This window comes from Lissotriton helveticus, chromosome 8 (genome assembly GCF_964261635.1).
Source record: "Lissotriton helveticus chromosome 8, aLisHel1.1, whole genome shotgun sequence".
NCBI lineage: Eukaryota > Metazoa > Chordata > Amphibia > Caudata > Salamandridae > Lissotriton > Lissotriton helveticus.
Genome location: NC_136069.1, coordinates 855,213,647 through 855,285,735, shown reverse-complemented (window position 1 = coordinate 855,285,735; position 72,089 = coordinate 855,213,647).

Sequence of the window (72,089 nt, the reverse complement as noted above, 5' to 3'; positions counted from 1 at the left end):
GTCATATCCCTGGTAACCATGGTAACGATTAACCAGCCACAAGTGAGGTAACTGTGTATGTGCTGGAGTGTACTTAATTGACAGTGTCATTCATGGCAGATGAAGTGAGCAAGGCGGAGGCTTCCGCCGAAACGCGTCTGGAGCAGCTTTATGGATTAAAACTTTTTCTTGAGTTGAATTCACGGTGTCAGTGCCATCCTTGATCGGAGTGAATGCGGATTGGTAACCAATATATATATAGTGAGCAAGGCGGACCCGTCCGCCGAAACGCTTCTGATCGTTTTTTCTTGCAAATAAAGACCCTTGATTTGAATCCCACCGGAGTCGGTGCCTGTTTTTCGAAGGATTGTGAACACAGGATTGGGTTCATATATATATATATATATATTCACTGAAAAAACCATAGGTTATAGACCATATATAGTTAGGAATTAGCATTTACAAAACCTTGAAAATTCACTGAAAAAACCATAGGTTATAGACCATATATAGTTAGGAATTAGCATTTAAAAAACCTTATTTTACTCACACAAAACCATTGAAATTCCATATATAGTTAGTTGTACTAACTATATATCGCGCACCCGCAATCCACTGCTGATCATGTCACATATTACATCATTCATGACATGGTCAGTGACATCACTGATGACATCACTGATGACATCTCAAATGACATCACTGATGACATCACTGATGACATCTCAAATGACATCACTGATGACATCACATCACAACTAAATGAGTGGATGTATAAGTGTCTGAATGAAGGTTTTAGTAGGTGCGTGACTGACTGTATGAGTGAGTGATTAAATGTGTCTCACTGAATGCATAGGTTAGTGACTAAACTGTCTTAATTTGTGCATCATTATGTCTGGTATTCTGTAAACTGCTGCATGTGTTGATCAGTAGCTATATGAGTAACTATATGGGTTATTGATTGATTGTCCAAGTATTTGTATGGGAGACTGAGTGTGTGTGTGGCTGGCTGGGAGATGTGTGACTCTGTGCAGATCAATGTATTCTTGTATCAATGATTTATAAGAGAGTAAGTATGTGTTAGAATATGTTTGAAAATGTAAGGTACTCTATGTTTAACTGTATAGATTAGAAAATGGAAGTGTGATTGATTCTTTACAGGACTGACTAGGTGTGTGAGTAACTCCAAGGATGAGTGGCAGAGTGTGAGTGTCTGTATAGGGTGTATGAGTGCATATGATAGTGTTGTAAAGATGAGTGATTGTATGTATGAATGATTGTATGGGTGAATGAGTGAATGTGTGTGTAGACGTAGGAATCAGTGAGTGCGTATGTAGTAACTAGTATTGGTGTGTCAATTGTTTAAAAAAATATGTTCTTTATTTAACACTGGGTGTAACAGAGGTTATATTAAAGTGTGAGGAGATGCATTGTATTGTCACATGAATGATATCATCAGTGATGTGACCATTGATTTCAAATGAGATGTCATCAGTGATGTCATTTGAGATGTTATCAGTGATGTCATTTGAGATGTTATCAGTGATGTCATCAGTGATGTCATTTGAGATGTCATCAGTGATGTCATCAGTGATGTCATTTGAGATGTCATCAGTGATGTCATCAGTGATGTCATTTGAGATGTCATCAGTGATGTCATCAGTGATGTCACTGACCATGTCATGAATGATGTAATATGTGACATGATCAGCAGTGGATTGCGGGTGCGCGATATATAGTTAGTACAACTAACTATATATGGAATTTCAATGGTTTTGTGTGAGTAAAATAAGGTTTTTTAAATGCTAATTCCTAACTATATATGGTCTATAACCTATGGTTTTTTCAGTGAATTTTCAAGGTTTTGTAAATGCTAATTCCTAACTATATATGGTCTATAACCTATGGTTTTTTCAGTGAATTTCATTGGTTTTTTAAAAGCTAATATCTATAGCTGTAAAATGTATTCTTCTTTAAATCCAAAAATATATTTTATATGTTTATTAATAATTTTTTTTAAATATTTTTTTTGTTTCGCTCCCGGTCCGCGAACCGGGAAGCTTCCCGTTAGCTCACTTTGATTCCGCGACCCGGTCCGCGAACCGGTAAGAAATCAACATAGTGACGGTATCGCGTTGCCGCGTAATGCGTCTTATGACGTACTGCGTTAGCGCACCCGGAAGTGCCCCGGGGCGCGGACCGAGGCGCGAAACGCAGCTCCCCGGAAGCGATCCGCGGCGCGAAAGCGCGACGTATCGCGTTGCCGCGAAATGCGTCTTGTGACGTATCGCGTTAGCGCACCCGGAAGTGTCCCGGGGCGCGTACCGAGGCGCGAAGCGGAGCGAACCGGAAGCTAACCGGGGAGCGTTCCGCAGCGCGTAACATGAGCGTGAGAGGTCATGTGACTTGTTAATAAAACTTTTCATTGGTTCATTTCACTTTTGGTTTCATAATGATGGAAGGCTAGGTCAGGTGACTTAAAAATAACACTTTTCATTGGTTGAGAAGTATTGTTTTTTCCCAAATGATGAAAACCCCTCCTTCTTTCCTCACTCTGACTTTCATCATTGTGAGAGGAAGACCTATTTTGCTTCTTGGAAAATGGCTTCATTGGTAGCTTCAGCTGGTGGACCCCCACCACCACCACCACCTCCTCATGGGAAGAAAGGACCACCTCCCCAGGTCCTTACCAACACTGAGGAGGAAGAGGAAGAAATGGATGAGGAGGGAGAAGAACCACAATTTTTAGAAGAGTTGCCCCGGGTTTCCAGAAAGAAAGCCAGTTTCATCTGGCAGTTTTTTTCAATACCTCGTGGGCAAAAAAAAGTCAACGCGAGGTATGTCACCTGCCTGATATGCAAGGAACAATTGTCCAGAGGGACGGACAAAAAATATAGCTTTGGCAATCACACTATGCACAGGCACATGACGAGGAAACATCCCCTAAATTACAGCCGGGCGGAATTAAGGGATATGCACGACAATCTCAGACCAACTCCTGTGGCCAGACCAACAATACCGGTTTCTCTATCACCAGAAGAGGCACGGGAAACTGTGCCAAATATTCAACAAAATTTTGGGCACATGATCCACTTATGTATGAACTGTCGTGCATTATTAGCTTGTGGCAACATGAGCATCAATGCACTGAACCTGGCGTATGAACACCATGATTGGCCTAACCGCCCCCAGTAATTTTTTTTTGCTCCTGTTGAGCCCTTTTCAACGCCTGTTTTTTGTTGTTTCCCCCCCCCCCCCAAAAAAAACCAAAAAATATATAAAATCGTTCAAAAAATACAAAAAAAACCACAAAATGTTCAAAAAATAAAAAAAAAATATAAAACAACAAAAATATAAAAAAAAAAGTTCTTTTCAGAACTACCTTCCCTTTCCAAAAAAATTGCTAGAATGTTTAGCACTCTGGCAAGCTCTATTTCTTTTGGTTCGCTTTCGGGTTAGCTTCCCGGTACGCGGACCGGGAGCTAACCAAAAAAATAAAAAAATTAAAAAAAAGTGTAAGTATAAGGAAAGGAAACAGAGAGTGATGTTAAAAGAAAGACAGCTATAGGGAGTAAAGAAGAGATACTGTTTAATAGATCTATTTACCGAAGAAAAGACAGAAGAGGGTATAATTGTGAAAAACAAAATAGATAACGAAGTGAAAGAAAAAAAAAAGAGAGTATAACATTAACAAAGAAGAGTTTCTTGGAGAATGTGAGTGAATGTTCAAAATAAGATTAAAAAATGAGGAATAACAGAGAGAAAAAATAGAAAACAGAAAACAAAAAATAATAGAAAAAGATTAATTGAAACAGCAAAGAAATGTAATTAACATAGAGCCATATCATCAACATAGGCAATAAAAGTTTTGCAGCTTTTATTGACAGAAATGTGTCGCTAAAGCTGCTTTTGTGGCAGAAAACTGCCACTAAAACCACTTTTGCACCAGTTTTCTGCCAATAAAAAGAGCAATAATTTTATTGGCTGTGTTCATAATATTACCCTTAGTGTGCTTCAACTACACAGAGAAAGCATTATGAACAAGTAGAGATAGAGTGATCAGTCAAAGACACTAAGAGTAATAGAGACGCAGTGAGTGAACAAGAGTGAGGAACTATGAGAAGAGAGGGACTGAGAAAAAGAGTGGAAGGAGTTGAGTAAGTAGGTAATAGAGAAAGGAATGAGGGAAGTAGCAAAGGCAGGAAACTGAGGGTTAAAGAAATGAAGCAGTGGAACTAATAGTAGTTAAATGTGATAGAAATGTAACGAAAACAGTACAAAATATTTACCTTATAATTGTCGTTAAATTACTCACTTTTTGTTTTTATACTTTCAATCTGTGAAAGAGAGAACAAACATTTGAAAAATATTAAAAAATGTATTTAAAAATTAGAAAAGACAAGGGAAAAGATTGAAGGTCAAACAGTTTTTCAACAACTTTGACACTTACAGAAGCTTCTGCTTCTCCAGGCCCCCTACACAGTCCTAAAGATATACATTTTAAACTAACAGTATCTTGATGCAGATGAAGTGAGGCCTATCTTAAAACATGGTGCATCTTTTGCATTGCTGTTGTTTCAGAAAAGTGTCGCAAGACACTAACATTTTAAATAATTGCTTCAGGATGCCAATAAGATGTCTACTATCCAGAGGTTTGTTTCAGGTGAGGCCTACTCAGGGTTGCAGATGAGATTTACACTTGTTGAAGAGTACAGAGGAGATAATACATGTGAAGGTCTACCAATGAAGTGAGTCATGTCCACTGCACTCTTCAACAAAGTCCAAATCTCCTATGTTTCCCTGGACAGACCTAAACTTGATCTGCACAATGTGATTCATAATGATAGGAAACACAGGTGATGTAATTGAAATACGTGCAATTTATTTTGCTTATTTCACAATCACATCACTTGTGTTTCCTTTGCTTAGGTATCTCATTGTGCAGATGTAGTCTAGCATATGAAAGAATACGCAGAAGTGCAGCACTGCATGCAACAACTTTGACACTTACAGAAGCCTCACCTTCTCCATGCCTCCTACACAGTTCTACATATACATCATAAATACAAACAGTACAGAATTAATTATACATGTTAAATGGTTTATTTTTGCTGTTCTCAGAATGTATCAAATTTCACTAAAAACAGTGACTTGAAGGTATTCATCATGTAACAGCGGGGAAAAAAAACACAATCAAAATGATTGTGTTTAAAAAACCCATACAACATCAGAAATCAAAATTCAGAACTCGTTAAAGTTAACTTACTTTTCATGACGTCCAAGGATGTCTTATGAACAGCTTACATTCTTTTGTGCTGTTATTACTTTCAGCCCGCCACTTTCTGAAAGAAAATCTCCATCGTTTTTAAAAACACATTACATGCAATAAATGACTTCTTGCTCTCTACCACAATTTTCCACAAGGCCAAATCTGGTCAGAGCCATTTATAACTCTTGGATTTCTTGTAAGCCAATCCCGTCATTTGGCATTTCCGCAACTTTCAGAATTAAAATGTTGAAGATCATTTTCACAATCCTGGAATAGTAATATCTTCCCCTTCTTGCTCAGTCATGTTCTACATTTCCTATGACACTGATACTGCTTACTATGAAGCAGACTTACACTACCTCTATGACTACTACAATTATTTAATTCTCTACATCACTTTTAATCACAAAGCAATGTAAAACAGTAGACAGCATTGCAGACTTACATTCCCTCTACTCCATGTTTTGATTGGCTGCTTCAATTAGCTTATAAAAAGAAACAGTTTTTCTGAACTCATTGAAAGTGCATGTATTTCTCCATGACGTCCAGTCCTATGGTTAGAAGTTATGTCTCTGAACTACACTTATCCTCAAGGCCAAATTGTGTAGGAGCCATTAGAACTTCTTGAAATTCCACAGAGCACATCCCAAGCTTATTTCCCTAAAATTTTGGTTTTAAAAACACCAGGTAAGAGTTTTTAAGGTCATACGGCAATTTTTTTTTGAAAATTAAAACAGAATCATTGCAGAATGACCAGCCATTTCTAGACTTTAAATAAGCTGTGTAATGTCCTGATGTTATTGAAGGGCCGTCATGATATATAATTGCTGCAGTTACAAAAGTCCTTCCTGATATTGACAACTGCGAAGCTACAAAATTTTTAATTAAAGTTGTCAATTTTGTTCCATCAGGCCTACATCGTTGGAACATTAAAATGGCATACTGGCCATATGTTCGTATAAATAATGTGGACATCATTTCAGATTTGCATTGGCTACACTCCATGTTGTGATCAGCTGCTTTTACTAGCTTATTAAAGGAGACTGATTTACTGTCTGGCAAAGTTAAATATATAAATCTTTCTGAGTCTACACTAGTAGTACTTGATACCATACAGTTCTCGCAGTCATGCTGCCATTGATAAGAAAGCCCAAACAGCTGATCTACATCTACACCTTCAGCATGCAATACATCAAGCATATACATTAAAAACTCCTGACAATCTTGCTGAATATTTTGAGAGAATTGTGTTTGGCCTGAACATCTGTCTAACAGATTTCGAATTTCAGACACACTTTCTATGTTTCTTCTATCAGTGGTACATTTCTCTAACACAGAATTTAACAAACTGCAAAATCTTTGATCAGAATTGACCACAATCTCTTCTTTTACATTTTTTAGAGAAAACAAAACATTAACCACTACATTAGCATAGCAGTTGACACCAGAACTGTTTTCAAACTGAAAACCAACAACATCTTCAACAGAATCCTTTTTGTTTCTGCTTGTAATTTTAGGTTCATTGACTTTTTGTCTTTTTGCTACAACCTCCCCAGTATTGTTCTCATTTCTTCGTTTCCGGCCTACCACACGTTTCTCAAACAAAGGATACTGAGGCAAATGTGGCGCATACTCTCTTCTTAACCTATTGTATTCCTTAACACAATCTAGATCCGCACAAATGTTTGTGACATCACACTCAATCAAGTACAATCCCGATAAAGTTCTAACTCGTGACAATGCCACATATGCCATACCCTCCTTGAACACAGAACTGCCAATATTCACCAATGCACTGTCTACACTTAAACCTTGCGATTTATGAATTGTCACCGCATATGCCAAGCAAACAGGAAACTGCTTACGGCGAACATATAAGTCTTTTACAAGCAAAAATCTAGCAGAACAACGAGCAATTAGCTGTACTTCCTCAATGTCATCAAATTTAATTTTTAAAAATTCAATTCCATCTCTATTTCTGTATTTCACAAAATCAACAACATTACCCATTGATCCATTTACCAGACCTCTTTCAACATGTAAATTCCTTCTTAAAATTATACGGCAGTTCAAGCACACATTCAGAGTCTTTTCAAAACCTGCAGTTTTAGATATACTCTTCTCTAATGAATCCAATTTTGTTTTCAGATTCTCAGACAAAATAATTGTTGATCCCATATGCTCTACTCTATCAATAGCTTCCAGTTTCACAATCTCTTGCTTTTCTAAATGCAACATTTTGTTGTTAAATTTGGCACATTCTGCAAGAGTTGGCATCAAACATATTCCAGATTTCTTATCAGTAATTTTCTGAAAAATATTCTCAGGCACAACATCTTGTTCTGGATATAAATTTGACAGTAATCGTGCATGTAAAGCTTCTTTCCCATGCTTGGTCACTTTTCCAATTCTAACATCTTGTAGAATAGTCTTGTAAACTTCATCCTTCGCCTGACGCATATTTTCATGCAGTTCAGCATAATTGAAGTTTAACCATATATTGACGTTGCCAATGCTGCCTAGGCACTTCCTGGTATCTTCATGCGTGAGCATTTTGAACACAGGTTGCCCTTTCACTGGTGTCAGCTGCAGAAGATCTCCGAAAACAATGATGTGTTTGCCACCAAATAACACATCATACTCTGTTTTGAGAACTTCTTGCATTCTCAAATGCACAAAGGCAAGCATGACATTGGAAACCATGCTTACTTCGTCAATGATAAGAAGTTTCATTTTCCTCAAGATTCTTGAAACTTCAAAACAAGCATCTCCAGATAGCTTGTGATATTGTAATTTGTTGTCATGCTCCACTGGCAGCATCAGTAAACGATGTAAAGTAATCCCTTTAATATTATGTGCTGCCAGTCCAGTTGGAGCAGTGACAACACAAGACAGCGATGACTCTGTCCTTTCCTGCAAATAGCATGAAATTGCTTTAATGAGGAAACTTTTTCCAGTTCCCGCTTCTCCACTCACGTACAGTCGGACAGGCTTCAACGACGTACATGAGCACTCTTTCTTATCATGACTTAATCCATGATCAATTTGCATGGTAACTTCGTCATATATTTTCCTCTGCTCAACGTTGAGTTGTCTTTCCAACTCTTCTAAGTTAACCGCATCCTCTTGAGCATGTGCCATGGCTCTTTCCACTTCATTCATAGCAGTGGCAGCTTCATTTTCGATAACAGGTCCTCCTAGTGGATCCTGACTCAATGAAGCAGAACTCTGACTGTCCTGAGAACTGTCTCTGGCAATCTCGGCTGCAATCGTTGCTTCCTGCTCAATTTCCGCATTCAACATTTCTACATATTTGGGAAAAGCAGGACATTCTATGGTCTCCTTGGCGGCATTGAAAGAGTCTTCGTAACAGAGGAAATCTCCAAGCAGTTCCTCTTCTGCACGCCAAGGCTTGAAAAGTTGCAAAAGTGCTAAATAGAAAAACTCCTTTTTTTCAGGAGATTCGCCACTCAATTTTCGATGGTTTACCAAGTGGCATTTTCTTTGCTTGACCAGACATCCCTCACTTCCTATTACAGCATACACTCCTTTCTCAGTATCTTCTTTGATGTTCCTCTTGAATATGTAATTTTGCAGAACCTCATACAGACAAACATTCTCGAGGTGACTGCTTCGATTTGGATAATATGTATCCAACATGTTTGTCTTCAAAATGTCGGTACTGTTTGGCTCCTTTTCCGCCAAATACTCAATTTCCCGCACAGGTTTGAGAACTCGATTACGCGTTGCTGCAAGACCAAGACTCGCCCAAACGATACTCCTGGACTTGGCATAGAGACTTGCTGAAGACAACCGGTCAGAACATTCGTACGCTCCGATTTCTCGATGCGACAACATCTTCAGACTGAAACTGTACAACTTCTTGCTGAGGCTCTTTTCATGGGAAATGTCCTCCCACATATCCTTCAATTCTGTCTTCTCTTTTTTGGTGATGTAAGACGTCACATACCGAGCCACAGCCATACAGTTATCAGCCACAAACTGTATATCCATGTTAGCATTCCACATGGACAAAATCACCGGGTTGTAGTCGTTGATGTACTTGGACTCTTGGTTCCTCTTCAAATTGTAAGTGTTTTTAGGTGATTTATTCATGACATTGTGTCGCAGCGAAGACATCAAACTGTTTACTCTTCCTTTAGAAATCACCGGTCGTGGAAAGCCGAAACGACATTTAGTGTAGAACTTGTCCTTATTTCGGAATTTACGACGGCAGTACTTTCCACATCGATGGCTTTGGAAACGCAGAACTTTTTCTCTTAGGCTTTTCTTCTCCTTTGCGTTTGGAACAGCACACGTAGAATACTGTTGGATGAAACTCATCACTGAGTCTTCTGGATCCGTTCCAAATTTAGGTGCATCCTTGATCCACAGCAACATATGTATATGAGGAGCACCTCTTGCTTGGTACTCCTTTCTCCAGAAGAAATCCAACACCTCTCCAAGAGGTGGATTCTTCTTATTCATGATGAAAGACATCATAGCTTCAAATCTATGATTGAAGTACCTACATACATTGACTGGATCCAAAGAGCACAGTTCTCCAGGTGTCTTGAATTCGATGTTATCTACGTTAGCATTTGCCTCTCGTAGAAATTCAAGTAAGTCTTCCCAGCCATACTCGGCACAGCTCAGAGTGAGGAACCATGTGGGAGTACCTAAGTTCCTCAGCATACATTTTAAATCACCATGACAACGGTACCAGTACTCATTAGTACCACGCTGACACGCCATGAGATTAATCAGGTGAGAATCCAAAATACTGTCTTGGACATTGACTTTATCCATAAAGTCACTTGCCGAGATGTTTTGCATGTGTATACCACTTTTCAAGATGTGGTTCACTGCATATGACAGTCCAGACAGATTGCTTTCAAACAGGAGATGAAACAAATAGGGAATGCATTGTCGAAACCTAGCATCTCCTGCATACAATCGCAAAGTCCTGTATTCAGAAGCAGGAATTTGATGAGGTCGCTCATCATATCTTCCTCCCTGACCTGTTGGAAAAAGCTGTGGGAAACACCGAGCTTCCAAACTTTCCTCCCAAACACTAATGGGACTCCCTTTGGCTTGTTTCATTTGAAACAACTCAATAGCATTCCCCATGACTTCCTTGGAATGCAAAGGATGAACACTATAATGTTCATATATTTCTTCACTAGTAGAGGGTTCTACTTTCTCAATTTGACCAGCACACAAATCGCTATCCTCTTCCTCACTTACTTCCTCTTCTGCAACATATACATTCTTATAGTATTTATTATTTTTTTTCAAATACAATGTTGCCTTTTTAACTTTCCTAACATCTACTAAATCTTGCCATATTTTCTGATTCTTTGTCGGAACCCCATTAACTAAGATAACCAGAGGTTCCTCTTCCACTTTTTCTACTCCAATTGTGTTAATGTTTTTCTTCAAATCTAGAGGCAAATAAACAACTCTTCCCTTTAATCCTCTCTGTAAATCTGATGGAGGCAATTTCCCTGTCTTTGGCTCCATTCTTACAATAGCCTGAAAGGGATGGATACTTTGAATCAAAATAGATTCATAAGTATTTAAATCCTTCAATTCAGAAGGAATCTCAACCAATTCCAGATTATTATGAACTGCTCTAGCAGGCATCTGGTTTTGATTTAATTTGCAACAACAATAAGTACACACACGTTGATCCAATCCCAAATCAAAACAATTTTCTACCATCAAGTATGTTGCGAAATCCTTCCATTCACTATTATTTTCCCTTTCACTTTTTGCATATAAATCCACTAACTTAGTCTGATTCTTATAATAAGTGCGTCGACAACACACACAAGTGAAATTAGGCCTCTCACTTGATTTCACCTCAAATGTCGCAATTTCCCTCTGGAAATTATCTGTACTGGAAACCTGTACACTATCTTCCACATGACCCTCTTCTTCTTGCTCAATTTCAACATTCTCCTCTTTACTTCCAAAGTAACAAAACTCAATTTCTTCACATATATTCTTCACATCTATTTCAGAACCATGCAAAAGAGCAGCGCATAATTTTTTAAGCATAATTGCTGGACTCTTAGCATAATACAACATTCTAACTAATTTCCTCACTTTATTATGATGCACTGCTAGCATCCTGAAATGATGAAAAACACTCTGGCATACTCTCCTGGAAAGACAAGCCAGTGAATGACCATGCAAACCTGTCACTTCTCTCACTCTGCAAGGATCTAATTCTTGCAACAACCTTATTTTCTGCTTCAAACTTTTCTTATTAAATGACCGTACAAAATCACAAAGCAAATTGATGGAATCCTGTCGCACACTGCAAATACTACTACACTTCCAGGTGTACACAGGACCCTTAGCACGTCTTCCTAAAACCTCATTACCTAACACCTCTTCTGCCTCTGTTGTCACAAGTTTTTCTTTTTCAACTGGACAACCATCTTTCACTTCATAAGCACGACCACTGGTGTCAACTGCATGCACCAAATCATTATCCTGGAAATAACTCTCCTCATTAAAAAATGCCTCACAGCTTGAACTATGCATCCATTCTCCAGAAAAAACTTCACAAAAATTACTACGATTAACTATTCTCTTCCATCTACTATTTCTTTTGAAATCATAAATTGCCTTGTTTAGCTTCCTAATTCTATTGATTATCAAAATAAATAACTTACGTTTAATTTCAAATGCCTGATCAATAACTTTCTCAACTTTTTTTTTTCTCTTATAAAAAACCAGTTTCTGTTGACGTTTCTTAATATTTTTTAACAAATTGCCAATTATCCTGTTGCGGAACATTCGTTTACGAATCTCCCTAAACTGTTGTTTCCTTCTACTATCATGCACAGAGTTATCTCTTGCTCTAGCAGTAACATTTTTCATTGGCCTTTCCTTTCCATTTGATTTCCTTCTCATTTTATGGACTGAAACATTTTCTGTAGTAATATTTTTTTTACTACCCATATTTCTTATGAATTGTTTTGTGCTCTTACCCGGTGCTTTCTTCGTGACTTGACAAATCTTTTTGTTAGAGGACTGCTGCTTATTTTTTTTCACCTGCTGTCTTTGGCGTTTTGCAGCCTTTCTCTGTCTTTCTATTGTAGGCATGGTGAAATCTTGAAATAATCTGCAGTTGAATCTGTGGTAAAATATATTAAAAAATGTTATTAACCATTATTACCAAACAGTAAAACAATAACAGTGATCTTCAAAATATTTTGCATTTCCTAAATAGCGAATTTTAAGGAATAAATAGCGATTCTTTACCATTCCTAATTTGCAATGAGCAAATTGCTAATTGCAAGTTACCCATTCATTTCCATGGGCTAGGAGGCTCATAGGAATGAAGGTTTAATTTGCGATTAGCAATTTGCTCATCACAAATTAGGAATTTTTCCAAGGGTGCAGGGGTGTCTCAAGAACACCCTGCTGCACCCCTGAAAAAGAAATTTGGGGGCATATGGCACACATACATGCCCTAAGGGCATGTGTTGGCGTCATATGGGACCTTTTGTTTTTTTTAAAAAAAGCTTTTTGAAATGAATTCACAAATTACCACCAATTTACCACAATAGTTTCCAAATCCTTAATGTCATTTTTACATATTTTTTGTTTGATACATTGCATTTAAGTAGTCACAAAATTTGCAAATCCTTCAGTGCAATTGCAAAATAAGGAATAGCAAATTTTGCTACTCCTTATTTTGCATCAAACTTGTTTGATACATACCATTTGTCTAATTTACATTTGCAAAGGCCGAAATTCGTAGAATTTTGATCTTTGCGAATGCTAATTAGCTTGATACATATGGCCCCAAGTGAGGCCTGTCTTGCGACATGGTGCATCTTTTGCATCACTGCTGCATCGGTTTCATGTGGTACGTTTTTTTTACACCATGACCTATCTGCCTAAATGCATCAATTTGTAATGTTGTCGCCTCATAGCAAATCTTTTCCACCGCCGCTGCATCATAAAAGTGACGCACAGTGGCAGAAAAGAGGCATACACCTATCATAAATCTGTCCCTAGCATTTTAAATGATTAATCCAGGATGACAATAAGGTGTGGCCTATCCAAAGGTTTGTTTAAGTTGAGGCCTACTCAGGATTGCAGATTAAAGTTACGCTTGATGAAAAATACAGAGGAGATAATACATGTAAAGGCCTACCAATGAAGTAAGTAATGTCCACTTTATTGCGCCAGTCATCATAAATGTATCCCTAAGCTTCTTATCTTGTTACAGATGAACCACCATATGTACCATCAAACTATTTTGCATTTCCTAAATAGCAAATTTTAAGGAATAAATAGCAATTCTTTACCATTCCTAATTTGCAATGAGCAAATTGCTAATTGCAAATTACCCATTCATTTCCATGGGCTAGGAGGCTCATAGGAATGAAGGTTGCAATTTGCGATTAGCAATTAGCTCATCACAAAAAATTGAATTTTTTCAAGCGTGCAGGGGTATCTCAAGAACACCCTGCTGCACCCCTGCAAAAGAAATTTGGGGGCATATGGCACACATACATGCCCTAAGGACATGTATGGGCGTCATATGGGACCCTTTGTTTTTTAGAAAAAAATGCTTTTTGAAAAGAATTCGCAAATTACCACAAACTAGAAGTTGGTGGTAGTTTCCAAATCCTTAATATCATTTTTTACATATTTTTTGTTTGATACATTGCATTTAAGGAATCGTAAAATTTGCAAATCCTTCAGTGCAATCGCAAAATAAGGAATAGCAAATTTTGAATTAAGGACATTTTAAGTCATTTCCATATGTGCAGTGTTTTGAAATTATGATTTGAAAATCGTTTTTGGGGAAAAGTAATGGTTTGCAAATTTATGACAAGGACATAATGGTGTATGCTTCTCTATAAGGCATTTCAGTGTCTCTGATGTCATTTTTCCCATATTACATTATAAGACCTTTCCCCATGGAGCACATTCCTTGTAAATATGCTCCCACCTGAGCATGGCGAATTTAGATTTTGACTGTTTGAGTCACATAACCATGTTAAAAGTGACCCAAAAAAATTGCAAACGTTTTAAAAAAACACATTCATGTGTCTTAAGGACATTTTAAGTCATTTCCCCTTGGACAGTGTTTTCTAAGTGGCGCAAAAGAGGCATACACCTATCATAAATCTGTCCCTAGCATTTTAAATGATTAATTCAGGATGACAATAAGATGTGGCCTATCCAGAGGTTTGTTTAAGGTGAGGCCTACTCAGGATTGCAGATTAAAGTTACGCTTGATGAAGAATACAGAGGACATAATACATGTAAAGCTCTACCAATGAAGTAAGTGATGTCAACTTCATTGCGCCAGTCATCATAAATGTATCCCTAAGCTTCTTATCTTCTTAGACATCAACCGCCATATGTATCATATAACTATTTTGCATTTCCAAAATAGCGAATTTTAAGGAATAAATAGCGATTCTTTACCATTCCAAATTTGCGATGAGCAAATTGCTAATTGCAAATTACCCATTCATTTCCATGGGCTAGGAGGCTCATATAAATGAAGGTGCAATTTGCGATTAACAATTTGCTCATCGCAAATTAGGAATTTTTCCAAAGCTGCAGGGGTGTCTCAATAACACCCTGCTGCACCCCTGAAAAAGAAATTTGGGGGCATATGGCGCACATAAATTTTAACAACATTCCTTTACCTCAAAAACGATTTTCAAATCATAATTTCAAAACACTGCACATGGGAAAATGACTTAAAATGTCCTTAAGACACATAAAAGCGTTTTTTGATTGCCTTTGCAGCATGTTTGTATCACTTTTAACATGGCTATGTAACACAAACATTTAAAATCTAAATTTGCCATTCACAGGTGGGAGCATATTTACAAGCAATTTGCGCCACAGACAAAGGTCTTACACTAAAATGGGAAAAATAACATCAGGGACAGTCAATTGCCTTATAAAGAAGCATACACCATTATGTCCTTGTCATAAATTTTAAAACAATTCCTTTACCTCAAAAACGATTTTCAAATCATAATTTCAAAACACTGCACATGGGAAAATTACTTAAAATGTCCTTAAGACACATAAAAGCGTTTTTTGATTGCCTTTCCTGCATGGTTGGGTCACTTTTAACATGGCTATGTAACACAAACATTCAAAATCTAAATTTTCCATGCACAGGTGGGAGCATATTTACAAGCAATTTGCGCCACATAATTCATAATTTTCTCCTTAAAGCACACTATTCTCTATCTAAATTAAAGAAATATTTTCTCACCTTAGCAAATACTTTGAGTTTGAAAACAGTCTCAGAAACACACCAATTTGTCTTCAGCAGAGCAAAAGGTATGCACTCCAGAGTCTGCAGCTATCAAAAGCACAGAAATGCTGTAATTCTTCACACATATTTCTCATGTCACCCAATCAAAACTCTTCCCTCACTTTTTTTCAAATGAAAACCCTTCCCCCCTCTGCCCTTTCTGTCTTTTCTGCATGGCAACCACCTCTTGGAAGACTTCTGGTGTTTGCAAGTTCACACAACTTTGTTGAAATTGAACTCTGAACTCTCAGTGCACCTGCATATCCAGTGCATTCTTTCATTTAATGATTTTTTATTGACCATTCAAAATACATCTTTCAAAGAACACATCCGTGCACCCTAACTTTCTGTTTTCAGCAATCAAAATCCACCAATCACTGTTACTGCTTCATGAACACAGAAACTCCACAGTTTTTTTCATTTTAAACTCTCATTTTTTCAACTGCCATTTCATTGCCACACTTCATCTGACTGCAGGAGAACCTTCTCTCACCATGTTTTCTGTCTGGATTGTTGGACATAGTTATATTCACTGGGCTCAAAGGTACGTTGAAAACAGGAAATTACCTAACCTCAAATTACAAGATGTGGAAATTAAGTGGTTTGGCCACAGAGGATTAAAATGTCACCAATTGATACCATTGGTGAAAACCTTTATGCATTTGCCCAAACCTGACCTGTTAATTGTGCACTGTGGAGGTAATGACTTGGGCACTTTGACTGGTGTAGGTCTGGAAATGCTTTTAAAGGACACCTTTGAGCAATTAATGGCACTTTTTCCTCAGACTGCCTTGGTATATTCAAATATATGCCAAAGACAGAAATGGAGGTGGTCAAACCAATTTTGTCCACAAATTGAGAAGTCGAGGAAGCATGTAAACAAATCTGTTTCAGCTTACATGAGAGACCATGGAATGGGCTCCCTGTACAACAATAACTTGCGTTACTACATGCAAGATATCTACAGAGGAGATGGAGTTCACTTCTCAGATGAGGGCAACAGAGTTTTCACTCTGAATTTAAGAATGTGCATTGGTACCTACTTATAAGTACCTAAATGTACCATAAACCCAAAAGCTCTTCTCAGAGCTACCCTACATCTGATCACTCACAATTATTATTTTACTCTAACATTTTTCACTAATTTCCAACAAAGTACGCTCCCTGGGGCGCTACCCGGTACGCGAACCGGGAGCTAACCTCGCGAAATTTTTTTTTTTAAATGTTTTTTTTTCGCACATATAAGCCTCCTCAGCCACCCTCAGAAAACCTAGGGGGTCAAGATAACTCTACCGTGCCCCCTTCTACCCATTCTGAACACTATTTGCCCTCCATCTTGTATCTTAATTCGACCGAAACACAAAATGGTGGACTCCCGGAACGCTTAAGGTTCGCGAACCGGGGCGCTCAACGGTTCGCGTACCGGGTCGCTCTCTGGGAAGCGCACCATCAAAAAAGGTGGGAAAGTAGTTCACAGAAAAGCCACTGGAGACAATTTCACCAAATATAGATTAGCTCATACTACATACCAATCCCTACCATTTTCACAAATTTGATTGGAATTCCATTTAGTCATTTAGCCTGTAGACCTCTCTAAATACCCTGAGGTAAATTACTTCACAAAACACATCTGAAGTGTTGGAATTGACAACCAATGAAAATGTTACTTTCATTTTCTATTTTTTTTACCTGACATTTCATTGGTTATATACCTGAATATATATAAAGGAAGAGAAGAAAACACAGCCATTTTGACTACTACTTCTTGCTGTACATTTCAATAGTATTTTCACTAATTCCTTCAACTTCTTTCTAAAGGTAAATTTTTATTTTTAAAACTGAAGTATATTGTGCACTATAAGTTAATATGGTAAACTTTTTCTGATAGATATATACTATCCCTCTGTAGTAGTTATAGATTTAGAGAGACTTCTCTGTTATAGTTATGGATGGAGTTAGGCTTCTCTTGTATAATTATGAATTTACTTACGTTAAATCACATACACTTTTTTATATTCCTACTTCCACTCTGATACTATACACTGCCCAAAGATAAATTCACTGATAAAAAATGCCTATCTAAAATTATTCCCAACATTGCCCTATCTCTACTAATATATATTTTTTTAATCCAAATTTCAGGCAAAATGGAAGGCGAAAACCAAGTTTCTTTTGAAATGGACCTGCAAGAGAGCAGCCAAGAATTGATTGATACAATTGATCAAATTGACATTGAATTTTTCGATGAAACTTGGGACAATGAACTACTGCAATGTGTACAAGCAGTAGATAACCTCCTTGCAAATGAGGACATTTTACACCCTCAGAGACTACAATGTATATTCCATGATAATTATGAAATTTCTGACAATGAAATGTTAGAAAGTTTAATAAATTATGAAACACAATCACATTAAAAAAAATGCTTAAAAAATAAAGAAAATAAAAAATAATCAACAAAAACAACAATCAATTAACATACAGCATTTGAAAAGTCTATCATTCATTTTTCATTGCAGTACGCTGCCCAGAACGCTTCCCGGTTCGCGGACCGGGCGCTCCCCACGCAAAAAAAACAAAAAACATTTTTTGTTTTTTTTGCCCCGCGGGGCCCTTTTAAAACCTCCACATTAAACCTAGGGGGTCAGGGAGGATCTAGTATGCCCCCTTATGGTCATTTTCGCCTTTGTTTTGGCCTCCTCTTGTCTCTCAATCCTACCGAGAGACAAGATGGCGGCCGCTCCGGACTGTTTAGAATGTTGACAGACACCGGAGAGCCAATCAGCTTAGCTACGCGAAGTTCCGGTACGCTTACGGTCCGCGGACCGGAGCGCTGCCCGGAGCGCGCTTACAGATATATATCTTTTTTTAAACGTTAATTTCTCAAAATCCACTGGAGCACATATATTGAGACCTAGAAAAGGCACATCGGGCTACCAGTCCCTACAATTTTGCCAAGTTTCATGGAAATCCATTCAGCCGTTCGGGCTAAAAGTGAGGCCAACCGCCCTATGGAAAACTCAATGTTAAAAACATGTTTTGGGACCCCCCTTTTTTCTCGGCCCCCCCTGGACGAACACCCCCCAAATTTTCAGGGGCTGCTCAGAAACAAAATGTTCCATTTTCCAGAAAATTTCATCCAATTCCGTCCACAAACGCCAAAGTTATTAGACATAGAATTTTCAAAAATCCCATAGGGAAAAAATCCTAACTATATATACCTACTGGCGACCGCCAGTAGGTAATATATATATATATATATATATATATATATTTACCCATCAAAGGTGTTCCTCTTACAAAGAACACACGGAGCACACTGGGGGTTTAAAAGCAGCGTCCTTTATTGTGTCCAGCGTGATGCGTTTCGTCTTCCGACTTCCTCAGACGCTGTGTACAATGTTAGGAAGCTAAGATTGTTTGCATTTTTAAGATCAGCCTTGGGCTCCTCCTCTCCCGACAACAACGAAAAGGGACTCTTTGCATAGTCCTCCCCCTTCTTCGATCTTGGCTGCCATCTTGGAGTGTGTTTATTAGCGTTTTTCAACATGCCACTCACAATTCGTGGCCAATTGCACCTTTAGTAGTCCTCCATCTGTTCTGGGTATAAACACACTGTTCCATTAGATGGTATATATTCTGTCGGGAGTTACTTCTGGAGCCTCTCGGTCCGCTTCTTCCCCTTTCGCGAAAGGGGAAGAAGCGGACCGAGAGGCTCCAGAAGTAACTCCCGACAGAATATATACCATCTAATGGAACAGTCTTGCTCCCTGACGCGTTTCGGTGCACACAGCACCGTAATCATAGGGCGGCGCTTTGGTAAAACCTGGAACAGACCTCCACCTTTTATTCCCATGTGGCACTCGCTTTCCAGTAAGCGGTATGCCGGGAGTAGAAGTCCCGATTATCCCAAACTGCAGCCTACAACAGCACGAGGATTATCAGATTGGAAAAGGGGCACGTGTTATCTGAGGCCCACTGGAGGGCTATGGAAAATTAATTATGAAAATCGGCAGTGAAAACAATTGGCATTAACCTGGCCATACCGGAATGGGATAATCGGGACTTCTACTCCCGGCATACCGCTTACTGGAAAGCGAGTGCCACATGGGAATAAAAGGTGGAGGTCTGTTCCAGGTTTTACCAAAGCGCCGCCCTATGATTATGGTGCTGTGTGCACCGAAACGCGTCAGGGAGCAAGATTATTTAGACTCACGAAGCCGTTTTTCCCTGAATAAATGGTTTTGAAAACTAATTCCTCGTGGAGTGCTACTTCAAAAGCTTGGGGCATTTCTTGTGAAAATATATATATATATATATATATATATATTACCTACTGGCGGTCGCCAGTAGGTAGTTATAGTTAGGATCGTTTTCCATAGGAAATCCGCAACATTCTATTGGGAATAACTTTGGCGCCGAATGAGGGATCTGCCTGTAATTTTCCTTACCTTTGCCTCGCTGCGCTCCGCTCCTTCTCTAAAAGTTTCGGGGAGATCCGTCAAGCGGGGGCCGAGATAAAAGGGGGGTCCCAAAACGTGTTTTCCCCATGTTAATTTCCATAGGGCGGTTGGACTCACTTTTAGCCCGAACGGCTGAATGGATTTCCACCAAACTTGGCAAAATTGTAGGGACTGGTACCCCGATGTGCCTTTGCTATGTCTCAAGATATATGCTCCAGTGGTTTTTACGAAAATTAACTTTGAAAAAATATATATTGGGCTACATTGGGCTATATATATGTTAGAGCCCAAATATAGCCCAATGTAGCCCAATGTAGCCCAAAGATGGCCACCAGAGACAAAAAAAAACAAATGTAGCCCAAATATCAGCCAGATGTAGCCCAACTATAGCCCAATGACAGAATGTCTTACTTATGACAAAAGTATGGCACACCTGAAGGCATCTTGATTGGAATAAAGTGTTAACACTTAAAACATTTAATTTGCAAAGGAACAAAATGAGGGGGTTCATTTTGCCGTAGAAATTATGATTAGTGCTGAAGAAAGAAAAATTAGGGCACATTTTGAGTGACTTCTCAAATTCTCTTATATTTCATTAAAAAAATTCTGATATGCAGTCTCCCAAGATGGCCACCAGAGACAAAAGAGCCCAAATGTAGCCCAAATATCAGCCAGATGTAGCCCAACTATAGCCCAATAACAGAATGTCCCAGAGTGTTCTAAAGAACAACTAGAACGCTAACAGTCTTACTTATGACAAAAGTATGGCACACCTGAAGTCATCTTGATTGGAATAAAGTGGTAACACTTAATACATTTAATTTGAAAAGGAACAAAATCAGGGGTTTCATTTTGCCATAGAAATTTTATATATATATATATATATATTCACTGAAAAAAACATAGGTTACACACCAGTTATAGTTAGGAATTAGCATTTAAAAAACCTTTGAAATTCACTGAAAAAACCATAGGTTTCACACCAGTTATAGTTAGCTGGAAATTTTACTCGCATAAAACCATTGAAATTTCCACGTTATAGTTAGTTGGACTCACTATAACTTGCACGTCTGCAGTGCACTGCTGATGACGTCACATATTACATCACTCATGCATATATTTAAATATTTAAACATTACTCGCTAATATATGTACTCACTAAGATACACTTAATAAGCCAGTTAACCAATCAATTTAAAAAAAAAAAAACACTGTCATGAGTGATTTAATATGTGACGTCATCAGCAGTGCACTGCAGACGTGCAAGGTATAGTGAGTCCAACTAACTATAACGTGGGAATTTCAATGGTTTTTTGCAAGTAAAATTTCCAGCTAACTATAACTGGTGTGAAACCTATGTTTTTTTCAGTGTATATATATATATATATATATATATATATATATATATATATATATATATATATATATATATATTTTCTTACGCCCAAAGTTCATATCAAGTTCGTGATCAAGCCGTTTGTCGGCGAAACGCGTTGTGAAATAAACAGCACTATGGAGATTGTGTGACTTCCTCGGTTTGTCCTGAGAGCGTGCTTTATGAACTTTGGGCGTAAGAAAGCATAACTGTGTCGGCATTACTCCGCCGGCGTGCACGCCACCTCTCACGGGTCGCGGGGATCCAGAAGGAGTTGGAATTTTGTGGATATATATATATATATATGAAGCCAATCCTGTGTTCACAATCCTTCGAAAAACAGGCACCGACTCCGTAGGATTCAAATCAAGGGTCTTTATTTGCAAGAAAAAACGATCAGACGCGTTCTAATATATACACAGACACACCAAGGTGTATTGAAGAATGAGTAGGTGTATGAGTGTCTGTAATGAAGATTTAGTGGGTGTGTGACTGACTGTATAAGTGAGTGGTAAAACGTGTCTTTGTGAATCTATGAGGGAATTACTAATCTGTGTGAATGTGTGTATCATCCTTTCAGTTGGTGTGTAATTGGCTGCATGGGTTGGTGAGTAGGTACTTGAGTGTCTATATGGGTTATTGTATCCCATAGATGTTAGGTATTGACCTCCTTATAAGGTCATTTACTCCCTTGGGTGATTACATCCCCTCAAAATTGTTTACCATTACATGATTGCAGGTTGTATCTATTTTTATTTATTCAGGAGTTTTGTAAAGTTTCGGAATGTGGCTACTACAGAGTGCTGAAAGGTAGAGAAGTAAAGTGAGACTGGCAGAGGAGATAGAGTACAACCAAATGCAAGGTGAATGATGCCTGCTGGGTATTACTCTAACACTGTTCTTGTTAACACCAAAGACGACATTAAAGGCCTGTATAGACAATTCAGTCTTATGGGTTTTTTCTGAGCACGAACTGGTTAGTCTTTGTTCTCAAGTTAGTCCTAGACATTTCTTAGTTAGGGATTGTTGTTGGCACCCAAAGACCTGCCTCCATGAGAATATTTGTTGTTTGATGAGGTGCACATTTTATAGTTGACAGTTCCTGGCAGAAATGTAATGTGGATCTTGGTATTGAAGCAAATTTGAATTCGTATTTTTTTTCGTCCCAGTAAACCTTGTGGCTCAAGCAGTATTAAATGTAACCTTGTATCGCAATGGGAATCAGTAGAAGTCTTTCAAGGCTGATTCTACATGAACGTAGTTCCAGAGGTTAAGGAAAAATTTGACTTCATGATTTTACAACATTTGTAACATGACCGTGAGATTTTTTGGAGATCAACCAATTCCTAACAAGGGATTTTGGGGCAGATATTCTAAGCTGTCGCTACAAAGCAGTACAGAAGTCAAAGTTGTTGCACTAATTCACATGAGCTGGAGAAAGCAGGATAGCTCCATATCTACAAAAATATGTCACTGTCTTCCTTTCCTCCTAGCACTGGTGCACAATTAGGCTGCCTATTACCACACCACACACCTTTGCACCATAGTGCAAAAGTAACTATATTATGCCTAGCTTAGGATTTGTACAGGAAGGGCACCCATCCAGTTAGAAAAACGTTGTCTGGACAAGCTTTAAAATGTTTCTCCTTTGGATGTGTGCTATACATTGCAGTGCACATACAACAAAAAGAAAAGGTTTGGAGAAATAAAACATTACTCCTTTTTATTGCATGTCTGTGGAGGCAATATGTTTTGGCATAAAACCCTGTCTTATATTGTTTGTAGATACCACTTTGCATCTAAATAGATAAATGTTTTCACTGGAACGTCCATGTACCAATCATGAAACAACCCCTTCACCCAGAGTAAAGAAAAGCTGTGCAAAGCACTGCTTTGCAAAACGTTGAGGCAATTATCTAGCACAAAACAAGTGTTGTGAACGAAAGTATATTCCAAATAAACATTTTGCACTGTTTGCTCTTCTTTTGTGACTCAAACCCGGCTGCAAAATGATAGTAAATCTGCACCTTTGTCTCTTCGACTCAATTAGAGGCATAATTTTACAGAGCAGGGACAATTCAAGGTTAATATCTCTGATTACAGTGTTGACTTGTTCAGCTATGTGGGATCTGTATCAAAGATTACCCTCATGTGTTACTTTCTGAAAAGAGAAATCTGGGAAAACAATGAGGCATTTGGGTCACTCAAAGTATGTTTGTTATTGTCAGGTTTAGGGATGTGTGAGAATATATATTATCATTTGCGAAATTCATTAAATTACAAGATTTCAAGTTATGTAAAATATATTACATTCTACAAATTTCACAAGTACACATTTTCCATGGGGCGCTAGGTGGAGCACGAGCGGAATGGCAGCCATGGAGTGAAACTCCCGCAGACCGGCATATTAATCCGTTAATTATCCGGCTCATCATCTACATTTTTGTGTGACAAAGTGTGAGATGACAAACTGCAAGCCCTGTGGTCCCTGAGGTGCTGAAATCTCGGCTGGCGGTGGTGATCGGAGTGGCTGAGAGGCGGGAGCAGTGAGAACCGGGAGAGGAGCCTGTTGTCTTTGGAACGCATGGGCGGCACTGCTGGGTACGAGAGACCCTGGTCCCCAACGTGGCAGCTTGGCCAGCAGGAGAAACCACTGAACAGACTTGTGGTGCAGCGGGACATTGGAGGAGCGTCCGACGGCACCTACAGAGCGGATAACTGAAAGTGCAGTGAGACGGGAGGGATACACGCCGCATCGCGCTGGAGGTCGGCTGGCCTCGGGGACTTAATGGTGGCGAGGTGCACCTCATAGACATACCAGGCAGCCATCTTAGCAGCGGGTGCTCCGGACCCTAATATTGCCTGGACGCGCGATCCACCGTGCAGCACGGCAAGTGCCAGCACATACCGTCAGCAGACAAGACAATCTGCCTGGGAGACAGGTGTGATCTCCTGCATGCTGTCTGACACCGCTGTATGTCCGGTTACTGCAGGCTGAAAAAGAGCAGGCTTAGGAGGCAGGCGCGCAGCGGGGAGCGCCATCAACTAACGGCCGTAAAGGAACCCTGGGCCAAGAGAGGGCACCATACTTTCAGCACTTGGCCTCTGCCTGCATCGACTAAGAAGTGCAGGTGTGGGTGCTGGGAATTGGCAGTGAGGAAGGCCTTGAGACAGAGACTGCCACTGCTGCAATACGGAGAGCTGGAGGGGAGAGTGGTCGACCTGGGGTGCTAGCGGAGAGAGGAGAGAGGAGCGGCGCTATACATAGACTTTTGGGTGAGAAGATAATGTGCTCCACGCTACTCGCTATAATGCTGGGATGAGCATAGGGAGAGGCAGTGGATAGTGCTTGCCCCAGCGCTGAACCAACAGGCAGGAACAACTGATTCAGCTCGCAGACTTGGGGTGTGGGTTCTGCGCAGTGAGACAGTGTCTGCATGCATTGAGGATTGTGGAAGACTGTGTGGTACATTTCGCTCCTTGTCAGCGGCGTAGAAGTGAGAAACAACAGGGAGTGTGCTACATTGAATTGACTGCGCGAAGTAACCTTGTAGTAGGGGCAGACTTGGCCCACATCAGTCATTATAAGTTTGTGCACTACTTATGCCTTAGTGGTGCCTGGAGCTCCGACCAGCCCTGCTGACACATAACAGTGGGTGAACTTTTAGATATTCCGGAGGGCCAGAGGGCTGTCTACGGGACCACCAGTGGTGCCTCGCGCTGACGGGTGGCAGAGAATACCCAGAGCTAAGAGTCAGCGTCAAGATGAGGAGGTTAGACACCCGCCAGCCGCATCTCACATTTGAGGCAAAAAAAAAATCAAACAGCAGCACGCAGAGGCTGATGCTGGAGCAGAAGCCCCTTAGCAAGAACCTCAGCAAGTGCCTAGCGATGATCTCAAGTCGCTTTTTAATGAATTCAGACACGGTTTTGTGACCATGGCAGAGAAAATGGACACAGTCTCAACGCAGATGGACGCCATAGTTTGAACAATAGAAGGGCACGAGACGAGACTCAAGGAGGTGGAGCAGCGTGTCTCAGAAGTAAAAGACACTACGGTCAAACTGAAAAAGGCTGCAGCGCAAATGGATAAGATACTCAGGGTCATAGCGGCGAAAAATGAGGACATTGAGGCACGAAGTCGTAGGAATAATATATGGATTTTAGGTGTATCAGAGAGTACGAACACAGGGAAGATGGAGGAGTACGTTGAGCGCTTGCTGAAGGCAGTGGTGGGTACGGAGCTGCTCTCTCCTCACTTTGTGGTCAAAAGGGCACATCGATCCCTAGGGCAGAGACCCTCCCCGGGCAACAGCCCCAGGCCTATTATCGCTCGCTTGTTGGATTACAGGGACAGGGACGTTGCCTAAAGAGTCGCCAGGGAGAAACAGCAACTGACGCATGATGGGATCCCCTTCACTATGTACCCGGACTTCACGCTTCAAGTGCAGGAGGAACGTCGGAATTTTTTGGGAGTCAAGCAAAAACTCAGGCAAGCTCAAATAGAATACGCATTGTTGTATCCTGCCCGCCTGCGAATTACCCATCAGGGGTCACAAAAATTCTTCACCAATCCACAGCAGGTGGAAGACTACCTGAAACACATCAAGTGGCAGAATAGGTTGCAACTGGACCCGGAAGACTCCCCTGGCTCACAATCACCGGAGCAAGAATGAGCACTGCAGCACATGGATTCACCGAACTATAGAGATGCACCTCATACCATACAAATATGACCAATGCATTAATCCACAAGAGGGACATCGGATAGGACGCTGAGCATGTGTGCATCACGGCTCTTGCTTCACAGACAACAGGAGAGACGAGAGTGAGTAATGTACAGTTGGTCACCCTTGAGTCAGGCCTGGACACCGCTGTGTGCACACGGAGTGCGGTCTGAAGAGAGGTATTCGTGTGCTACCTAGGCATATTCCCCACTTGGGAGAACCCCTTTTTTTCCTTTTTTGCTGCTAAGATGTTGTTGCTTTCCGAACATCTCCATACAGGTGCACGAGGAGATGATTCAGACCCTGTTGGTCTACCTGAGGAGATGGGGTTGTAGGGGAGGGGGGAAGGGCAGCAATTTACTGGCATGATTGGGATGCTTCAGTGGGAGGGGGGAAGGGAAGTTAGATAGTCAAAGTGAAATAAGTACACAGGCTTTTTCTTCCAGTTGGGTATGCATATGCACGCAAATGTTGGAATATACGCCCTCTTACTACATAGGTCAGGTGGGAAGGGTTCAGGTCGATGACAAAGGAGGATAGTAACACCCTCAGTGTGATATCCTGGAATGTCCGGGGCCTTGGGGACTCGAGGAAACAGAGACAGGTATTGGCATATTTGGACAGGCAGCGGGTTCAAGTGGAACTCCTGCAGGAAACACACATTGCGCCAAGCGCTACGAATGACTTCGCTAGTCGCTGGGCGAGCTGCCGCGTCTTTTCATCCTACTCTTCCTATGCCCGAGGTATGGCCATACTACTTAGTAAACACACAACATTTGAGAAGATAGGAGCACTAGAGGATCCACAAGGGAGGTATACCAAACTTTGGGGGCGGTTGGGCAGTGATACGGTCACAATAGCTAACTGTTATGGTCTCAATTCGGATTTCCAGGAATTCTTCACAAATTTATGGGGTAAAATTCTGCCAGTTGGCTCAACCCATATTGTCTGGGGGGGGCGATTTTAATGTTGCCCTTCAACCACACATAGACAGATCCAATACAGGTCCGCAACATTACACGAAAGCGCAGGAAGTTTTACAGGGAATCATAGCGGAAGGTGAACTGGTAGATAGTTGGAGATACATGCATCCCCTACAACACAAAGGTACACACTTCATGTCCTATAGAGGAACCTGGACACGCATAGATTACTGCTTGCTAAAAAGAGGGCTATGCCCGACCATTAAAAATGTTGTACACTTTTCTAGGACCTTTTCGGATCACTGCCCGGTTAAGGTCTTCCTGTCACTTCCGGGGTATGATAGGCCTCAGCCGAGTTGGCGGTTACAACCCACAGCTGTGTTGGATATGGTGTTCCGCACAGAACTAGAGGAAGAAATCAAAGACTTCTTTGTCCGAAATAAAGGATCAGTTGACAATGTTGAAACGATATGGGAAGCATTCAAAGTCACGATTTGTGGGTACTGTATGTCTAAGAGCTTTGGGGTTCTGAGGGATTTTCAGAACGCGATACGTAAACTGGATCGAGATCTGAAGGAAATGGAGATCCGCATGGGGCGGGGAGAGGTGGGACAAGTACTGAAGGATTTCCGTACAACTTTAACTGAATACGAGGATACTGCGCATAGGGAGGCGAAGTTCCAGGGTAGGTACTGGACAGCACGTAGATATGAGGAGGATGACAGGCCAGGGAAGGTGTTGGCAGCGGTGACACGAAGCCCTCGCTTAAGCATGCATGTCATAGAAATTCAGGAACTGGATGGGTCAGCACATCGAGACTCGCAAAGCATATTGAAGGCATTCTCTACACAGTACGTTACAATATACATGTCTCAAAGGCAGGGAGCTATTGATTTAGAGGAATTCATGGGAGACGTAGCGCTCGGCTGGCTCGGTGATACCCAGTGGGAATTTATAAGTATTCCATTTGAACTCGATGAGATCAGGGAGGCTATTATGCAGCTTCAGAGTGGTAAGGCGCAGGGGTCGGATGGCCTCCCGGCCGAATTCTACAAGGCCTATATAGATGCGATGGCTCCATTACTAAAGGAGGTGTATGAGGAGTCTTTGGAGATGGGCATATTACCACCCTCGATGAGAGAGGCGATAGTCACATCATTGCTGAAGCCTGGGAAGCCGCCGGAGTCATGTGACTCCTACAGGCTGTTGTCCTTGATGAACTGCAACACAAAAATTCTGGCAAAGGTTTTAGCCAATCGACTGTCCCTATTGCTTGATAAGCTTTTACTGCCTGACCAATTGGGCTTTGTGCCTGGCAGGGCCACGTCCCATAATCTTAGGACCCTTTTCTCGCTAATTCAGAATGTAGCGCCTGACTTCTCACTCGCCACAGTATTCCTAGATGCCACTAAGGCGTTTGGCTCGGTAGAGTGGGGTTATTTATTTAGAGTGCTGAGGAGAATGGGTTTCCCTGAGAAACACATGTCCTGGCTTAAACTTCTATATCGCCTCCCCACTGCTAAGGTGTTAATCAATGGACACCTGTCCCAACCCCTCGGGATCTCCAGAGGCACTCGGCGGGGATTTCAACTGTCCCCACTCCTTTTTGCCCTGGCAGTGGAGCCTTTGGCTTGTAGGCTGAGGCAGATACACCAGGATAAAGCGTTCCGCTGCTGTCTTCGTCCCATATTGGTGTTGTTATATGCGGACGACATCACGCTTTATGCCAGAGACCCACAACAAAATATCAATCCTATCTTGCGCTATTTTGTACGGTTCGGTTATATATCCGGAATCGGCATCAACTGGGGGAAATCGTAGGTTTTCCCACTTACGCTGGTGGTATCAAAATTCCTGCTGGACTTCCCGATAGAGTGGTGCGAGACGGAGCTGCAATTCCTTGGAATCCAAGTCAGTAGGGACAGAGAGGAAATCATACGAGCGAACTACGGTACAGCCATTACATGATTAAATGCTAATTTCACACGTTGGATATTGCTACCTCTTTCACTTGCAGGAAGAGCCTCCCTTATTAAAATGGTTGTACTCCCTCTGTTCCTTTATCTGTTCCTTAATATCCCCTATGCAGCAGGACTCTTTTTCTTTAAAACACTGCGAACTGAGCTGCTCAGATTGATGTGGGGAGGGAGACAAGCGAGGCTTAGCTGGTCAACACTGACATGGCCCTACGCACAGGGAGGGTTTGACGTTCCTCATTTTGACATATACTTTTTAAGCACGCAAGCACACTATGCATACTACTGGGTGCACCCCCCTCGCTATATGCCGCAAATAGCTGCGGCAGACTGGCTTGCGGAACCCATACCGCTGACTGGAGTGATACACGGCCCTGTCAGCACATGAGCGACATCACCCACTACTATCTCGGGCACGGTGGATGCGTGGCACCAGATAACTGCACTGCTAGATTTGCCTACTCTTTACTCCTCGCGGAACCTGCTGTCTTACCACCCAGACCTCTCGCTGCTGCAAGAGCAGGGATTTCAGGGGCTCTGCAAACGCGCCAACGTAACCATCTGGGGAGATCTCTTCCACAATGAAGTGTTCCGGTCAATTGAATACCTTTTTCAAGGAGTACAAACTACGACTCTAGATATATTTCTCTATGTACGCCTCAGACAAGGTACGCGGGCTATACTCCCTGACTTTCCTCGAGAACCACTAAACCTCCTCCCATTACACCAAATGCTGGGAAATGTAGTTGGGAAACATCTAGTGTCAGGCTTGTATAATAGCATCCAAGTGAACAGAGCACGAGTCCACAGTGGATCCCGTGCGTATTGGGGTGAGGAATTAGGACGAGACATTACTGACGAACAATGGCACTATTGTTGTATGCAAACAGCACAGATCTCGGCCAGCAGCAGGCTGCAAATCATACATTATACATATCTGCATAGACTATATTATACGCCAGTAAACAAATTCAGGTTTAAATTGGCTGATTCGGATAGATGCGACTGATGCAAGCAACCGGGGGCAGGATTCCTTCATTTAGCATGGGAGTGTCCGGTCATATGGGGTTACTGGGAGCAAGTGTTGCTGGCGCTAGATAGCATGACTGGCAGCGTTTTGGAGAGGGACCCGCTGTTCGCTCTACTGGGGCATACGGCACAGATACCGGTTTCACACAGGAAGTTCGTAGCTTTATTGCTGCTCTTAGCAAAACGGAGAGTGGCCTGCAGATGGGGCACGGGCTGCGCCCCAAAATTTAAGGAATGGACGACTGACCTACTTTATTGCCAGGAACAGAATAGTACATATGCTGAGCTACTACTGTTAGCCTCCAGGCCAAAAGATATCTGGGGACCCCTTAAGGAATATAAGTATAATGCATAGTGGTACGGAGCCTGACAGTGACCCCCTCCCACTACATGATGCTCCTGTTGTTAAAAGACATATGGACTGATTGCTCTGGACACTATATGCCACTTGGCTTGCCAATGTCGCGAACATAATACCTCGGTACATGTTGTGATTCCTCTAGAATTTATGATGTGCATCAACACTGTATGTTTATGGAATGATATGTTATATTCTGACCAAAGGAAGGGGGGCTTGTTGTGACGGTGTACTGCTTTACTGTAGCAACGTTTGAAAAGCTGAAAAATAAAGTTTAAAAAAAAACAAAGTACACATTTTCCACGATTTTGTACTGTTCAGTTTGGTTTTCAAGCAGAAAGTGTCTTGCAGGAAGCTGGTTTTAGAATAAAATGTTATGTGGGAGGCATTTAATTCTTGAGCCAATCCCTTTGTATACATTTCACATTACTTTGAATGTGAAGTACGCCTTTGTGTTCTGTTTTTCCAAAGAATACACCAATATTACTTTTTCTAAATTATTCATATTTTTGCAAAACATGCCATCACAACAATTAACAATATGGAACATCCCTAGTCATGACTTTCTAATGTAAGTATGTCTGTTATACATCTATTTAGCAAAGACAAATTTGATTTATCCCAAAAATGTAGGTTGAGTATTAAGGGATTCCTATCTTTAATCTGAAGGGGAGTAGCGTACCAATAGGATCAATTTCGAACCTTTTGGTCCATGTTAATCATTGTTCCTTCAATTTGCTCTTTATCTTTTTCTCAGGATGCGAGTGATTTGGTTTATGTTTAAGGTTCCTTCATTGTTAGAAATGGGGTTTCTGGTTGTCTAGGGTATATACACCTAAGCCAGCCAGAATCCAGCACTCGCAAGTAAGTTACACACCAAAGATAACCTGTGCTCAGCACAAAAGAGACTCTACACAGGAATATATTGTACATAAAATAGACCAAAACAATATAAATCATAAATACTGTGCATACTATGTAAATCCTGAGATAGTGCTCATTATCCTGACAATGCAAGAATCAAAACAATATACATTATAACATCAGTGCATGAAATGCAGCAGTTAGGTTAGAGGAAAACACATAAATCACCAAATATCACCAGTGGTACATGGATCACTGAATAACACCAGAAGCATAGGGTGCAGCACACTTACACTCCTATTATACTTTATACGGTCATTAGGCATCAATTGTATGGTGCAGGAGCACTTGCTTACATGTTTTAGTGTAAGTTACAGTTTTTCAAAGGCAATAAGTTCCGGATCAGGGTCCTCCGTTGAGGACTTATGGCGTCATGCACAATCAAGGAACTGGCACCCCCAGGAACTGCCCCTATGGGAGGAGGAGGGTGAACCTACATAATGCAGAAGGTAGCAGGGTAACCTCACAGGGTCCCCTGCGGTCAGAAAATGCAAATGCAGCTGCCCGCGAACAAGCATTGCAGCTGCTAAAACCACAGAACAGCTTTCTTAGTGACCCCAGAGCACCCCACCTCAAAGACTGCTTGGGATTGGTTATTGATCACGCCAACCTTGTGCAAGTGAGGTTCCGTGACCAAGACCCCGCGGGCCAGCTTTTGAGTAAAACAAAAGTGGAGGCACCGGCTGCAAGTAGCGCAGCCAGTATCTAAGACCATGTGGGCTGATCCACAGTAAAGCAATACACGCGGGGAGGCAGCAACGAGGTCTCCACCCGGTGGTTGGAGGTGTCTGTTCAACAGCAGGCAAATGGTGGTGGGTCTCGGGAGCAGGACCCGCATTTCAGGGCTTTGGGCAGCTTGTGTCCTAAACCAGGTGGGTGGGACCCATGGGATCACTGTAATCCCTTTTAGCCAGGCAACGCACCCCAACATAGGGCAGCCCGTTGACTCGCGCCCACACTACCTGTGGGGTGTGTTTTATAAAAGGGACATGCTGTTCTCACTCCCAGGATGCATGGGGGACAAACATAGAGAAGAGATCAACATGTGCTCCTCTTAAAAAGGGCAAATGCGCTACCTTGTGGATATAGTGCAGTGTTCACCACGCCCTGAGGGAAGAGATTTCTATGGCCAGAACCATGAGCCCAACAGCCAGTTTCAAGCTGCCTACTGGAGTCCACAAAGTTTACCGTAGGCCTTAACTGGATGGAACCCTCAGAGATTGCAATGGAATAGGGAGGGGACAAGCCCACCAGTCCCTGGGATGCACTGGGAGCACAAGAGCAGGCAGGCAGCAGGCCAGCACATAACGTTACTTGGAGCAGAGTAGCAGTCCCTCTAGTAGCTTAGTATGCAGTAGGACAGCATACCAAAGCCAAGTAGTCCAAATGGAGGTTCCTCCTGACAGCACAACAGTCCTCTGGCAATGTGCAGCATGTAGAGCCAGCCGCGTCTGGTTCCAAGTAGATGCAGTGTCTGGAAAAAAAAGGGTCAGAACCCCTGTAATTATACTGAAAATTGTCTTTGATCAAGAGGTGACTTTACAAGAAACCTTAGAAGTGCACACAACTCCTATTCAGCCCAGCACTGGCTCCAGGGCTTCAGTAGGGGGTACATAAGCCCATTGTATAAAGAGAAGGACATAAACTACTAAATATTGAATGCCCTCTCCTCTCCCTGCCCAGGTAGACAATCAGTATGCAGATAAATGCAGATGTATCACTGTAACAACCAGCCCTTCCTGTGTTGTGGTTATCTGGAAAATAGGCACCAAGTGTAGCTGTCACCCAGCCCAAGACGTATATTGGAGTCAGGCTTCAAAGCACAAAAAGTCATAAGCACAGAGAAATGTCCACTTTCTAATAGTGGCATTTTAAAAAAAGTTATGTGAAATCCAATTACGCCAGTAAGTGGATTTATCACTACAATTCCAAACATACAAACAGGGCAATGCCACTCCTTTCAGATCAGGAATTAACACTTAAGACATGTAAGGGAATTCCCAATGCTTACCTATGAGAGAAGTAGGCCTCACAGCAATGAGAAATAAAATAGGCTGTTTGAAACTACCAGGATGTGCCACACATAAAGGCACATGTCCTACCTTTTACTTACAATGTACCCTGCCCATAGGTCAACTTAGGACCGATCTTAGGGGTGACCTAGGTGTAATAAAAGGGACATTTAAGGCTTGGCAACTAGGTTTTACATGCCAAGTTAAAGTGACAGTAACATTTGCACACAGGCCCTGCAGTGGCAGGCCTGAGACATGTTTGAAAGGCTACTTCTGTGGGTGCCACAAGCAATGCTGCAGGCTCACTAGTAGGACATAAGTTACAGACCCTGGGCATATGGTGCACCATTGTACAAGGGACTTATAAGTAAATACCATGTTTAGAGGAGTGAGCGCATGCACTTTAGCACTGATTAGTAGTGGTCAAGTGTGCAGAGTCCTACAGTCACCAAAAAGAAGGTCAGGAAAAGGAAGGAAGGCAAAAGTTTGGGGATAACCTTGAAGAAAGGGCCCGGTCAAATAGTTATGTTTGTACATTTCTATACCTGTTGTCTTTTTAAAGTCTTTATCTGTATCTGATTCTGAACTGTGCAGCAATGTGTCCATATTAACTTAGGAACAGAAACAAATGTCACCTAATGTAGCTTTTTGGAAATCTCCATGCTCTGATTCTGAACGGTATACAAGTTTCAAATATGTCTTTATCTACATCTGTGCAAAAATGTTAGTTATTTTGGAAATTTGTGAATGTCATGTTACTTAAAAGGTACAACATTGTGGAGATTCGGCTGCTGTGAAATCTTTTTTCTGTAGAAGAATGATTCTCCTCTGCATCCAGCATGGCATTTGAACACAAGGTGTAACATCATCATGTCCAATCTCTAGGTATCGATAAATTTAATTTAATCTAAAATTATTATTTACAATAATTTCACACAATTTTCATAACCTTTCACAACATCACAAAGAATTTCTCTTAAGCATAATTGTGTGTCTTACAGGACCATCTTGCCTTTAATCAAGTCAAGTTTCTTGACAGTTGACAGACTTTAGATCTGGTGACCTTTGTAGGTTCAAATACCGAATGGTAGCTGTTCATCCAGGTAATGTTATTGTTTTTGGTACTCATGCTCTTTATTGCCTCCTTCTTGTGGCTGGTTACGGCTGTGTGTGATGCCACTGGGAGCATCATACATGTGTCAGGGCAGGGTCCTGTTATCCTAACCATTCTGCAGCATTTGACTATGTTTGCAGAAAGCTCCTGGGTTTGTTTGCCTTTATCTGAATGCTTCCATCTCTTATATTTGGCACTGGTGCATTGGGATGCAGTGATGTGTTGTTCTTCTGCAGAGGTGCCTTTTACTGTGTCATCTTTTTTTTAAAGCTTTATTTTCAGTTTTATACAATCATAAACAAAATAGAGTGAATAGAGCAATGCACAATCCCGGCACTGGCGTAGATAAATTCAATATGATACAAAATACAGGTAGCAGTTAATGGCATCCGTATACAATGGAAGGTAGGGGATACGTACAAGCACATTATCGAGTAGTTCACAATGCAGTCTCATTGTCAGGTTTAGGCAATTACCTAAACACTATACCACATACACAGTGATAAAGCATTACTATACATATAGAATATTAGAATAAATAAAAAACAGCAGAGAAAAAAATACGTTCGTAACAAGTGGGCCATGTGCCGCTCCAGGCTCCTAGCCGACACCGTCAGGAACAATACCATTAGCCATCAGAGTGACCACTCCAGCACGCTTACTGGTGATATTCGCTTTGTACGGTCCCCAAATGTCCACAGGTCTCGAAAAGCTGGGCACGAGTGCAGCATATTCCTTGCAATTTACATTACAAAAAGCTAAACTGCTGGGCCACGCCTGTAGGGAGGGAACCCTCTTGCTACCCCACAGCAATACCCCCTCGCGTTTGGCCAAGAGAAAACCAAGCGCAGCAAGTTTCCTGACCTTCTTGGGAAAATTTACCACATATCCCATTAGTGCAATCTCAGGAGTGGGAATTAATGTCATGGAGAGGATGTCCCCAAGTGTGGTGTGCACCTGGACCCGGTATTGCTGTATTTTGGGACAGGTCCAGGAGAGATGGGCAAAATCGGCAAAAAGAGCCAAACATTTCTGGCAGTGGTGGGTTCTTGCGGGGTCTATCTTGTGGGAAGATGCGGGGTTGTGGTACATCCTGCGCAGAAACTTTAAATAAAGTAGCTTGTGTTGGGTATTTAGGGACACCTCTCTCGTTGCCCTGCAGCACTGTTCCCACTGGTCATCCGCAATAGGCTTGCCTAAATCAATCTTCCATGCTGTGCGGGCTTTAGTATCAGAGAACGCTGGGACAACAGGCATTGTTTGTAGAGTTTGGAAACTAAATGTGTGCCCGATGGGCTCTCTATAATTAGGGTCAGTGGCGGAGCCGGCTCTGGAGCAGCCGGGAAAATAGGGAAAGTCGCACGTAACATGGAATGCATGCGTGTCAATACAAAAGTATCCATAAAGGAGCGATCACTAAACCAGGCTTCTTCCGATACCAAGAAGACGTGTTCGTCCGGAAACAGGTCACCAATTGTGCAAATCTGAAACTTCTCTGGTGTGCGCTGAACCAAGACCTCACCTGTTATGGGCAGCAATGATGTGTTAGGCAGGGGCAACGCCGGAGAGTATAATTGAACCAGGCCCAACATCCTACGCAATTTGTCGCACGCCCAGCAAGTGGTAGACACGGTCTAAATGTCCCGAGGGTCTCTCGGGATGCCTGTGGTTAAAATGCCAGACAATTTCTGCGGCAGTATTAGGTCAGCTTCCGGCTTCAGATAGGGAACCCGAGCGTCTGGATGATACCAGGCGTAGGAATAGCAACATTGTGCAGTCAGGTAATATAGATACATGTCCGGCACCCCGAGGCCCCCTCTTTCATATGGCAGGGTTAGAGTTTGCCAACTCACACGCGTTGTCTTATCTCCCCAAACGAGATGCAGCAGAAGTGATCGCAGTTGTCGGAAGAAGGTCTGGGTAAGAGGAATGGGGATGTTGTTGAAAAAATACAAAAGCCGAGGGAGGACTATCATTTTGATAATGGCCACTCTACCGGCGATCGATAAGGGCAGACGCAACCATCTATTTACCAGTGATTCCAGAAGACCAATCGCACAGCCATAGTTTAGCCTGACAATAGTAGCGGCGTCCAGGTGTATGTAAACTCCAAGATAATTTATTGCATCCTGGCACCATTCAAGCAGGAAGTCGAGTACCCAGATAGTCGTGCTAGTAGTCAATGGGGAAAAAACAGATTTGTGCCAATTGACACTAAGACCGGAAAACCTGCCAAAGCGAATAATTTCCTGGATAAGAGGGTTGAGGTTAAGATGGGGTAGCCTGACATAAAAAATTGTGCCATCAGCGTACAGTGACACCAAAAGTGGGCCAGTGCGAAACTGTAAGCCACGATGCAAATGTTTTTCCTGATGGGTCCATAGCCAAAATAAAAAGTAATGGAGATAAGGGGCACTAATGGGTCCATACCCAAAATAAAAAGTAATGGAGATAAGGGGCAGCCCTGCCTCGTGCCACGAGATAAATGGAAAGGTTCAGAAATAGTACCATTCAGACGCAACCGAGCTGTGGGAGCGGTGTACAATAAAGCGACGGTAGAGACAAAACACTCGGGCATTCCCATACGACGCATGACAGATAGAAAAAATGGCTACTCGAGGGAGTCGAATGTCTTCTCAGCATCAAGGAGCACTACCGCAGTAGGAGTATTAGGGTCTATTCTATGCAACACTGTGAACAGAGTTCGCAAGTTAAGTGAGGTGGATCTGTGAGAGACGAAACCAGATTGGGCTGGAGAAATGATGTATTCCATCAAGAGAGAGAACCGAGTAGCTATCACCTTCGCCAGTATTTTATAGTCAAGATTTAGCAGGGACAATGGCCTGTAGGAGCCACAGAGCTTGGGGTCTTTGCCCGACTTGGGGAGAAGGATGATGACTGCTTCCCTGAACATAGGAGGAAGGATACCTGCCTCAAGTGCCTCCGCATAAACATCTACCAATCTCGGGACCAATATATCCTTATATGCTTTATAAAAATCCACGGAGAACCCGTCGAGACCGGGCGCCTAGGAGCCCCGCAATGCCTCTATTGCCTCAATGATGCTGTCTTGGGATATGGGAATGGACAGGAAATCCTGCATATGTTGCTCCAGGCATACCAGCTCTATTTCCGCTAGATATTCCCCTTGCTGGCGAAGATTCCCTGTGACTTGGACGTGTTTAATGTTTTAAAATAGGAGAGAAATGTGTTACATATGTCCGGAGTGGAATGTATCAACTTGTCATCTGGGCCTACAAGCTCAGTAACATGGATTTTATCACGCGATGGGCGGAGAATATGTGCCAGGATCTTACCGGGTTGCTCGCCCTCACCATATCATCGAGCGACATGTTGTTTGTTGAGGAACTACTATACACAAAAGGAGGTCCCAGGGGTTGTTTAAAGACTCTGAAGTTGGATCCCCTGAACAGAATTGACACCAACAAAAACCAACAGAGAGTCTACAGACACTAACAACGTACCCAACTACAAATACACAATATTACAGAGAACCGTCCTGGAATGAGTTCCCATCAGTACACCATCGAGACCGCCCTTCATCATCTGGGATCTCTTTCGACACTAGTGCCTGCTGCTGTTAAAGGTGAAAAAACCTGCACTGGCCTGATGACAAGCCATGTACCAGGAAAAACCACAGCAGTCGTGTTAGATGTGAGGAAGGCGTGTCTAGTGGAGTACTGAATAGCAGTGCAGTGAAAAGGTGTGGGTGAAAAAGAAAAAAAAAAAAAAAAAAAAAAAAAGAAAAGTTGTTGAGGAACACCAATTCTCATTCAGCAGTTTCTTTAAACTCAAGCATCAGAGCCAAACACCGGGCCTCCGCAGACTTTGATCCAGACCCCACCAAATCGTGATCTAAAGCAGCGATTTCTGTCTCAATGCGACTCAAAGTGGTACGGAGATCTCTCAAAACCCCCGCATTTTTGGTTCTGCAGACGCCCCTGATATAGGCCTTAAAACCTTCCCAGAGCATAGCCCATGTATCTACTGACCCAGTGTTGAGTTTGAAATACTACTCAATGGCTTCCCCCACTTCCTCAAGGAAAACCCGATCTAGCAGAGCTCTCCCAGCGAAACGCCACTGTCTCTCGTTCCCTCCAGGCCTGGGAATGTTAAGCTTCAGTACAATCGGAGAGTGATCCGAAAACGTGCGTGGCAAGGTAACCAACCCACCCAACCACCCAGCCACTTCAGGTGAAATCAACCAATAGTCAATCCTAGTCCAGGTATTGTGGTACCCAGAATAGTGCGTGTAGGCTGCAAGGTGCAGTGTTGTTTGTTCTTAACATCAATCAAGGAGAAATACCCACAGATGTCTTGGAGTGTACGGCGTGAGCAGTGTTTTGTGTCAGGTGAGGAGGTTGTGCTGTCTCTAGTGGGATCTAGTAATAAATTAAAATCTCCACACATTACCACCAAACAAGGGTCCAGGGCCAGTAAGTACACATGTAACTCATGATAGAAGTCAGGAGAGTCTACATTGGGCCCATAAACACAGACCAGTGCAACATTATGTCCCATCAACGAGCCAGTCACAATCAGCGTGCGGCCCTCCCCACCCTCCACCGTCTTGTGTAAAGAGAAAGGGACTCTTTTGTGTATCAATATAGCCACACCCCTGACATAACTACTGTAGTTGGAAAAATATCTGTGGGAACCCCAGCCCGCCGCCACAGGTGATTCAGTAGATCTGGATAGGTGGGTCTCCTGCATGTATACAATGTCAATGTTGTGCTGTGTTATATAATTAAGGACCTGTCTCCGTTTGCGGGTATTGTTCAACCCCCTAACATTCCAGGAATCAAAGAAAGCCCGGAGGGTCTGGGCTACCAACCTAACTGTACCATTTAAAGGAAATTACAACAAATATATAGCGAGTCAAAGGAAACCGGTGCCGTGTACCAATAGACTGTGCAATCATCACCAGATCTATGAAAAACATGCAAATATCCCCCACCGCCGACCCTCAATCCAACCCTCGCAAGGCAAAACTCCATCCATCCAACCAAAGGATGGTGCAATGTAGACAACCATATCAATGCTGACAGCAACTTTACACTCCGAAAGCTTGGCACATACAGTAAAGAAACCTTGGTGTTCACCATGAGGCGCAGCAACGCCCCGCCAGCCGGGCATTATTGAATGTTGCAGTGACAAAACAGGATAAAATTCTATATAGAAAACTAACACAATGGACCAAAGAGAAGAAATATGGTAAAGGATCAACCAGTTCCGGGATCGGAGAAGAGGTCACCACTGGCCTGTGACCCACTCTGAGGAGGGGAAGCAGCATGAGGAGTGGACGCCATCTTGCTCTGTGTCTGTTAATAATCATGGCAGAACTCCTGTGCCTCAGTCGGGGACTCAAAGATACGGAATCGCCCATCTACATCCACTTTCAACCTAGCCGGATAAAGCATGCCATATCGAAGCCCCAGGTTCTTCAGGGTGGCCTTAACGCCATTGAATTTGTGTCTCGCATCTTGGACCATGATGGTAAAATCAGGGAAAAATGATAATTTACTTCCCTGCCACTGAACCTCTCCTCGTTCACGAGCAGCGCGGAGAGCTGTATCCCTGTCCCTGAAGTTCATGAGTCTGGCAATGATGGGTCTCGGAGGCTGACCTGGCTTGGGGTGGGGGCCCAAAGACCTGTGGTCTTGCTCCACCACAAACCCCTGCGTGAAGGTCTCTCTACCGAACAAGTCTGTTAATAATTTCTCAACGAAGATGTCCACGCGACCAGTGGTGACGGTCTCCGGCAAACCAATAATGCGGATGTTGTTTTCGACGACTGCAGGCCTCCAAATCCTCATTCTTTATCGCCACGTCTTTCAAAATCTTTTCCACCCTCTTGAGCTATTTTTGTGACGTCGCCGCTCCATCTTCGATGTCAGAGACCCTGGCCGCCACCACATCCAACCGCCGGTCATGTGCCTTGACCCTCACGCCTATGTCTGCCAATTTCTTGTCTAGTGCATTGAATCTGCCCTCCAGCACTCTAAACCCAGCTCTCATCACTTTAAGCAGGGCCGCCGTTAGGGGGGCAGAGTCATCCGCATTATCTGAGCCATGTGCCCCATCCGCCTTATCTGAAAGTTTGTCCGAGGTAGGATCAGGAGCTTTTTCAAATTGCAGCATGCACTGCTTAGGATCTTTCCTCCCCATACTGTAGGCAATAACAACTGCGTCTGAAGACACCAATGGAGCAAAATAAAGTGTGAAAGGTAGGTGGTTGAGAGGAGTGTAAAGTCTGTGCCCGGCCCCACCTCAAGAGCAGAGCAGTGCAAGCTGGACGCACAGCAAACGCTTCACCAACACAGCGCACGCTGTAATACTGGCCGGGCGAAAGGGTGTAAACAAAGCCCCTGGGATCAAAATGCAAATAGCCTCTGCCAGTCTATTCGCCAAAGGGCGAGGGCAAGTGAGGGTGTATGGTTCTCCTGCCCCCAGGAGCACTTGTGGCGAATATAGCGCATACACAGAGCCTCCAGTGTGTAACAAAACCAAAGCACAGAACGTGAGACCCCTCACGATACAGCCTCAATGGCGTCGCGCCTCCCACAACACTCACAGCTATTTTCTGCCATCTACTAGGTGTGAGGGTTGTTGCCGGGTAGCCAAGTATGCAGACATCAGATTATTCCATTCCAGTGTTGTGTGCAAAATGACTGTAATGGTCTTACCTGTTTGATTTGTACGTACTGCTGATGAGGTCTGCCTAGCCAGAGCAGGTGTGAACATACTAGATTAGTGTGACGGGAACTGGAGGGCAGTGCTCAATGTGTAAAATAATAAGTGCCAGGGCCCTCACCAGGAGGCCACTGCAGCTGGCACCAGCCATTGCCCCTATCATTGCTGCCAAAACAACTACTTACTATCTCTCTCGTCATATAAGTGTGACAGTTCAGATTATTCCAGTACCCAAAGCTAAAAGAATGGCTAGGGAGGCAGGTATTAATCATTTTTAATGTGTATTGCATTTATAAACAACCATTGTTCTGCTCATCTCTAAAATAAATGAGCAGCGCCAGCATGTGACAGACTGTCCTAAGTGCAGTGTTGACAATTAAGTGTGGGTGACGAGCACCGGAAACCAATTAAGTGCCTGTGCGGAGCACCGGAAACCACTGGCTCAAATTAAGCACTGCCAGTGGAGCATAATCTTTCAACTGTGTTCAGGTTTGTTCTTCTGGGTCAGGAAGTGGTTGCCATAAGTTTTGACTCCTGTATTAGAGTATAGAGGATAAGGACAGGTTTGAATTTCAGAATATTGAAAGTAGTGCATTCCATGACAACTGTGCTTCATCTTGGGGATGGTACGTTGGCCTCCTCAAAAGGTCAGAGAGTCCATTGGCAATGTTGGTCGAGTGTTCCATTGCAGCACAGCGATCAATATGATATTGTGTGGATTTATGACCCAGATCCCAGTAGGTAGTGTTGTTTGCTACGTAAGACTAATTGTTAGTGCGCTGTCTTCACAGGTACCCCACTGCAGCTGAAGGTTGTTCTCTTAGTGGGTCTTTGTTGCTAATTGTTGATCAACCCATGCATATGTCTCATGCTGTAAGTTGTCCTTTCTGTTGCATTGATTTATATAAGCTTGCTTTGATATGCTTGTGTGTTGAGCATGGAAAGTAACTGCTTTTTTCTTTAAACATTTTTCCTGTGTCTTCGTTATTAGTAATGATAACTTGTATTTTGTTTGAACTAGTTACTGTCTTGGGAGCGACATGATGTGACGTGATTGTAGATGCACATGGGAGGAGTATGGAGCATTTGTGCATCTCAGAATTATAGAGGAGGGTGGTTTTGGTGGACCATTTCCAATATTTGATTATTGCACTACTCAAGGGCACTATTAACATATAACTGTTTATGAGGTTTTTGATTAAGGGGCCACACAAGTGTCTCCAGCCCCTTCTGTAATACCAAACGCTTTAGATGTACACAAATGCTTCTTGCATTCCTGGGGAATTTTCTGTAATTCTGCTCCACTTAGTTACTGGTGAACTGAACCGTCGCTGTAGAGTCACTCACAATATTTTTGCCATCACCCATTTTGTTTTGCTGTAATTTGTTTTATTGGCTTATATGACTCTGTATATTTTACCACTTCTGATCAGCGCTATATTGCTCTCTCCTCTAAACATGAAAAAATTGGCAGACACCCAATTGCCTCATTTAATTTACTTAAATGTCCCTAGTAAAGTGGTACTGCATGTACCCAGAGACTGTAAATTAAATGCAACACGTGGGCCTGCAGTACCTATTGTGCCACCCACTTAAGTAGCCCTTTAAAACCTGTCTCAGACCTGCCTTTGCAGTCTATATCTTGGACCCCATGACTAGGTGTAGTTGATAGATGGCCTTTGTGTATTCCTCCCAGACAGTATCGTAATAGAGGGTCTGGGTGTTGGTAGGATGAGTCACCCTGGCTTGATGAGGGGGCGGACCTGTCACCTATTACTCTTGCACTCCATAGGACACTGCTCAGCTCACACACAAAGGACTACACTCTAGCCTACCGTGCCTGCAGACAGACTGCTACCAGGGCAAGGAGGCAGGAAATTCCAGACACTTCTGTAAAGGGAAGACCCCAGATGTTTCTTCCACTTTAAAATGTGCACTAGGTATAAAAAGGGGCCCTCAGTCCTGCGCTTGAGTACACACCTGGACCTGTGGTTACTGCAGAAGGACTGCCCTACTACCCTGCTTTCTGCTACCCCGCTGTCTGAGAAGGAAGATCGGACCTGCACCTTTCATCCCAGGCTGAAGGTACTCCAAGGGTCAGCTGTTCTGAGCTACATGGACACAACAAGCTCCAGAGGTCTCCCTGCAACTGCCCAGCTGCACTAAACTGACTGGACCTGCAATTGGATACTCCTGAGCCCTGCTGCCCCCTACTGGAATGAGTTCCTGATTCCCAAGAGGTAGCTCCCAAGTCCTGGACCCATGGTGTGGCATCAGTTGTCCTCCTCCCTGAAGTTTTGGGCTCTTTGTGAGCACCAACGCAAATCTCCAGCAGCGATTGATCACGATGCCTGACAGGATCTTCTTGCTACTACAAGGACCGTCTGCGATGCCCAGCCTGCTATTTGCGCTACAGCAACGACCATCCATGATGCTCTCTCTGCTCATTGTGGCTTCCTCGACCATGATAGGAACTCTTCCTGCTATGCTTTAGAAGGTAACATTTTCAGCAGGACTGCACTGATAGGGGTTGGTACATTTCCCATTGATTATTGTGGGTGTTGGAGAAAAATAAGCATTTATTGATATGCACGTTTGCCAAAGTGCTTACAGTGGACATTTTTGCATACAATTATTATTACACATTTAAAATTACTACTCATTTTGTTAACCTCAGAAATATGTAAACCTAGGTCCCCTTACTGGATTTTGCCACCTGTGACCATCACATCATATACAGGGTAGAATTGCAAGCTTGTGGGACTTTTTACTGGCTAGATCACAATATTCTAAGTCCCTGTGGGAAAAGAAAAAATATAGCCAAACTGTACATTTTAAAAGGCAATGATCTAATGATCATCCCAGTGTGCCATAGGTTGTATGGGCCGTTTTGGAAAGACACTCATTAGATATTCCAATACATTCATGGTGTGTCGAATACGACTGATCCTTCTCAGGGGCCTTGGAGGGCCTCAATCCCCGCAAGAAAACTTGATACAAATGGTGGCTAACTAAACCATTGTTCTGTTCATTTTCCCCGAACGATAAATTATGTTATGATAAACAATTGTAAAGAATGTGTGCACCGCGAAAAGGTTGTTTTTAACAAAGAGCCCCTGTGCCAGCATGGGCAATGCCAAGGCCCTAACATGTATGATTTTGTAGATTGTCTTCTGAAGAAAAATGACCTGACCTAAAAGTCAATTATCACGAGTTGAATATTGGTGTTTTTAAATGGCTATGATCTGTTTCAAGAAAGATGGATCTGACGTGAACAACTCAGCCTGCTTTTTTAAACTGTTTGTGGAGACTGAAGCCAATTTCTATAACTATTGAATTGGGAGAAATTTCACAGGTGGGCCTACATGTATTACCAGTTTCGTTTTGGTACCATTCAAGCACAGATTTCGTTTCTTTTTCCTTTAGTCCATACATTTTTCTTCATGCATTAATGTATTTCTTTGACACAGATCATGACATATGTTTCAGTCAAATTTGCATACATTCATCAATTGTAGTGTATTTGTTGAAACCCTTCAGTATACCGCAAGTAAAGGGCGTGCCTATGAGGTGGTGGCACAGATTCTAAGACGTTGTCTCTCGTTTGCAATTAAGGATTGAGACCACTAGAAGCTGATCATGAGAGAAACACATGTTTTCCAGAGAAATTGCACAATCCTGTACTGTGCAATTGATGATACTTTGCACAAATGGGTTGGGAAACTATGGCCCACATGCATCAATATCGGCTTTTGCGAGTTCTAAATTGCGAAAAATAACGATTCGCAATTTAGAAATCGCAAAAGCCTATGCATGAATATTTTTGCATTTTTTTTGCAATTCGGTAAAAATCGCTATTTTTACCGAATTGCATAAAAAATGCAAATTTTCAATTGCGAATTCACAATTCCCATTCATTCCTATGGGCCAAAATGCCCATAGGAATGAATGGGAATTGCGAATTTGCAATTTGAAATCGAAATTCATCAATGCATTTCAAGGGTGGAGAGGGGGGTGCAAATGACCCCCCCCTGCACCCATGAAATGTACTTTTCAGTATAAGTTACATACACACATGTCCTAAGGACATGTGTGTCTGTAACTTAACAGTTTAAAAAATGCATTTTTGTGCATATTTGAACAATTTCGCAAATTACAACGAGGTTGAACTTCGTGGTAATTTGCACTTCCAATTTGTAAAATCGCACATTTTTAAGAAATGATGCATAGCATTTTAGAAATTGCACAATTGCGATTTCTTATGTGCTATCGCAATTTCTAAAATTGCATGATGCATCCCAAACAGCACTTTTGCAATCGCAAACGGCCGATTTTAAGGAATCGCACCGTTTGCGACTCCAAAAATGCTTGATGCATGTGGGCCCTTATTTTGTTTTTTACTTTTCAACTGTTTTAAGTGTCATGGGTTTGCAATAACTGGTGCCCAACATGCCAAGCATCTGCCACCATACTCTGAGGCATGCCTGCCTTCTTTGCCATTTTTCATTGACGGACGTTGATTATTAAAACATATCAGTAGTTATTAGAATATGACATTAAACGTTATATGTACTATGAACTTTGACAGTGTGCTGTTAGCTTCCATATTCATATATTTGTACAATGCATAGCTCTTAAATGCAAAGCTCTTAATATCACTATAGAAAGACTGCATGTGTATTATGGTGATACATTTCCATGGGTTTTCCTCTCATGTTACATCACTAATTTAGAGGACATTTTCCCATACTAGTTTTGAGAATCAAAAGCAGCGTTTTCGGTTCTTTAAGAGAGAAAGGACCATTTCCAGATTCTGGGAACTTGTTATTTTTCTGCCAAGAACGCAGACTAAAAACACAATTCTTCTCAGAAACGTAGAGTGACCTTGCAGCTTGCTCTTGGCCGCCTGCCTTTAGAGTGCTGGTAAGTAACAAAAGCTATACACCCATCACGACGGCAGACCTTTTAGTGATAATTATTATCAGCTAGGATTTACTAAGAGGACAATTCATAAAATGGAGAATGGAGTAGGGTTCTTATAGTAATTACGTTTTGTTAATATGTAATCACCCCATTTCTTTTCATATCTTTTGTAATAATATTACAGGTACGTTGCATTAGATTGACTTCAAATAAGTCCTTTAAAATAAAGGTTCAGATTTCTTGATCGTGTTCTTTTGTGTTAAACAGTGAATGGAACCCATTTAAAACTCTGCCATGTATAATTGTAACATTCTTTATGTGACCATTCCACTAGTCAGTTCAGTAAAGGTTTGTGGAACATTACGGCTACATTTTTCCTACTCTTAATGCTAAATTGGTAGACCTGTGCTTGACTTAAGGTCAAAGGAAATCTACCAGGTGTGTTCGGAGTAACTACTTCGGAGATCCTCACTATGGCGAAAGTGGCCAATGAAACCTGGGTCCTGGACAGGTCGTAGGTGTAAATGATGACTTTTTGATTTGTTCTACAGTATGTCATGTTATTTATATAGGATATTTCAGTTTCATAAACTTTATTCGACAATTAAGTCATAAAAGTATACATAAAATACACAATTATTAGTTTAAAAAATCCATTCAAATTTATACAATAAATATTAAGAAGGTAATAAACTATAATAGACTATTGCTTAATAACATCTTACATTATTTCAAAGATCATAAAATCAATCCCATCAATATACATTTGTTTCAGAGGAGTATTGCACAAAAGCTCATAAAAGCAACCCCTAATATTTACGAGTGTAAACAGCTTAATCTTCACATGTCTGCCGCTATTTGTTTTATGCGAATTACCCAAGCCCATTTCAAAAACTTAGCCACAGCAACAGCGATTATAGGCGTCGGGCCTGTACATAGGATTCTTAGAGCCTCTCCATGCCTATGTATCCCAAACAATTTACATATAGGCTTGATCCACATCAATCTAGGGGCAGTATACAGGGGACAGAAGAAGAGAATATGACTTAATGACTCTTGTTCCTCCCCACACTTAGGACATCTGTCGTTACCATTGTCACCTGCCCATTTTGCTGTGAAAGACTTTACTGGAAGGGCGCCTACTCTAAGCTGAAAATAGAGCTTGCGATCCTGCTGTTTCCCAATAATATCCCAATATAATTCCCGTTTCGGACGGGCCTTAACTTCCATGAAACGACCTGTTAAGTGCGAGGAGAGACCCTCTGTCCTCTCTTTTGTGATCACCATCTCCCAATACTTTTCTTTAAAAAAAAATTTGGACGGGAATGCGGTGTTTTCCGGGTCTTCCCATAGTTCCCTCATTCCCAATTTGCAAAGTAAAGATCGAATGACCTTCAGCCAGTGTATTTTTTGGCAGGAATCCTTAGCCATTATCTCCCTCAGGCCCTGAGCATAGTGCAGTAATTCTTCTGTGGTCCATAAGCGGCGCCAGTAAAGTAATGGCCGCAGAAAGGCAAGATCCTGCACCGCCTTTTTTCCAAGGTCCCACATTAGTGGTATTAACGGGGTACTTATGGGAACGATAGTAACTTTTCACAGAAATTCGTTTTCTGCTAGCGTCAGCTTTCTTAGATCTTCAAATCCCCAAAGTTCGGCTCCATAAAGTGCCGAACTTAACACCTTCATCCTGTATACTTCTAATAATGGGCTAATGGGCTTTGTTGTTGAAGAGGTACATTTTTTCAGAAGAATACCTGCCTGCTGGCGGTGTTTTAGCACCACAATATCTAATTGGCTAGACCACCCCAGATCTCTCTGAAGGGTAACCCCCAGGTAGGTGAAGGCATCTACTCGCTCCAGCGGGGAACCATTCATATGTATCCTCCCTCTGATGGCCTGGCAGTGCCATAAGTTTTAAGGCCAGTAAGGACCATAAACTTGGTTTTTGCCGTGTTTATTTCTAAGCCCCTATCCAGACAAAAATCTTCAAAGCGCTTCAGCGCTTGCTGGAGCCCACTAGGTGTCTTTGAAATGATGAGGGTATCGTCTGCAAACATGAGGATCGGGACCCGCTCACCAGACATCGCAGGGGCATCAGTCGGGACCAGGGAGAGGAAATCCGCAACCCCATTCACGAAGAGCGAGAACAAGGTCGGCGCCATGACGCAACCTTGCCTCACTCCCCGCTCCACCGGAAAGGGTTCCGTAACCTGCCCCATGCGACACCACCGAACCCGAGCGAACGTACCCTCATTTAGGCGGACGATCAAGCTCAACAGTTCAGGTGCCATCCCCAACGCCGCAAGGACTTTCCATAGTGTGTTGCGTGGGACCAGGTCAAAAGCCGCCTTTAAATCAACAAAGACGGCATGCAAAGTACCTTTTTCCAGGACCACGTACGCCAATATAACATAATAAACCGGAAAACCTGGTCTATGGTACTTGTTTTTGGGTGGAAACCAGCCTGGAGGTGACTCAAAATATTATCATTATCCATCCAGGACTGGATTCTACCCAAAACCAGCCGTCCCATGATTTTTTGTATGAAGTCAATCAAACGTATTGGCCTATAATTGGCTGCAAGCGACTTATCCCCCTTTTTATACACCGGCACTATTTCTGCCCCTTTCAATGATTTAGGGACTTCCATCCCTTGGGCTATGACGTTTGCCACATACAAAATATAAAACCGCCAACGCCCTCTATTCTTTAAAAATAGATCTGCGGGGACACAATCCATGCCGGTAGCACGTCCCTCGGTGACTTGGTCCAACGCCCTATCCACTTCTCCCACAGTGAAGACAGGCTCCTTATAAAAAGAATAACCAAAAGCTCCTTCGCTAATACCCGTAACACTGCTGGCGTATTGGGGCTTAAAATAGTCAACCCATGAATTTCATTCAACATTATTATGGAGGCTCTCACGATGCCCTCCCAGTCCCATTTAAAAATTGCCCAAAAAAGTTTGGGATTCTTTGCATTACACGCCACTTTAAAATCCTGCCACCTGCCCTCTTCCCAATCCCTTTTAGCTGTATGTTGCTTAAGCCTATAGTTCGCACGGGCCAATCTTATTATACCCATATCTTTGGACTTTAAGGCTTGACCCAGCTCTCTCCTAGCTTGGCGGCAAGAGCCGTCATACCAGCTCTCTGGTTTTTTAATTTGAGTTCTTCTTTTTCCTAAGCTAGGTTTGCAAAAATATGTTTTCAGTTTGGTGAAGAGCCTATTGTGTGCCTCTAACAGAAAATTAAGGGGAGACCCATTCAAGGTGACTTCCTCCATAGCCTCTAGAGCCCCTTCGAGATCTCCCTCAATATTACCAATAATTTCCTGATGCTCTGCAACTTGACACCATTTAAGGTGGCGCTCCTCATTTGCCATGACTAAATCTGGGAGAGTGTAACCCTCATGAGCATCATCCACTTTATGTAAACCCAGGTTAAACATTGCAGTCAGGGGATTGTGGTCGCTCTCAATACGAGTCACTACCTCCATATCAAGGAGAGTAAACCACATCTTAAGGGGGACAAGTAGATAGTCAATATTGCTTGCCCTAGCACCATTGTCGAAAGTTTCCTTTCCCATTTTATCTGACAATGTGCGCCCGTTTGCAGCCCTCAGCTGGTTTTCTATGCAGAGGCCCTTTAGCTGAATTGCGGCCTCGGTCCATTTTCTTATGGGTTTAGGACCAAGCTGAGGAACTCCCCACCTAGCATCCTCATCCTCTGTTAGGTGTGCATCATCCAAGCCAAGGGGTTCAAAAGTGGTGTTAAATTCACCGGCAAATAGTGACAATATGTTAGGGGCGGTAGCCTGTAGTAATATGTCCAGCTCTGCTACAACATCAGATTTCTTGCCACCTTGAAGCCCCCTAGCATAAACATTATAAATATCAATTTCTAAATTAGCAGGGAAAATAAACCTAACACCAAGAATATCATTACTTACAACAGGAAGCAACTGGGTATGACATTTTAAGGACTGCCTGACCCATATCACTAAACCCCCCCCCATAGGTCGCCCCTGACTTTTTTTGACAGCAGGAACAAAAAAGTTCAGATATCCCTCTCTAAACATTGGTTCAACCGCCCAAACCTCTTGAAACAAACAAATGTCAAAGCGGTCAATGAATTCTACCCAAGCCAGCGAGTTAAGTTTTGACCCCAGTCCCGCCACATTCCATGAGACCAACGATGTCTGACATAATGGTCCGTCAGGTGTTGGGGCCAGTTCGCCCCATAGGGGGCAACCCCCTGAGCCATGGTATACATTATTCTGCCTGCCCAGAAACCGATCTACATTTGACGCCTCAATAATGACATCACACGTGTTACTTTGGCTAACCTCAACCTTCTCTTCTTCCCTACTACTCTGGGGGGACACATGCCCTGTCCCGATCTCCTCGCCCTCACTTATGCCCCTACTGCCTGGGATGGACCTTGTGGCTCATAATGTCAGTCGCAATCCCCCAGCCCCGACAAGGCCTGGAATTTATTGAACAACCTTATGTTCCCTAGTGGGCAGAGGTTTGATACAGCCCCCTGTGAAAACATGTCCCTCTCAAAGGAAACCGGAGTTGGAGGGCCATAAAAATAGGCTAAGGGTAGAGCTTGTATCCCATTAGACTGATCATTTTGAGGCCAGTTACAAATATAGTTAACACATATCTGGTCTCTAAAATTAATAATGATACAGTCTCCTGCCACCGTCTTGCATCCCCTGCCTATCCAGTTGACTCTCCTAACACCCAGGATTTCAGCTCGCATATTTGCTGGCAATGGGCGGTACTTGTTAAGCCAGAAAATACACTTATGCTTAAGGTCTAGGTATGATTCTCGTTTACCCTGAGCTACTGGTGGAACCCCTACCAAAACTACCACAAAGGGGGCTGATTGGGGAGGGAGATCAATACAGGGTACTGTGAGCCCTGGGCAAAGCAGGCAAATGTTGCTGTCTAGCATCCAACTTAGCACCATCTCCCTGATTTCTCCCTTTGCTCAATAGTGTCGCTCCCGCCCCTGTATGATTGAGTGCCGGGGGTGCATCTGTCCGAGCCAAAGTAATTTGAGGTGCCCGACTAGCCTGACCTATATTTCCCACCCCTGTCAAAGCAGGGGGTTGAGAATTAGCAGTGTGCACCTTGTCAGCAGCCAAGATTGGCCAAACGCCCTGCCCTGTCCCGGCACCACTATTAGGACCAATTGAACCATGTGCTACAGGTGTTTTCGCCCATACACTGGGAGCACTGTGCCTGGATCCTGCCTGTTTCTGAGCTGTTGCCAACGAAAGTTCAAGGCACACCAGTCTATTTTCGATGGAGTCCAACCGCTCATGTAATGGGTGACACGTCTTCTTAAGAGTGCCCTCCAATCTTTTCCAGAAAGAAGGTCCCAAGTCCAAATATGGTTCCTCCCCCCTGGTATCCAAATGACTTCCCTGCCCGTTTTTATCGACCATACCAAGTTGTGCAGGGCTAATTGGTGGCATCACTACTGGATCATCAGCAGGAACAGTATTTTTACAAGACCTTGCTTTTTTCCCTCCAGCATTAGTTTGGGGCCCAGGGCGCTTCCTTTTTACTTGCGCCCTCCCCTTCGGCTGGACCACAACTGGTTTTACTTGGCCAGCCGATCGGGTTTTAATATTAGGGGATGGGGCTCTACCTACATCACTGGCAGGAACTCCATCTCTTGGAGAGTTATCACTTATATTCAAGATTGTTGCTGACTGAGGCGACAGAGTAATTGCCAGAAGCGTGCCCTGTGAGTCAGTTTGTAAATGTATCGGTGATCTGGCTCCTGCCAGGGGGCCCAGGGAAGACCTTTTGTGAAAAGATGTATCTAAGGATAGTCTTTTCTCAGTAAGTTCTATATCCTTTGCAAGTACAGATGTTACCCTAATGAGAAAGTTATCTAAGGTTCCCAATAATGATCCACCCGTTGATTTCCTGCTACTTGGGCCAGCATCTGGTGGAGTGGCCATCCTTGCTATGTCCTGGATGTTACTCAGTTCTAATAACAGTTGATAAATATCACATCCAATCTCTTGCAATGCGACACTGACGTTTTTGGTACTGCGATGGATGTCAGAGGGGTGGCCCGTCCCGTTCTTGAACGGGCTTAAACGGGCCCGCCCGGCGCGTCCGGCGAAGCGGAGCTCTGCGCCGGCTTTAAGCACCTCCTGGTGCGGGCGCGTCGTCAGTGGTGGGCGCCGCCGCTGTGCCTACCGGAAGTTGTGGTCCCGGGGCGGCGGCGCGGAGAATGATGTGGCTGACTCTTGGCCGGTGGCGGCGTGGGTTATGGCCTGTTGACTCTTGGCAGTGGCGGCGTCCTGTGGCAAGGCTTTGTCAGGTAAGTGGCAGTTTTCCCCGCTCCGCCGGGCTCTGCGCCTGCTTTAAGCACCTCCTGGTGCGGGCGCGTCGTCAGCGGTGCGCGCCGCCGCTGTGCTTACCGGGAGTTGTGGTCCCGGGGCTGCGGCACGGAGAATGATGTGGCTGACTCTTGGCCGGTGGCGGCGTGGGTTATGGCCTGTTGACTCTTGGCAGTGGCGGCGTCCTGTGGCAAGGCTTTGTCAGGTAAGTGGCAGTTTTCCCCGCTGCGCCGGGCTCTGCGCCTGCTTTAAGCACCTCCTGGTGAGGGCGCGTCGTCAGCGGTGCGCTCCGCTGCTGTGCCTACCGGGAGTTGTGGTCCCGGGGCGGCAGCGCGGAGAATGATGTGGCTGACTCTTGGCCGGTGGCGGCGTGGGTTATGGCCCTGTTGACTCTTGGCAGTGGTGGCGTCCTGTGGCAAGGCTTTGTCAGGTAAGTGGCAGTGGCAGTTTATAGGATATTTGCTTTTTTTGGGAATCAAGTTTATTGTTCTAAGTATTGGCTCAATCAGTCAGTCAGTAAACAAATCTTTATTCGGCTAAAATAAGCCATAAAAGCACAAAGATAAAATAAATGTACCAACAACAGTTATTTAGACAAGACACTGAAGGGCCATAAATGCATAACAAATACAACTTGCCCGTATACGTTTTCCTAAAGCCATAGTCACAAAAATAGTAAAAATTGTTATTAAAAATGCATACAATGTATCTTGTAAAACTCATCAGATAAAGTGCTTGTAGAGTTCGATTCAATTCAATTTAGCTTTATTCAGTTTAAAAATGACAACCATAAAAGCATTCTAATAAAAACAGTTATCACGAAAGGAGAAATAATCAATACCATTAGGTATCAAATACACAAGAAAGGAGATTTGTCATAAAAAACAATTCATAAGTAAGTTAAAATAACACATTGTTTATACAGTACATAGGATAGGTTACAGTACGATATCTCAAAAGAGTCTTGACGGGGGTCGATAGGGAGCAATCGATTATTTTACAATTAATAAATGAACAGTTCTTGGATATTTACATTATAGTCTAAGAGTATTTACAATAAAGTGCATCAATCTATACTAAATCCTATGTTTTTCTATGCATTCCTAAACTAAGTTCTATATTTTTTCATATGTTAAAGCCTCAAGGTGTGAATTTTCTTTTCTTCTTTTGATCGCCATTTTTATAAAAACATCTGTATTACATACTTTTACATTTTCTAAACTACGGATATAATTAAAAGCTGATTTGTAAAAATACATTTTACTGTCAATAAATAAAGGTCGTAAAACTCTCTTCCTAATATCTCTATAAAAATTACAGTAAAGGATAAAGTACAATGTCGACTGCAGTGACTTTCCGTTACAAGGGCAATTTGGAAAATTTCGATTCCAATTGCCCATGGTAGGAAATGCAATCAGAAAATGAAGAGTACCCATTCTCAATCTCATAAGATACAACCTTTCTTGTAAATTTGTTACCCACAGTAAATATTGTTGGGTACCCAACATAATAGGTCCCTCACAGGATGAATTAAACATCTGCTTTGAGTTTCCTGCTACATTTCTTAGTGTTGCACTTGCTCCAGTAAGCCGTAATTTTATGTCTTTTTTACTATAGTGTTGGATATCCATGAGATCTTTATAGTGAACATATAGGTCACACTCCTTTAGGAGTTTGTGAATATACTGTAATTTTACAATGTTCGAGGGCAAGGCGATCCATTATAATTTCCTGGGTAAATTTAGTACCACCCTTGCTCCATATCCCATGCCAAGCAATAAGAGCTGTGGTAATAATATAATCATATATATAGGAGACCGACAATTCCCTATGGACAACATATGGGAGCGTTGAATTGGGGACTGCTAATATCCTCCTTAAAAATATATTTTCCTAAGTCTGTATTGCAGAGTGATTAGCCATCCCCCATAGTGCTACACCATACCAGGTACCTGTAAGGCACTTGCTCTTGTGCAGGGTAAAGATTTCCCTAATTGGCTTAGTCCTCTTTTTTGGGGAAAATCTAAATATGTCTTCATTTGACCGTAGAAATTTTAATTTGCAAAGGTCAATGTGTGCTCCCCATTGCCCTTCCGATGTAAAAAGTAGACTCAAATACAAGAAAGAATGAGTCTTTACGATTGGCACACCGTTAACATGACGAGTTCTGCTTTTAGATTTCCCATTTCAGCAAGTCATTGTAAAAGTTTTTTTAAGATTAAGTTTTAGGTCCTTTTCATTCATAAAATTAGCAAAAATTTCCATTAGATCTTGGAGCCAATTTGCTGTTCTAGATAGCAAGACAGTGTTGTCTGCACACAAAAGGACTGGAGTGACGCGACTACCAACTCTTGGGGCATCAGCATTCAGCTTTTGCAGGCATTTGTCAACATCATTTATATAGAGTGAAAATATGAGTGGTGCAAGGATGCAGCCTATCCTAATGCCACGGTAACTCCAAACATGGTGGTAATTAGCCTTTTGAAGCATAACAAACTCTTGAGGTTAGCCAATCATATATTTGTGATAGGTAGCTGATGGTATTTGATGGGGCTCCCATCCCCGTTAGGGCCTGCCATAATATTTTATTGCTAACTAAATCAAATGCACTTGTTAGATTTACAAAACATAGATGCAGATGGCCCTCTTTAGTGAAGTCAAGGTTTTTCCTAAAATGCAGGACATATGGGGCAGTCTTGGAACAAAAGCTTGGAAGGTAAAATTCTTTATTCTGTCATGTAAAAATAGACCATAAAAGCACATGATATCTGATACAAATCCATTGTGTAACAATAATATAAATACAAATTTACATTAATTTAAAAACAATAAAAAGTGTGATTACACCAGTTCGCTTTAAGTCTCTGAATTCATCATATAACCAGATGTTACCTTAAGGAGCATGTCACATGCATCATATTGTTGACCTGTGGCGCTGGGTGCACCTTCCATTGTGGGAGGTTTGCCAGTAAGGGAGTGTTTCGAGGTTTTCCTAAAATGCAGTAGATATGGGACAGTCTTAGAACAATTGTACTGAAGGTCCAGATACTGGTAGCACAGAACTGATCCTGCTGGTAGCCTTCTGGTGGGACATGACCTATAATGTGGGTGGGAGGTGGGACATGACCTATACAGTGGGTGGGAGCTGGACATGTCCTATACTGTGGGTGGGACAAGTCCTATACTGTGGATGGGAGGCGGGATTTGTCCTATACTGTGGGTGGGAGGCGGGACGTGTCCTATAGTGTGGGTGGGAAGCGGGATGTGTCCTATACTGTAGGTGGGAAGCCGGACGTGTCCTATACTGTGGGTGGGAGACGGGACATGACCATTACTGTGGGCGGGAGATGAGACATGGCCTCTACTGTGGGTGGGAGGTGAGAGTGCATCCCGAGACGTAGATTCTTGGGAGTGGTAAGGGAAGTGAGGAGAGGGCATTTTAGGCTCTTATTAGGGATGATCGGGCGAGCTTTAGAGGGTAAGGGATGCTTAGTTGAGATTTACAAAACATAGATGCAGATGGCCCTCTTTAGTGAGTGTATATTTCCCAATCAACAAATCAAGGTTCACGCACTGCTCGATGGTCCCTTTATCCTTTCTGAATCCATATTGGGATTCAGCAAGGGCTTTGTTGTCGAATACCCAAATTTCTAATCACTCTAGGAGAATTCTTCCCATCAGTTTCGATTTTGAATCAAATAGTGATATAGGTCGGAGTTTGGGGCGTGGATTGCAAGTCGGCAATGGCGGACCCATGAAGCTGATGCTCTTTGCCGACCCTAGTTTATCAGGGCATATTACAGCCTGATCTATGAGGAGTGACCAGGTGTGGATGGACCTGAATTGCGGGGAAAATTGGTGTGCCCACTGCGCTGCATTGTGAGCCCGGGGACAAACAATGCCTGGAGAGTGGGAGAGCTGACTCCATAGTAGGCTCGGAGCTACGATGGTGGCTCCGCTACATGGAGGTCAGACCCTGGATCTCGTACTGAGACCCTACAGCCAGAGTCAGCAGGTGACTGAAGACTGTGCCCCACAAAAATACCTGCTGGCCTGAGGAGCCGGGCTTACGGTGATCAGCCCAGGGGAGCGGCGCTAGGCTGCTGAGGTGCTCAGAGCTCCCTGGGAGGAGGAGTTCCTTCAACTATGAAGCAGTGACTCAGACCTCCGGCAAGGCCTGGAACAGCAGTGATTGGTAGGCCCGTGCTCTTCTTGAGGTGCCTGTGCCGAGATGCGGCAGATCCCGGGACCTTTCCACAAACCACAGCCCCGATGCATAGAGGCAGTGACCAAAGCCTCTTATCCCTCACTGGACTGAGTGGAGGGTCGTGATCGCAGGTGTTCATTGTCGACAACCAGCCTGAGAAGCCGAGCCTGGGAAGAGTGAACTCAGGGAGCAGTGCGTGACGGCAGTTGAGCCTGGAGCTCCCTGAGAATGACGGGCCTCTGTGATTGTTCAGCAACGGCCGAGACGCAGCAGTCGTGCAAAGGCGCCGCAGGCCTCGGACCCAGAAGGTGAGACATGCGCTGTGAACGGGTGATCCTCCCAACCCTAAGACAACAGGAGGCCCGGGGTGAGGCTGTTGGGGCGAGACTGCAGGGGCTCCCCCTCCCTTGTTGCCTTTACTACTCATATTAGGCACTCTGCTATGTCTGGGATGAGTCCTCTGGACATGTTTCAATGTGGGGCACAAGGCGAGCTGATGAACCTGGGGTAGTTGGGAGCGGACAAACTGGCCTAAGACCCAGAACTGGCTTGCCTGCCCCTCGTTTCACCATTGATCACCCGCCCTGGGGGTGATACCGTGAAAATGAGGTGGGCGCAACAGCACAACATCTCCCCCTCTGTGGGGGTGCCGGGACAGATATGAACCCCCCACCCCCTTGGGGCAGTATGCTCCTTGGAAGCTAGTCTCGAGAACATTGGTTTCGGTGAGACTCATGTGATGATTTGAGAGTCTAGAGATCCTCTTAGGAGCAACTCAGCTGCCGCAACTATCTATTTCCCCAATTCACATTGGCCATAATCAAGACCCAAGTCACTTAGGAGGATGGTGGGAGCATAGATGCGTAAACTAAGGGCAAGAATGACCAGCCTGGTGGCGGACCAGGATGGGGAGCCATCCACCCAGCAAACTGGGCCCCAACCCGAGGTAGACAAAGTCCACCCTACATCATGATATCAGCACAGTATCTGTTGGACTGGGTCTGCTGCAGGTGGTACACTGGAAAACTAGCAGAAAGAGTGTGAGCAACGTCGACTTCTATTACAGAGCTACAACCAGCGCAACAAATACTGGGCAAAACAGTAAATGAGCTTTCGGTCCGAGTACAAGCAATGGAACGTAGGGCAGAGGGCACAGAAGGACGTTACCACCGGAATATTATACGTTTCGTTGGGCTACCCGAGGGAATAGAGGGCTCCAACATGCTGGCATTCTTGGAATCATGGCTTCACAGGGAGGTGGCCCCGGAGGGCCTCTTTACCATCTTCACCCTGGAAAGGGCCCACAGAGTCCCTGCCCGGCTGTCTGTACCTCGCCAACCACCCCGGCCCGTGGTGGCATTACTCCTGCACTTCCGTGATAGGGACACCCTACTACCAAAAGCACGCTCAGGTGGTCCCTTTATGATTGATAACAGCAGGGTATCTATCTTCCCGGATTACACCCCAGAGGTGCAGTGAAGGAGGGCCGCCTTCCTGGAAGTAAAGAAGACCTCACGCGAGGAGGGCCTGCAATATTCCCTTATGTTCCCAGCCAAGCTTCGCGTCATATTACATGGGAAGTCCCACTTCTGCGAGGACCCCGAGAAAGCATGGGAATGGATCAAAGCCTATAAGTCTAGAGGGCCCATCACGAGACGGAATCACCCTAATAGGAATCAAAAACCCCTCCCCACAAAGGAAGGAAAGAGGCTTTGAATCAGCAAACTGGAGCAGGAGCGCGGAGACAGCACGCAGAGTCAAATCAGAAAATACCTTTACCCTACAGAGTCCCTCATTGTGCTGATGCTTGGGAGGCTTCCCCAGCTCGCTGCAGCTTACTGCCTCACATCACCGAAGAGGAGGAGCAGGGAGCGAAGCGGCGAGAGGAGCGGTGCGCGCGGAGTAGAGAGATCGCCGAAAAAATCACCGCCGCCGCCGAGAAAATCTGAAAGATCTTTAGGATCCCCAAGGGGGTTCGAAAGGCCAAAGAACCACAAAAGAATCGTAGCGGCTACAGCCACGGCCGTAAGTGAACAGTGAGCTGTGTGTAGGCAGCGACCTTTAGATGGAGCACTAGCATCAACTCGATTTCAGTGCGGATACACTGTTTTTCACCACCGCTCTTCCCTGCACCGACACCACCATCAGGATTGGCCGCTTCAAGGAGGAGGTGAGGCTGCTGCCTTTGTAGGGACGCGACATGAGCGCTGCTGTCGATAGAGGTGGCCGCCAAGTAAGAGCCCGGGGTCTGACCTAGGAAGTCCGACTAGGTCCGACTTTGCTTGCAGGTCCCCCCTGAGTGCTCCGCTCACAGCCTGCTGATAAGCCTGCTGCTCCGACGGGTTTCCCTCTCAGCCTTGTTTTCAGCTTCCTCACAGCCTCTCACAGCCCACCCTATCGCCCTCATCGTCCTGTCGGCCACCGTGGGGGTCCACTCTTACAAATCATCCCCCCTCCATCAAAACCTCACTTTAAAACCTTCCCATTCTTCTGTCTTCGACCACCGGCAGAAGAGTAAACGAATTAGCAAGGAGCGGCAAGCAAGGAGGGGGCAGGAGGGGGACAGTTACCTTCTACCTCTCCTTGGTGACCTCCTGGGTGGCGGCTCATTACCATCAACTTTTATCATGAGGTCAGGGAAAGTCAGGGGGCCACAGCGAAAATGAATGATACAACTGGAAATGGGAAAGGGCATAAGAAAATGAAAATGAATGTAAACCCCGCTGTTAGTACAGAGGTGAAATTTTTGTCATCAGAGCAGGAACTGAGGTTGAACCAAAGCACAACGGAGCAGGGTTCGACAGCGGCCCTGTCATCAGAGTCTGCAGCAAAGGCGCTACAATCTACCAAAAAGTTCTACCAGCCCAAAATATACACAAAATTTGAATTCCTAAGGGACGCAGGCTCAGCCATCTTTTCGAGCAACAGCCACTTGCAGGGTCTGCAAATACCACTACTTCCGGCTGCTGTGAGTCCAGCATGTCCGCCATCATCCGTGTCTGAACCTATAAGCCCTTTTTTCGTGGGAAATGATTCGCCAGACCCTATGCAAACTAGCATCTTAAAGCACAGGAACCCAAGCATTCCTTTGGAGACCTCAAGTGCAAGAGCAAGTAAAGAGAATTCTAATTCTGTTGTTGCACTCAACCAGAATCAGAATTCATTACCTACTTACTCAGACAGCATGGCACCATGTAACAGGGAAATCGTGCTACCAACCCCATTGGATGATCTCAACGCCAACGCGAATGAGATACCCACCACAGCACAAAAAACAACGAACAGAACAGACATCTGCCCAACTGATAGGGCTTCTGGGAGAGGCCCACAGATAGGCCTACAGACACAAGACCGGATCTCAACTGAGGAAGTATCACTTAGCCCGGCGCCGGCTTTACAATCTACGGGCCAAACCCACAGTACCCTTATCAAGTCTCTTTTAATGGCTGGATGTGCCACACCACCCACAGACCAGGGAACCCACGAGGCAGCTGGTCCACATGACCTTAACCGTAAAGCAGAAGGCAGGCCTATAATGTCTTATCTCAACACACAAGAATGGGAAGACATGTTAGCAACCTACACACCAGATCACAAAGATCCCCACGCCCTCGATCCACCTTTGGCAGCCAAAAGTATAAACCTGCATGCCAACACCTCCAAGGAGAACGGGCGGGGGAAAGAACAAAATACCGGAACGTGGAATTCACTGCTAAACACTATCCAGCTAGCAGTAGATGCTTTGCAATACCAATCTGATAAAATGGAGCTCCAACTCACTCTCTTTAATACACTGGCAGTCTTTACAGCTGGCATTGACGACAAGTTAGGCAACTTAAACAACTTAATAGTGAGAGCACAAACCAATACCTACCCAAGTTGCAATTGCAGCCAGGCATTAGATAAAGTAGCCACACTGCCGACCATGCTAACTGACCTAATAGGAGACCTAAGGTACCTACATAGAGGAAATGCAATTGTAGAAAAGGGTCTCACTAAACATGACGATGGAGCACTAAGGAAGGAGGAGTTACCCGAAAACAAAGCAGAGCTAACTGTCGATCATATTCCCGCACATGAAGAAACAACTCAGACGGGACAGGAACTTCCAAAGAAACTCAACGCCAAACAACGGCGTCAACAAAAAAGGAAAGGGCGGAAGCAAAAAATTGAAACTGAAAAATCTACTTCCAAATACTTTCCAATCTTCTTTGCTTCGAAAGAGAAATCTCCTCCCAACATTATAAATGCTCATTCCGCAGAGGGTGAAGATCGCTCGTCCCCCAGTTCAATTCAGCAGCAGCACAATACAATTCGCAACCTACCGAATCAAAAAGGGCAAGGGGCCCAAGGACTAACGGTAAAGGACCAACCGGAACAAACAGTCACATACAGAGATATGGCAGTAAAGACCAAACAACTCATACAGCCAAACTGTGACAAGAATAAGACAATGAGGGACCTCGACAGCCGAATGGGAGCTTCAACACCGCATACTACGGATCCTCCGCTTCAAAGGGAAAGGGAACCACTTGAGGCAATTATTAACCAAGATATACCATCAACATCAGCAAGTAACTACCCACTCAGGCTAAACTCTGAAGTCGGGGATAGGAATGTAACGATTGGCTCAACGTCAAGCCAAACTCACGTAGTCCACCTCAGAGATACACTATCTAAGACCATCTATTCGGATCCAAGTCAATCTGAGCATCCCCAAACAAACTGGTCTTCTCAAACACAAACAACATCAAAGCAAACGTTCCCTTTCAAAGCAACAACACACATAGCTAACCGGCAAGTTGAAGACACAAACCCGGCAACCCACGAAGCTCCTCTAGCTCAGGGCTTGTCAGCTCAAGCACTTCATACAACAACAAAAATATCAGGAGGAAAGAAGCACCAATCAAGCAACGGAGATGCTTGTCTTTCTTCCGGAGTATACGTCGCAAGGGCAGCACGACATGCTAAATCGCGGTAATATTCTTAAACTAATGGAACACATTCCCAGTCTGGAGGGAATAAGTTCGAATGACTTAATCTCTGTTGAATTCCTGCCCGCCACAAACTCAAATAGCCCGGAGGCAACCAAGACCACTTGGTCCTCTAGCATCTTTGCAGACTTAATTGCACCAGAAGCGGACCAATTTAAGTCCTGGGGCATCAAGCTAGTTCCTCTATCAAAACCAGCATATCCCGCACCACTACAGAGGAGGACAAGCCTAGAACCAGTGGCAAAACAGACAAACTCTCTTAGTGTTCTCAGAGGTGCCTTGGGTAGCTCGCCCACAAAAAGAGAGAACATGCCATGGCTACGCTCGGAAGACAGGCCGAGGGCAGCAGAAGCATACTCAACAAGCGGGCAACGGCCAACGCCGAAGGTCTACCAGACCCACACTCTTCCCACGACTAAGCTTCTGAGAGGAAGCCTGCCAAATAATAATACTTGCAGACCCTGGGGACGGACAGAAGCTACATTGAGGGGGGCCTCTCACCAAAACCAAGCATTTACAAGAGAAACATTGTCTCGAACAATCTTCTTACGCCCCGAAGTGGCCTGATGCCACCAACAGATAAGAGACGATATAAAGGGCAGGGTGCCATTTATATACATCTGCTCATGGAACATAAACGGCCTATAATCAAAAATGGATGACCCGGACTTTCAAAAGTACATTTCCCGATTTGACATAGTTATACTGCAAGAAACCTGGCTAACATCTACACAACATATCAAGGGATTCACTTGTTTTTCATCTGCAGCAACTAGAGTCAACAGATTTGGTCACCAGTCAGGAGGTCTGGCTACATATATATCTAATACAACAATCTCATCGGCAGCTCTTATGAAATCGTCTACATCAACAACCTTATCAGTAAAGATAAAATTACAGCTCGCCAACAAAGAAGAAGAGATATGCCTGGTTAACGCATATGTCCACCCCAAAAATAGAGTCAAGGACTCCAACTTAATTTCAAACCAACTAGCGGAGTATGTCTCTCAAATGGAAAAACCACTCCTCCTCTTGACTGGGGATTTTAACCAAAACATGCTTGGCTCATCAGCAGAAGAAGAGGCTCTGGCTTTAAATAAAATTTACACTATACCTCCACAGAGCTCCCCGCTACGCAGGAAAAAGTACCCAAACAATGCTCTACTCAAAGATCTAGAACATCACAACCTTCGGGCACTAAATGGAAGATTCCCCACTGACTCCCCGCCTGTAGAAACATTCTACTCACAAACAGCGAGCTCCATCCTGGATTATACATTTGCCAGTTTGGCCCTATTTCCCCATATCCCTGGATTCAGAATGGGGGATAGGGGCGAAAGCGATCATTGCCCCCAGGAATGCCATTCAACAGCAAAGACGCCCACTGAACTCAGGCCAGACAAAACGATAGGGGCGATTCATTCCATTAACCAAAAAAGGCTCAAATGCACGCCAACCAATATAACAACTCTGGCCGAAACAGCCCTTCAATTACATAACACACTACAATCAAATGCGGCCGGGCATATCCAACATTGGGAACTATACACTGAATCTCTGCTACGAGATCTGGCAACCAAGCCGGGCCCAAAAAGTAACTTTCACAATGAGGGCATGAAAACCAACTTAAAAAGAGGACAGAGAGTACAACTAAGGCTATATAAAAAAGCAATTAACTCGACCTTACGGAAGTTAAGATCATCCGCCGAGAATGCAAACACCACCTGGAACAGGCAGGAGCACAAGAATCCAACAACATAGAGCCCGATTCTATAATGCCTTCATCGGAGTCCCTGATTAAGAGGGAGCAAGGCTTACCCGAAAACATCATGGTTGCATCAGCCACTCAGCAAATAACATTAATAACAAAACAGATTTGCAAGGGCAGGCAAGAAGGCGCACCAGGTCCTAATGGCATACCGCCTGCTCTTTTCAAGGAAAAGAGGATAGAATGGGCTACTATTATGCAACCGTTATTCTGGGAAGTCAGACTCCTAAACAAAATCCCAGAATCCTGGAGAGGGTCGACGATTGTCCCCATATATAAAAAAGGCGATAAAATGGATCCAAACAACTATCGTCTAGTAGCCCTCCTTGATAATGAGGCAAAATACTTTGCGGGCACTATCTTAGAGGAGATTGTATCATGGTCAGACTCAAATGAGATTATACCATTAAACCAGACCGGCTTCCGGAAAAATACTGGAACAGCTACAAACATTCTGGCTATCTCTCTAATGTTTGATGCAGCAAAAACAAGAAAATTGACGCTGCACATGTGCTACATTGATTTCAGTGCGGCATTTGACAACATTGAGAGAGACAGACTCTGGGGGAAACTGGCACAATGGGGAATACTGCATTCTACCTTAAGTATGCTGAAGCTTCTTTATTCTGATACCTGGGTGCAGGTGAAGCTAGGAGGCGGCACACATCTGTCATCCAAAGTCCGTACCACCAAAGGACTAAAGCAAGGGTGCGTGCTTGCCCCAATATTGTTCAATTTGTACATGGCGGATCTACCTGGCATATTAAACACATGCAACTCCCATTCCCCGAGGCTGGGAGGGAAATCTCTGAGTAATCTTCTGTACGCAGATGATGTCGTGTTACTGAGCCATACCTACATCGGCCTCAAGCAACTACTAAATCAAATGCACAGGTACGCCACAGAAAACAAACTAAAAATAAATTTGAGCAAAACTCGCACTATGTCGATAAACATACATAAAAAGCTTCAGAAGACTTGGACACTGGGTGGCCAAAACATTGAGCCAGCTTCGGACTATAAATACTTGGGAGTCATCTTTGACCGAGACGGTTCATTCTCACAGCAAAAGCTGGAAACAAAAAGGAGAGGGTCTTGCATTGCCGCCACATTAAAAAGCATAGCTAACCAACTAACGGGACCAATCCTGACTCCCTATTTGAAAATCATCCAGTCTAAGCTACTACCTTCCATCTGCTATGGCAGTGAGGTTCTACGTGGGAGAGACTCCAAGACTCTGGACAGAATCCAGATAAAAGCTTACCGAACAATGTTTTCACTCCCGTCCTATACATCGCCCGCCCAACTCAGGCTGGAATTTGGACTACAAAAACAAGCTCTTGCAAGACAGGGTGCTTATATTATCTGCTGCCACAAACTTCGTTCTGCTACTATTAACACTCTAAATGTTCTGCTATTGCAAAATATTCAAAGCAGGGACGTATCTCAGGCAAGATCTTATCTGAAGACAGCCTTGGGGCTACTAAACTATCAGCGATCTGGGACATGCAACTCGGCCACAATGCGTTAAAAAAACTGGTTTGGAAAACCGTTAAAATTCTTTCACTAACAGAGGACAAAGAGTCAATTGCTAAAAGAAATCATGCATGGATGACTATAAACTCATATAAATCCCTGACACCACAACCATATTTCAGTCAGGGTTATTCCAAGACAATAAAACTGAAGTTTTTGAAATACAGACTAGGGGTCTTGCCCATCAGAGAGCATTTTCCACCATGGCTCAGGAGCAATGGCCACGATGCCTGCATCTTTTGCAACATAGAGAAGGGCGATATACTTCATATGACTTGCCTCTGCCAAGAGCTTCGGCCAGCACGCCAACAGCTCTTAAAGGACCAGCTCAAGCAGATAGGATCTCGCACTAGAAGGCAAGCGGTGCTGGCTTGCCTAAACCCTGCAAATACGAAACTGAACTGTAGGTATGTAAAGTTCCTTGCGATAATTGAGCAAAAACTGTCAAAAAACACTCCGATCACTGACATAGGAAACATATAAACGCTAACCAGAACTCAATGATACATGTTCTCTGCCTCAAAAGTAATGCACCTTGACATTAGATCGGGCTTTTATTGTATGCTCTTTTTAATGAAGTTTTAATGAATCAATTTTCTCATGATATTTTAATCTTCTTTTGTAAAATGTGTGCACTGGTTTTAATTACCTATGCATAATAAAATTGCCTTACCTTACCTTACCTTACCTCCCCACAAGGCAAACTCATAAGAGACTCAAAAGAAAACTGATTAGTCACCTGAATCTATCGCAAACTGACAAAGAAAGGGAAGCGGCCGACAGGCGGTGGCGGATATCATACAACCCAGAAGCCCCCCGCCTGACGAAGGCTCGCCCTCTGAGAGGACGACTGAAGGATCAGACTCCAACTCTTCCCACGTGGAGAGTGCCCAATTACGGTCATAACCCTCAGGACGGTAGACGATCTTTACTCTGTGACCTGATATATGAGGTAACATGCGCTTGAATATCTGAATGCTTTGCAGTTGTGGGATCAGCATTAGCTGAGCATCTTTTTCCCTTGGGTCAGCGTTGATGGCCATAATTGCTATTTTGAGCCGACAAGCAGCCACCCTCTCACAGAGGCCCACACCAGCGACTGGTTGTGTCCTTCTGTGGAACATTATAAACTATTCCCAGTTTGGGTGGCCGGCCGTTGCCGGGCTGCTCTTGGGAGAGGGAGTTCAGTGCTGTCGGGACTTTGTCTATGTTTTTTGTTCAGGCTTACCTCCTTGTAGGTGTGGTGGGACAAATGTTATAGCTTTGGGAGGGACCAAGGGAGGGCTGAGAAGAAGGTACAGTGCTGGCACTCTTATCAATGGCACACACATACCATGTATTCAAATGTATATCCTGGAAGATTGGGGGGATGGGCACTGAGACCAAGCAGCACAACATACACCTATTCGGCCTACTCCAGGGGCACACTGATTTGGGTTTGGATGGGTGTACCCTTCGAACCCTTTCATACACTGACAGATAAGGAGGGCAGGAGAGTGCTCCTGAAAGGGAGATTACTAGGACGTGAAATCCTGTGGGTAGTGTATATGCACCCCTAATCAGGATCAGATGACCTATTTACAAAGCCTCTTTCCATACATGGCTGTGATGGCAGCCGATAACATGCGTATAGGGGGGCTATAACTGCTTAAGTGATGTTGACCTAGATTGCTTGCGCACTCCCTTGCCGGGAGCTCAGGTGTACCGCACATTGGGGACTGAGGAACATATGGAGGGTACAACATTTAGACAGTAAAGAGTATTCCTATTTCTCCACTTTACACCAGTTACACACACAAATAGACAAGTTCCTCTGTAAGCTTGGGTGGGTGATTACACACACACAATATCTTGGAAGCACTTTGTCGGACTATAGCCCCTTAGTATTGTCTATGCATCTGGAGGGAAGACGCCCCCAGTAGCACTGTGGCGTCTTGACACAAATATGCTGGAAGACACCATCTTTAGGGAAACTTTGGGATCATCTATAGATACATATTTTGACAATAATACACACACAGCGACTACTACACTGACAGAATGGAAAGCCTTTAAAGTGGTGACAAGACGGTTCTGTCCGGGTCAATCTCTGTGAGCCCAGCGCAAACTACACCTAGAGGTCAGACAGTTAGAAGACCAACTACACAGCTTGGATAACACACAGGGGAAGGATGAAACACAAATGAAATGCCTGAAGGACACACAACAGCTGTACTACTTAGTTCTTGAGAAATTAGGATGCTATGACTATAAAAGCTATCTTGAAAGAGTGCAAGTGGAGGAGGGTAAACCAGTCCGGGTATTAGCTTGGCTGATCAAATCAGAAATCAGAGACTCCCCGCTAACTCATTTTCTAACTGAAAGAGGCCTCTCTGTTTATGACCCAGAGGCCATTAATGCCCACTTCTGCAAATACTATGGGACACTGTATGATGCGCCTCCCCCTGTGTCGCACGATGAGCGGGAAGGCTTTCTATCCATGGCCCAATAAAATGTCTGGACCAATAGGAAATGGCAACCCTGGGTGGCCCCATTGACCCACACGAAATACAGGAGGCTATTAAAACCATGGCCACGGGGAAGACTCCAGGCCCAGATGGGATACCAGCAGAATTTTACTCTACGTATGCCCCTATATCAGTCCCCTGTTTGGCATCTGTCTATGCAGAATCACTGCGACTAGGGCATCTCCCCGACTCTGTTATGGTAATTCCCCTTCCTAAAACCAAATTAGAAGTCCCACGGGTACGGGATTATCACACTCTCTCCATGTTCAATATGGATTTACATTTTTTAAATCCTCAGTAAACTCCTGGCCAAACGTCTGCTTCCGCATATGTCTGCCCTGGTCCACTCGGACCAGAACAGCTTTATCCCAGCGAGAAACGCCTCCCTAAATTTAAATCACATTTATCAAATACTAGGTAGAGAGAGAGGTAGATCGAGAGAGAGGGAGATGGAGAGAGAGAGGGAGATGGAGAGAGAGAGAGGGAGATAGAGAGGGAGATGGAGAGAGAGAGGGAGAAGGAGAGAGAGAGGGAAATGGAGAGGGAGAGAGAGAGGGAGATCGATAGAGAGAGGGAAATCGATAGAGGGAGATAGAGAGAGAGAAAGAGGGAGATAGAGAGAGAGAGAGATGGAAAGAGAGAGGGAGATGGAAAGAGAGAGGGAAATGAAGAGAGAGAGGGAGAGGGAGATGGAGAGAGAGAGGGAGATGAAGAGAAAGAGGGAGAGGGAGAGAGGGAAATCGATGGAGGGAGATGGAGAGGGAGGGAGGTGGAGAGGGAGGGAGATGGAGAAGGAGGGAGATGGAGAGGGGGGAGATGGAGAGGGGGGAGATTGAGAGGGAGCGAGATAGAGAGGGAGATAGAGAGAGAGGGAGGGAGACAAAGGGAGTGAGACAGAGGGAGGGAGAGAGAGGTAGAGAAAGGGAGAGAGATAGAGAGGGAGGGAGACAGAGACAGACAGAGGTGCAGACAGAGACGGGGACAGACAGAGATGCAAACAGAGACGGGGACAGACAGAGATGCAGACAGAGGGAGACAGACAGAGGGAGACAGACAGACAGAGACAGACAGAGGGAGAGAGACAGACAGAGGGAGAGAGACAGAATCAGACAGACAGACATACAGACAGAGACAGAGAGACAGACAGACAGAGGGAGACAGACAGATGGAGAGAGACAGTGGGAGAGAGACAGACAGAGGGAGACAGACACAGACAGCAGACAGACAGACACACAGAGACTGACAGAGACAGACAGACAGAGGGAGATAGACAGACAAACAGAGGGAGACAGACAGACAGAGGGAGAGAGAAGGAGGGAGACAGAGAGAGAGAGGGAGGGAGACAGAGGGAGAGAGAGGGAGGGAGACAGAGGGAGACAGAGGAAGGGAGACAGAGGGAGGGAGACAGAGGCCAACAGACAGAGGGAGACAGAGGGCAACAGACAGAGGGAGGGAGACAGAGGAAGCGAGACAGACAGAGAGAGACAGAGGGAGGTAGACAGACAGAGAAAGACAGACAGACAGAGGGAGAGAGAGTGAGGGAGGGAGAGGGGGAGGGAGACAGTTACAGAAAGAGAGAGAGAGAGGGGGGAGACAGACAGAGTGAGTGAGAACCCCCCCACCCCCCAGCATCACCCTTAGGTAGTTTGGGCTCGCTACTCTACGTTCGCTCGCTACACTGCCTTACTGTGTCCCAAAATGATGCACCTCCAAAAAGTGTGTCCCCAACATAAAAAGTTTGGAAAGCTGTGCACTAGACCCACAAACTGTGCGCCTTACTTCCATTGAGTGAAGACACGTCCGGGTAGATTTACATATTTTAAGTTATTTGGTATGTCTTCTTGTTTCCTGTGAAGCCTGTGCTTTCCCAGTTACTCGTGGGGGCTGCAACCTGGGGCAGGTGCAGCAGACAGACCAGTTCAAGATCTTCATTTGGGCTGTCCAATGTCCAGGATCACACGTGTGTCCTGCACTTTACTAGCGCTGTGTAAGACCTGGGGAGTAACTGTGAACATGCACGGGCATAAATACCAACACTGCAGCTGATGCCGCAGACAGGTCTCCTGGTGGAATGCGGTGGAGGCCAGGCGGCAGCAGGAGGTCAGCCTGGGGGGAGGAGGGGTGGCTGGTCTGTGGCCTCCGCCCCAGGCACTACACCTGCTTTTTTCACTCGCACATGGCACACCCTTACTTCGCTTATTGGTTCTCACCGCAGCTGCAATGCCTGGGGAACACACAGCATCATAACACAGCAGAGACACCTGCCCCAACCCTCAGCGAGGAGGCACAAGGTTGTCTCAGCTGTGCTGGGCAGGATTCAGGCAGTCTTGTACTGCTGCTGTCAGTACCGTCGACTGGATGTCTCTTCCCCTGTTTAATGCATCATCATTGTTGCACGTCGTTGTTTGGAAACGGAAGTGCATCCGTTTCCAAACAACGATGTTGATAGCCTGCAAAGTAATTTACTTGCGAAGTAACAGTAAATACGAAGTAAAAGCATGCTAAGTAAAATCATACATAGAAATAGATCCTGCGAAGTAAAAAAGGCGCAATAATGGTAATTCGTAGTAGTGCCTGCGAAGTAATGGTAGTTTACCCAATAGACCTAGAAAAACCATTTTACACGATTAATGGGACTTTCTATTTGATACCATGCGACACATGGGTCTTGGGGCGGAGTGGGTAAGATGGGTTCAGCTACTCTATAAGCGACCTACTACCAGAGTTAGTAGTCTCTCTGCAATATCATTTTTTTGGGGTACCAGACAAGGATGCCCCCTATCACCACTCCTGTTCCTTTCAGCTATAGAAATTCGGGTGGCATTGTTCCACCAGGAGCTGGCTTGGGTATAACAGTTGGCGGGCATACACATATTATCTCGCTATACGCGGATGATCTCCTGATATATCTGAAGGATGCCGGACTTGGTGCCACTTCGGTACTTAATATCTTGGATAGATACGACAGGTTTCTGAACTATGTGTCAATAAAAGTAAGACCTCACTGTTTCTGCTATTGCTGGATGCTCTCTGCCCAGCGGACCTGGCAATAGATCTTAATTGGGCTCCCCGCACCTTTAAATACCTGATGATCCAGATATTTCACTCCATAGAGGACATCAGAGAAGGAAACCTCGGTCGCTCACTGCGATCCCTTAAAACCTGTGTACCTTTTTGGTGCTCCTTGCGGCCCCCGATCATGGCGAGAATCTCCTTATCTAATATGGTCATGCTACCACGACTACTGTACTTCTTTGCTAATATACCATTAGTAGTACCCTCTGGCTGGTTTAGACAATTATATACCCTACTGAGAGATCTCATCTGGGATAGGAGCCACAGAGAGTGTCCTAGCTAACACTTCAGCACCCAGTTGAGGAGGGGGTATGAGAGTGCTGAACTTTGAGCACTACTATCTGGCCTCCCAACTAGAATGGCTAGCACAATGGATAGAGGGTGTAGGTCCTAGGGGCACCACTCTGACTGGCACAGGGGGCAAAACACCCTTGTTATTAGCTAAAATACTAGATCCAGTGTGGTGATCCCAGACCAGTCACTGTTGCAAACCACAGCACTACAATGCTGGAGATACACTGTGGCCACATGGACAAAGACCCCCCTATATGCACCTGCTCTGCCCTTGATAGGCCTACCACACAGCGACCCTAGGAAGATATTCACCCCTGAACAACTATCTCCCTGGTCGACGGCGGGGCTGGAGCATGTAGGGGACTGCTATCACCAATCAGTGCTGGTCACAGTGAGGGACTTGGTTGACAGCACCGGACTGCAACCAGGATAATTCCTTTTATATGAAGCCCTGATATGCACATTTCGTAAACTGTGGAACTGTGGACAGGAAAAGCCTGTGGCACATGGATTGTTACAATCTATACTTACGCTTGGTGGGGCACGTCACCAAGTAAAATGGTTCAATATTGCACTACAACAGTTGTCACACGCCCCACTTCAAAAGTTACTAAACAAATAGATGATTACCCTGAACAGGGAACTGACAGACGCGAATGGAAAAAGGTACAGGCGTATCATAAAAAGATCTCACGAAGCACCAGATTCAAATATACACAGTTTAATTACCCACACAGTACGTGCATGACACCACACAGGATTTGGGTTACATTTGGAGGAGAAACACGCAGTTGTCAGAGATGTAATTATGATGATGCTGATTTCACTTATATGGTTTGAAGCTGTATGATAATTAATAGATTCTGGAGTGGAGTATTAAACCAAACGGGGACAACAGTAGGGCACAGGCTATGACTCACGATGAAGACCTGCATATTGGGGTTATTCCCTTGACCACCCAAACGGAAGGTTTGCTCCCGATTTGTAGATCTGGCTTTAATCCTAGCTAAATGGAGAATAGCATTAGCTTGGAAATCAACAATAGGGCCTACTATAACAGACTGGAAAAGAGATGTGACACATTGGGCTAGAGCGGAGGTGTGGGCCTTAGCTAGGGAGCACACTCAAGGACTGGGATGATGTCCCATGGCAGACCCCTGGAGACAGGTCCTAGAAAATTGAGAACACCTTGATTGACTCCATTCTACAGAAGCAGACACTGACACCAGCTC